Below are 72089 nucleotides of genomic sequence, written 5' to 3' on the forward strand. Positions count from 1 at the left end.
GCCGAACTTTGGGGGGTTCAAAAGGTAGATCTCCTCTCCCGCTCGGAAAATAAATTCCTTAAAGATCTAATGGGGCTTCCCTATAGTACCCCAACCCTCCCCTTGTTTCTAGATACGGGTATTCGCCCACTGAGCGATCAAGCAAAGCTTCGCCCTCTCCTCCTATGGGCAAGAATATGGAGAACACCAGAACTATCCAGCTACGCAGACGGCCTAACCGATGTGCTGAGTTCATTAGCCTGGGCCAAGATTCCTTGGCTGAAGGAAGTCAAGCGTCTTCTCTTCAACCTTGGCCTCGGCGAAAATTGGACCAATAGAACTGCACCCCCTAAGTTAGAGTTGAAAAAGATCTATTGGGCCTGGGTAGCTGGCACTAGAAGTAGCGATGCCAAATTGTGTAGGTCATCTATGGATTTTCTCCTGATTAAGGAAGTGTATTTCTGTGAACCCTACCTGGACATTATTACAAACCGCAAAGATAGGGCTTTGTACTTCCAATTCAGAGTAGGCTTACTCCCCGTTGGTGTTCTGACATCCAGGTGGAAGGTTCCAACGCAGACAACTTCCTTCTGCCCCTTCTGTGAAAATAGGCTTGAGTCAGTACCCCACCTACTTTTTGAATGCCCGGCCTATGCAGCCCCCCGGAGTAGATGGCTCAAGCCTCTTTGCAGAGTACTCGGAACCAGGCTCCACACAGAGGCCATGCGAATTTTTAAAAATGACCCACGGCCCCTTTTTGCCTGTGGGGTAGCCAAGTTCCTAGGTTGGGCTTGGCGCATTAGATCAACTAGGCTTTCCTATCTTGTTTAATTTGTTTTTAGAAAAATACATTGGCTTTTATTTAAATTATTGACACCAGCAGCTGTTCTGAAAAGTTTGGCTATCTTTTAACGCACTGATGTCTTTTAATATTTTAATGTGTATCTTGTGTATGTATGCTTTTAAGATATATTTATATCGAAATAAAGCCTTCTTGATGATGATGATGATGATGATTATAATGTCCCTGTAACCTTTGGTTTTTGCAGTTTCTAAGGTTTTTTAAATTCTATTTCTTAATTGTAACGTCCATTTTTTTGTAAGTGAGCTTATAAGATTTTTGTACTTTCTTTCTATAATTTTATATTGTGTATTACATTGACATAATACACCACTAATTTTTGGATTTCATAGGTGTTTATCAGAAAATACATTAATAACTGGTTTCATTTTTAACAATTTTGTACGTCGGCACAACATTGTTGCATTTACTGTGGCGATTCTGTCATCAGCAAATGTATTTCATAAACTGAAAAATGCATTTAAAGAGATTTTTTAAATAAAGTTTGACTCTAAATATTTAGTAAAATATTGTTTTGACTTTTCTTTCTGTGAGCAGTTAAGAAGAAAGCCACCTTTACAAAAAAAAATTGCATTCGAGTCACCATGATGATGTCGGTAGTGGCGAAGAACACGTGGTTTATACAAAATGTAAAACATATATATAGACATATTCTACACTTTTCAAACTCATATATATAGACATATTCTCGTACTTTTTAAACACATATTTTTGTAGAGAGTTTCCAGAATAATCGTCTTCAAACACAATTTTACGTTTCCACAAAGACAGCGGAAGTCGGAATGACATTGGTAATCGCGGATAGCGCGTGTTTTTCAACAACTCTGAAACATATATGTAGACAAATTGTGAACATGTTTAGTATAGCTGTTTAGTATTATAGATTGAAAGTTCTGCTTTTCTTTCCATTTTTAAAGGAAACTACTTTAAACCTGTATTTTGCAATTACGCTTCACTACGGTAACTGCAACTATTTCGGTCACCCCAAATATCACATGACCAGGAAAGCAAGGAATATCATCGGATAATACATTTTCCAGCAAAATCAATAGGAAGTACACACCCACTCCTTATTCTTGAATCTTCTTTCATAGAACTTGGTTCTGAGCAGGTGGATTAATTTTGCTGTGCAAAGTTTTTGGCCTTTTTTTATATTAAAAATGGCAACACAGCAAGGAGATGGGGGTCAACAGGAACAACAGCAGGACCAAGATGTGGAAAAGGTGGAGGCTGAAGATTTTGAATAAGAGGAACCTCCAGAAAAGAGAGACAGTGCGGCATGGGATTTTTCAAATCCCATCAGGGGAATCAAAAATAACTGCCAAACTTGTGCAATGCACAATCTGGACAAGACCCTGTCTAGAGGGATGAATAAGAAATATTCATTTGGGCCATGTTATACCAACTAAAAACCTATCATAAAAAAAGCATCTTCAACTGCTGATCAAGCAGAGGGAAGCTGGAGGACCATCTACTTCAGTGGCAGCAGCAACAATTCCCAGCCAGAAAGTCCAAAGCAGTGTCTTACAGCTATTCTCAAGCTGCAAAACAGCATACATGCAAATTTGTTCCCCTTTTATATGTTTTGCAAATTTTTCGGTGCACGTTTTTTCAATACCTGCTGTCCCAGTTGCCAGTTTTGTTATTACAATAAAGAGCAAACTAAATTTAAAGCTTTATAAAAGCCTTTAAAAAAACCAAAAAGGTTCCTGTTGGAACCACCTTTAACGGTTAAAAAAAGATAAAGTGTCTATATCTGTTGGAATGAGTGTATGACTGGTGTATGGATCATTGAATGAGTGCATACCTGGTGCATGGCTGTTACAATGAGTACAGCTGTGTTGCCTGAGTGAATCTATGAGTACATAAGTAGTGGCTGAGTGATTGGATTAGTGCAAATCCAGTGATTGGGTGATTCCATGCGTGCATGTGTAGTACCTGAGTGAATGTAAGAGTCAACGGTAGTGCCTGAGAGAATGGATAAGTGCATAGATAATGGCTGGGTGAATGAATGAGTGCATGGTAGTGCCTGGGTGATTGGATAAGAGCATGGGGAGTGACTGGGTGAATAGATGAGTGCATGGGTATTTGCATGAGTGCAATGGCACTGCCTGGGTTATTGGGTGAGTGCACGGACAGTACCTGGGTGATTGGGTGAATGAATGAATAATGCCTGTGTGATTAGGTGAGTGCATGGATAGTGCCTCAGTGATTGTATGAGTGCATGGTAGTACCTCAGTGAATGGATGCATGCATGGGTAGTGGCTGAGTAAATGGATGAGCACAAGTGTAGTGCCTCAGTGAATGGATGAGTGCAAGGGTACTGCCTGGGTGAATGGAGGAGTGCATGGGTAGTGCCCGAATGAATGAAGAAGTGTATTAGTACTGCCTCAATGAATGGATGAGTGCACGGATAATGGCTGGGTGAATGAATCAGTGCATGGGTAGTGCCTAGGTGAAGGGATGAGTGCATTGGTAGTGCATGAGTAATTGAATGAGTGCATGGGTAGTGTCTGTGTGAATAGATGAGTGCATGGGTAGTGCCTGGGTGAATGGATGAGGAGAACTGTAGTGCCTGGCTGAATGCATTAGCTCAACTGTAGTGCCTGGGTGAATGGATTAGTGCATGGGTAGTGCCTGAGTAAGTGGATGAGTGCATGGGTAGTGTGTGAGTGCAGTGATAAGTGCAAGGGTAATGCCTCGGTCATTGGTTGAGTGCATGGGTAGTGCCTGAGTGAATGGGTGAGATCACGCATAGTGCCTGAGTGAATGGATGAGTGCATGGGTAGTGCCAGAGTGAATGAGAGAGTGCATAGGTAGTACCTGGGTGATTGGATATGTGCATAGTTAGTGCCTGGGTCATTGCATATTGCATGGGTAGTGCCTGAGTGGTTTGATATGTGCACGGTTAGTACCCAGGTGAATGGATGAGTAGAAGGATAGTGCCTGGGTGATTCAATATGTGCATGGGTACTGCCTGAGTGAATGGATGAGTACAAGCATAGTACCTGGGTCAGTGAATGAGTGTATGGATAGTGCCTGAGTGAATGGATGAGCTCATATGTAGTGCCTGAGTGAATGGATGAGTGCAAGGCTAGTGCCTGAGTGAATGGATGAGTGCAAGGGTAGTGCCTGAGTGAATAGATGTGTGCATGGGTAGCACCTAGTTGAATGGATGATTGTATGAATAATGCCTGAATGGATGGATGAGTACATGGGTAGTGCCTGAGTGAATGGGTGAGTGCATGCATAATACCTGAGTGAATGGATGAGTGCAAAGCTAGTACTTGGGTGATTGGATGAGTGCATGGGTAGTACCGGGGAATGGATGAGTGCATGAGTAGTGCCAGAGTGATTGGATATGTGCATGGTTAGTGTATGGGCCATTGCATATTGCATGGGTAGTGCCTGAGTGATTTGATACATGCATGGTTAGTACCTGGGTGAATCGATGAGTGCATGGGTACTGCGTGAGTGAATGGATGAGTGCAAACATAGTATCGCGGTCAATGGATGAGAGTATGGGTAGTGCCTGAGTGAATGGATGAGTGCATATGTAGTGCCTGAGTGAATGGACGAGTGCAAGGGTAGTGCCTGAGTGAATGGATGAGTGCAAGGGTAGTGCCTGGGTATTTAGATGTGTGCATGGGTAGTGCCTAGTTGAATGGATGACTGCATGAATAATGCCTGAGTGAATGAATCAATGCAAGGGTAGTGCCTGGGTGATTTTGTGAGTGCATGGGTAGTGCCTTGTGATTGGAAGAATGTATGGGTAGCACCTGTGTGATTGGACGAGTGCATGGTACTGCCTGGGTGATTGGATGAGTGCATGAGTAGTGCTTGGGTGAGTGGATGAGTGCGTGTGTAGTGCCTCAGTAAATTGATGAGTGCAAGGGTAGTGCCTGGGTGATTGGATGAGTGCATGGATAGTGCCTAGGTGATTGTGAGAGGACATAGATAGTGCCTGAGTGAATGGATGAGTGCATGGGTACTGCTTGGGTGATTGGATTAGTGCATGGGTAGTGCCTGATGAGTAGCAAATAGGTGACTGGATGAGTACAAGAGTAGCTCATGGGTAATTTGATGAGAGAAAGGGTAGAGCCAGGGTCATTGGATAAGTGCAAGTGTAGTGGCTAGTGCCTGGGTGAGTGGATGAGTTAATGGGTAGTGCCTCAGTGAATGAATGAGTGCAAGGGTAGTATCTGGATGATTGTATCAGAGCCTGGATAGTGTTTAGTTGATTGTGAGAGTGCATAGATAGTGCCTGAGTGAATGGATTAGTGCATGGTTACTGCTTTGTGATTGGATTAGTGCATGGGTAGTGCCTGGTTGATTGTATGAGTGTGTGACTAGCACATAGGTGACTGGATGAGTGCAAGGGTAGAGCCTGGGTGATTGGATGATTGCAAGGGTAGAGCCTGGGTCATTGGATGAGTGCAAAGGTAGTGGCTTGGTGATTTGGTTAGTGCACGGATAATGCCTGGGTGATTGGATGAATGCATGGATACTTCCTGCATGATTGGGTGAGTGCATGGATTGTGCCTGGGTGATTGGATGAGTGCATGGGTGTTGCCTTGGTAATTGGGTGAGTCCATGATTACTGTATGGATTAGTGGATGAGTGCATGAGTAGTGCCCCAGTGAATAGATGAGTGCATACATAGTGTCTGGGTGTTAGCAAAGTACATGGGTAGCACCTGGGTGATTAGATGAGTCCTTGTGTAGTGGCTGGGGGTTTAGATGAATTCAAGTTCAAAACCTGAGTAATTAGATGACTGCTTATGTAGTGGCTGGATGATTGGACAAGTGCAACTGTTGTGCCTGGTGATGGGTACATGAGTAGTAACTCAATGATTCCATCACTAGATTAGTGATTTCACACACTTAATATATCTCGACCTCCAACTACTCTTATAAAATAGAAACAGACAAAAAGTTAATAGAATTTCATTTTGAACATTAGGCAACCAAACAACATACAATATTTTTTAAAGCAAAACTTTAATTCAACATAGACAAATGCTTTCCTGTTTTTTCCTGTTTTCAGCTTTCGTACTTGTTCACGTTCAGCAGTGCTTTGTATGAGGATTGTTGAAAAACGAGGCAGTATCTGTGAGGCCTGCGTAAATAACATGACAACATTTGTCCTTCACTGGGAACCAAACACCCTATTGTATCGCCTGACTCTCAGAGGGTAGTGTTGCAGAGCAGTCTGAGTCTTACTCAAGGGAGGTGGTCTGGGCTAGTAATAGCCATTAAGAGTGCTCAGCAATAACACTCAATAATTGATTGTCCAGCCTGTACTTTGCTTTATAAAAGTAAGAGTACATTTCTTAAACACACACACTATTCAATACTATGCACCAATTTACAGATATACATAAGCTGTTGGAATTACTTTGTGACATTGCATAAAATCTCCACCCTTCCCGCAAGGGGGTTGGGGTCTAGTACCACCACTCCCATGTATGCACATCATCTTGGTTTCAAATGCAGTTAGTTGAACATAACCTAGTGCGAGGGCCCTTGCCACTGGCATCATACCAGTGGCGACCCACCCCATTACCTCAACAAGCATTTAAAATAGGCATACCTGCCCAGGTGACACACAACCCTGACTGAGCATTTCCTACTGACTATGAAGTATACACCTCTACATCTTAAGGGCTAACAGTCTGGGTTCTTCACCTAAGTGCAGCAGCAAGAATACATGTTTAAGCATCACTTTAGAATGACAGCACTCATTACCTTTGTGGATCATTAGACTGCAATGCAACTACAGCCCCTAAAGGCATCACATATGAAATCACAGGATTAAGCATATACAGCCAGACACCCTAACAGAAATGTCTGGCAACCTAACCCCACTTTGCTTATGACATCACCTTGCAAAGGTACTTCACATTACACATGTGGCTTTCAGTCCCTCTAAAAAGAAATAACTTTAGTAAATGCACTTCTGGTGCAATTATACCTCTTCATCTCCAGGTGATCCTCTTCTCCAGACATCCCTAGCTCAGTCCTTCATCCCTTAGTGCCCTTCTCCATGCACCCCCAGCTGTAGAACAAAAGTTCCAACCCAGGAGGTGTTAAAATGCTTGCTGAGCCATTGAGGGGTTATTCTTTTCAAGTCCCCTTGAGACATAGGGAGGGACTCTTCTTCGTGCTGGGGGAGGCTGCATTCTCCTGCAGCTCCCCTGCACCTCGTCACACATGTGGTGGTGACCCCGTTCTCCTGGGGCCACCACAACCAGAGGAACTGCTGTTTGCCCTTGCAGGCCTGTCTAGGCCTGCAAGGCATTATGGGCACTTTTGCATATTAGAGCAACGGCTCTCCCACTGCTCCGGGGCGAGATGTGATGTGGGCCTCCGGCTGCGTCGGTGCTGTAGTGGAAGGTCCTTTCCCACCCGGACTCCCAGGCAAATCGTTCGGCTCGGGGAGCCCACCCCCGGCCAATCTGCGCCTTTTCAGGGGCCCGGTCCCACCTGGGCCCCTTGCACCTCTCTAGCTCTTCGGCGGGAGCCCAGTCCCACCAGGGCTCCCTGCAGTGTCCTCTCAGGGTCTGGGTCCCTTCATGATGGAGAGCAGCCTGAGGAGCCCACCCCCGGCAGCCCCTGCCGGCTTCCCGCACGGCCAGCACCCTCGCGTGCTGCGGTGGGAGCCGGCACCACATTTCTGGTCTGACCGCTCTGCGGGCAGACCCAGAGGCACACGCTGATCTCGCTGACCTCAAGGGAGTGCGACGGCACTCCCCCACCCTCTGGCAGTCGCGGGGGTGTGTGACGGCACTCCCTGTCTTCCCTCCACACTTCGGGGCCCGGAGATGGGGTCCCGGGCCCCTCCTCTGACTTCATGGGGAGCATGATGGCACTCCCCGACTTGGGCTCTTCTGCGGGGGCCAGGATGGGCTCCTGGCACCCCACAACGACCGCTTCACGGGGAGCATGATGGCGCTCCCCAGCTTTGCTTCGGGACTCAGGGATGGGGTCCTGGACCCCTAGAGACCTCTGTGCGGGGAGCGCGACGGCGCTCCCTGCCTCCTCCACGCACAGGGCCTGGAGTTGGGTTCCCGGGTCCATCCCCCTTCTTCACGGGGAGCACGATGGTGCTCCCTGGCTTTGTTTTCGGGGGGGGCCAGGGTGGGCTCCTAGAACCCCGTGGTGGCACCTTCACAGGGAGTGCAATGGAGCTCCACAACTTCCATCTTCATCTTCATTGGGGTCAGGAGTTGGGGTCCCAGGCCCCTTTGTCACCATCTGTTACAGTCTGTAGTAACAACCATGTTCAGAATCATGTTCAGAATCATGCTCAGAGTCATTTAGAAGAATCTTGATTAAGCGACTGGTTTTGGTAACATGTTTTTGTGTTATATTCTTTTTCCCAATGTGTTAGCCAATGCTTCTTTGAATTTATAGTTAAGTACTCGTGATGATATGACATTCTGTAAGCAACACGTGTTCCCATTAGGCTCTTTACCATGCTTTTGGATTCCGCTCGCTCTTTTCCTTATGATGCACGTTTGAACCACGTTTTTGAGTAACCGGCAGTTGCAGGTCACGTTAGCTGGCAGACGGAAAGAATATAGCAGACACGTGTAACTCCGGTCTCCCTCCTGTGCCAACCCCACCCTTTCTGCACCTCTATTTAAGCCCCAGGCTTGCTCTCACAAGCGCTTGCGCTCGTAGCATCCAAACTTACCTGAAAGCAGGAATTCCAGCTCCCTCTACCACAATCCAGATTCAGCTCCCGGGTGACTTCCCGCTTCCGGTCCGGTCTTCTCATTCTTCCCCCGCAGTCTTGGAAACAGCACAAGCATCTTCCGGAGCGGCAAAAAAGGCTTTCCCAAGCTGCAGAAAGGAAACAAAAAGTCATTTAAAAACAGTGAGTAACCGGCAGGCTACGAGAGAGAAGAAAACAGTAAGTATTTGATATAAACCCTGTACTTTAACAAATAATAATGTTTGTCAGCGCGTTTAATAAATACTTGGCCAAGTTTGCAGGACAATGTGTTAAAACACCAAGCAAGAACTTTACAAGTATAAAAACTTTGCGCTTATCTTATTTTGTGGAAATCCTCACTGTTACATCGCCAACTCTGCATTCAAGGCTCTAAGAACTGAAAAAAGGAAAGACATTTAAACTACATTAGAAAAGAGTTCTTTTGGACATCTTCAGACAATTTCTTTGTAAGTGTCAATCATTTTGAGAAAAGATTATAATCCAGCAGTGTGTTTAAGAAAAGACTCATCAGCAGACAATAAAACAGCTCTTTCTTTTGTCCTTGCAGAATTATGATACTAATAATAATCAGGTGACAACTAATACCTGAGTGTAACAAAGGTATACATTCTATGATTCGACATTGTCTGTATAGTAATTATTGCTCTTTAATTATTTTATGCTAATGCTTGTCTCTGTTGTTTGTTTAAATATTAGAGATCTTTCCTGAAGAAAGCAGATAGAAAAATAGAAGCCAGCAGTGAGTGGCAGTGTTTTTTCTGTTTATTATTTTTTCCCTCTTCCCCCTTCCCTTAAGGGTTTCGTTTGGGTAAACTGTGTTTGTAGACAATCAGTTGAGCCCAAAGGAAGTTCTTGGGGGAAGTCGAGAACAATCAACACATCTCTCAAGTTGAACGTCCTGCCTTTCAGGTGAGTGAAGGTTAACAGAAGCGCAAGCCTTCACTACAATTAGGTTCTCCTTGAGAGATATGGATTCTGATTCGGAAAGAATCGATGGCCAAGCTATGGCTCACGCACTTGCAGACGATGTTGTAAGAAACCAATCCATGTCAGAGATGTTGCAAAACATGCAATTAGAAATTAATACATTAAAACATGAGAACACTGTGTTAAGACAGGAAGTCCTTCGCTACAAACCAAGAGACTCTTTATGGGGAGATCCTGTTTTGTCTCAACATACTGATTCTTCTGGTTTTGGTAGTAAGTCTAAAGCCTCTAAAGTGGTCATGAGCTCAGACTCTAATCCAGCACCAGTACAAGTAACGGTAGCGGTTCCTAATGTGGTTCCTTTGGCAGCCCCTGAACGTTTTTTGGGTGATTCTAATAAGTTTAATGTATTTCTTAGCCAATGCCAACTACATTTTATATGTAAACCACAATTGTTTCCCAATGATGCCACCAAAGTAGCTTTTGTGCTTTCTTATTTGGGAGGCACGGCAGCAAACTGGTCCATACCCTATATTGATCGAGACGACCCCATTCTACACAATTGGCCTATGTTTAAAAATACCATGACTAAATTGTTTGCAAAACATACGTATTTACAAGCTAGTGACAATGAGTTACTAAATCTAAAACAAGGTAAACAGGATTTATTAACCTATGTAACCATGTTTAATAGACCTTCTGACAGAAACTCAGTGGCCAGAGGAGAAACGCACCTCCTTGTTTTATAGAGGGTTGCGTGATGAGTTGAAAGATGCCCTGGCTCATATTGTGGATCTTCCAGAGGAATATTCAGACTTTGTGGACTTAGTAGTGAAATTAGACCATCGATTAGGAGAACGAAAAGGTGATAAAACACGATTTGAACCAAGGTTTTCTGTATCAAAAGGTGAAAGGAAGGAAACTGATACTAAATTGTCAGAGTCTGAACCTATGCAGATAGGGACCATTAAAGGTCCTTTATCAACAGAGAAAAAGGATAGAAGGAGAAAATTAAACCTCTGTTTATATTTTGCTAAATCCGGGCATTATGCTAAAGAGTGTCCTATTAAACCGAAAGGGGCAAAGAAAGTTAATTCTGTAATCACAAACCCTACAGAGCAGGAAAACTAAGAAACTCGTCAAGGAGGGGGGTCTCTTGCACGAGTGAGGAAGGGTTATTGACCTCTAATATTTCCACTAATGTGGTACCAAGATTACCTAGACATTTTGTAATACAGGTAGTTCTGATTATTAGTGCCCATGTGCGACACTCCGTTCCAGTCTTATTAGACTGGGGAGCTATAGGGAATTTTATGGACATTAAAATGGCAGAGGAGTTACAGATACCCACTGAGTGGAAGACTCAACCTGAGTCAGTTTGTGCTGTTGGTCTTCAGGTATGATAACCAAGAAAACTACTCCACTGGTGATGGTATGTCAGAATGGTCATACTGAAACGATTGGCTTTGATTTAATTGACACACCTACATTTGGGTTAATTCTAGGAGTACCATGGTTAACTCAGCATAACCCTAGAATTAATTGGACTTTAAGAACAGTAACTTTAGATTCCACATTTTGTCGAGAATCTTGTTATCAAGAAGCTCTCAACGAATCTATGACAATTTTACACTGCGCCACTACACACACACAGTTGGCTGGTCTACCTATTGAGTATCAAGAATTTAAAGATGTGTTGGACCCTGTAAAGGCTGGCTCTTTGCCACCACACAGGTCATACGACTGTCGTATTGATTTAATACCTGGAGCTACTTTGCCTAACACTAGAGTGTATGCCCTCACAGAAGAAGAAACTAAGTATTTAAGAACATACCTTGATGATTTACTGGCGTCAGGATTTATAAGGCATTCCACCTCTCCAGTATCCTTGCCTCTATTTTTCATTCCTAAACCAGATGGAAGTCTCCGTGCTTGCATAGACTACCGCGGTTTATATAAGACAACAATTAAAAATAAATACCCATTGCCTCTGATACCTGTCCTTCTAGACCAATTACGGCATTCCACTATTTACACGAAACTTGACTTGAGAGGTGCATATCATCTTGTTAGAGTAAAAGAGAATGACGAATGGAAAACAGCTTTTAAAACCAAGATTGGATTATTTGAATATACAGTGATGCCATTTGGTTTATGTAATGCGCCTGCAGCATTTCAATTTTTTTATCAATGAGGTGTTGCATGAATTTCTTGATGTATGTGTAATTGTATATATTGATGATATACTTATCTATTCTAAAACTAAGGAAGAACATGTACAGCAAGTTAGAGCAGTGTTACAGAAATTGTTAACAAATCATCTATTTGCTAAACTTGAAAAATGTATTTTCAACACAAACACAGTAGATTTACTAGGGTATAGTTTATCTCCGACAGGAATAATGATGGATGTTAAAAAGGTAAATGCCATTAGGGATTGGCCAGAACCACCACTGTTAAAGGAGTACAAAAAGTTTTGGGTTTTGACAATTTTTATAGGCCTTTTATTCCTCGTTTTGCTGAAACTGTCGTACCTTTAACCAAATTGCTGCATAAGGGACAGAAGTTCATATGGTCAGAACAAACAGCGCAGGCATTTGAATTACTTAAAGAAAAGTTCACCTCAGCACCTTTGTTAAAACACCCAGACCCAGATCTTCCTTTCTTTGTAGAGGCAGATGCTTCACAGGTGGCGGTGGGTGCTGTGCTCTCTCAAAGAGATATCCAGAATGGGCAATAACATCCCGTAGCTTTTTATTCTAAAAAACTGTTGCCAGCTGAGCAAAATTATACCGTGGCCGAGAGGGAGCTCTTGGCAATAAAATTGGCCTTTACTGAATGGAGACATCATTTAATGGGCACAAAATTTCCCGTCACTATATTTAGTGATCACAAAAATTTGCAGTTTTTTAGTTCTGTGAGAGCATTAACACCTAGACAGATGCGCCGGTTAAATTTTTTTAGTGCCTTTGATTTTGTTATAACTTATGGACCTGGAGCACAACAAATTCAGTCAGATGTTTTATCCAGATATGGGTACACTGCAGATTTGAAAAAAGAAACAGGTCCGCCCATAATTCCTCCACAGAAAATAGCGGCACCAATTCTACAACAAGGCTTTTTAAGCCAAGTCAGGGAAGAACATTTAACAGTAAAGACACAGGAGTGGTTAAAAGATCCCCACAATACTATACAAGATGGTTTATTGTATCATAACTCCTTGTTATATGTACCAACTAAGAGTTTACTAGAACATTTTTTGACATGGCATCATGATTCAATTTTAGCAGGTCATCCAGGTTCACAAAAAACATTGGAAAATTGTAAAAAACATTTCTGGTGGTCATCGATGATTACAGAAATTAAAGAGTATGTCAAGTCCTGTCCAATTTATGCAAGAAATAAATCTGTACACAAGGCTCCTATGGGATTATTGCAACCTATGCCAACTCCTCCGAGTCCTTGGCACACCATCAGTTTGGACTTCATAGTCAATTTACCTAAGGCTAACGCCTATACAACTATTTTAGTGGTGGTAGATTATTTGTAAAAAATGGCACACTTCATTCCTTTGGTGAAACTCCTTACCGCTGCAGAACTGACTGATATTTTTATTAAAGAAGTAGTGAGGTTACATGGTTTGCCCACCAAGATCCTTTCGGACAGGGGGAGTCAATTTACCTCTAAATTTTGGACAAATTTAGGAAAAAGCCTAAAAATGGAAATAGCTCTTTCAACAGCCTTCCATCCAGAAACTAATGGCCAGACGGAAAGGGTTAATCAAACGTTATTACAAACTTTACGTTGTTTGATGGCAGAATTTACCACTGACTGGGATAAGGTATTACCAGTTGCAGAATTTATTTATAATAATAATGTGCATTCTGCAACGAAGTGTACTCCTTTTTATTTTTTACAAGGATATCATCCACAAGCATTACCCATTTCAGTTATCCCCTCTTTAACTCCAGGAGTCACGGAGAGGCTTTCTACACTATTAAACATACAAGAAAAGGCTATGAAACATTTAAACAAGTACAAAGACTCCATGAAAAGACAAGCAGATAAGCATAGAGTGGATGCTCCACAATACCAAGTAGGAGATAAAGTATGGCTTTCAACAAAAAACTTAAAGTTAACAGGAGCAAGAAAATTGCTACCAAGGTACATAGGACCATTTGTTGTAAATATGGTACTTAATCCTGTAACAGTTAAATTGGATTTACCTCAAGAATATCCTGTACATCCTGCCTTCCATGTATCTTTATTGAAACCCTATGATCCACACACTAGGCCAGAACCTCCATCCCCGCCCATTCATGTTGATGGGCATTTGGAATATGAAGTGCAAAGAATTGTAGATGCGAGAAGAATGCAAGGTAAACTGTATTATTTGATAGCATGGAAAGGTTTTGACGCTACTGAAAACTCATGGGAACCTGCGTCATTCGTTCATGCTCCGAGATTGTTGAGACAATTTTACTTACGTTTCCCCCTCAAGCCTCGTCCGGTGGGGCGGCCTTTGAGGGGAGCGACTGTTACAGTCTGTAGTAACAACCATGTACAGAATCATGTTCAGAATCATGCTCAGACTCATTTAGAAGAATCTTGATTAAGCGACTGGTTTTGGTAACATGTTTTTGTGTTATATTCTTTTTCCCAATGTGTTAGCCAATGCTTGTTTGAATTTATAGTTAAGTACTCGTGATGATATGACATTCTGTAAGCAACACGTGTTCCCATTAGGCTCTTTACCATGCTTTTGGATTCCGCTCGCTCTTTTCCTTATGATGCACGTTTGAACCACGTTTTTGAGTAACCGGCAGTTGCAGGTCACGTTAGCTGGCAGACGGAAAGAATATTGCAGACACGTGTAACTCCGGTCTCCCTCCTGTGCCAACCCCACCCTTTCTGCACCTCTATTTAAGCCCCAGGCTTCCTCTCACAAGCGCTTGCGCTCGTAGCATCCAAACTTACCTGAAAGCAGGAATTCCAGCTCCCTCTACCACGATCCAGATTCAGCTCCCGGGTGACTTCACGCTTCCGGTCCGGTCTTCTCATTCTTCCCCCGCAGTCTTGGAAACAGCACAAGCATCTTCCGGAGCAGCAAAAAAGGCTTTCCCAAGCTGCAGAAAGGAAACAAAAAGTCATTTAAAAACAGTGAGTAACCGGCAGGCTACGAGAGAGAAGAAAACAGTAAGTCTTTGATATAAACCCTGTACTTTAACAAATAATAACGTTTGTCAGCGCGTTTAATAAATACTTGGCCAAGTTTGCAGGACAATGTGTTAAAACACCAAGCAAGAACTTTACAAGTATAAAAACTTTGCGCTTATGTTATTTTGTGGAAATCCTCACTGTTACATCGCCAACTCTGCATTCAAGGCTCTAAGAACTGAAAAAAGGAAAGACATTTAAACTACATTAGAAAAGAGTTCTTTTGGAGATCTTCAGACAATTTCTTTGTAAGTGTCAATCATTTTGAGAAAAGATTATAATCCAGCAGTGTGTTTAAGAAAAGACTCATCAGCAGACAATAAAACAGCTCTTTCTTTTGTCCTTGCAGAATTATGATACTAATAATAATCAGGTGACAACTAATACCTGAGTGTAACAAAGGTATACATTCTATGATTCGACATTGTCTGTATAGTAATTATTGCTCTTTAATTATTTTATGCTAATGCTTGTCTCTATTGTTTGTTTAAATATTAGAGATCTTTCCTGAAAAAAGCAGATAGAAAAATAGAAGCAAGCAGTGAGTGGCAGTGTTTTTTCTGTTTATTATTTTGTCCCTCTTCCCCCTTCCCTTAAGGGTTTCGTTTGGGTAAACTGTGTTTGTAGACAATCAGTTGAGCCCAAAGGAAGTTCTTGGGGGAAGTCGAGAACAATCTACACATCTCTCAAGTTGAACGTCCTGCCTTTCAGGTGAGTGAAGGTTAACACCATCTTCACAGGGATCGCGAAGGTGCTCACCGTCTTAGCTTCTGTTGGGGAAAGCCCCCGGGACCTGACCCACCCCAGGGGCATTCTCTGGACTGGTGGCTGAGCCCCATGTGCTTCGTCATCGGTTGGCCAAAGGTCAAAGGCCGCCAAGCTCCTGGGGGGCATTTCCCAGGGGTCCGATCGTGGCCTCTTCTTGCTCCTGGTGGCGCACCCCAGCCACTGGGAGCACTTTCCTTTGTCCTCCTGGTCACACGGAGGGTGGATTCAGCAGGGAGCTGTCTTCACTGGCTCCCTGCACCAGCTTTTCACCTGACTCTCCTCCTGGGCCTCTCTTCTCCCTGTGCAGAGGCCCCTGCTTCTGCTTCTGCGCACTGGTTCTTGTCTCTTCTCCTGGTGCTGTTCAGGATCCTGGGACAGTCAGGGGGTTCCTCCTTCCAACTGCCCATTGCGCCAGGTTCCAGCACCAGTATTCCTCAGCAGACTACACCCCAGAGAGAGCTCCTCTTCCTGTGCAAGTTCTTTTAAAGATTTGGGGAGGGGGCTGGCAGGAAGTCTCCCTCCTTCCTGCTTTGGCCTCTGAGTTTGTTCAAAATGGCGTCATCCAGGGTCTTCTGACACATGGTCTCTGAAAGCCCCTTCCCATGCGCTGCCTTCTCCCTTGTGCAGCCTGGTGCCTGGCACCCGGTGACAGCTGCTGATGGATTAGCCTGTAGCTCCACCCATCTTCTCTTCTTGGAGAGTAGGCCTTCACTCTTGGAGAAAAGGTCATTAATCCAGCCTGCCAGGGCCAGACCCCAGCCAGGTCCCGGTTATGAGCTGACTCAGAGAAATATAACATTTCTGGATGACCCAAAAGCAGTACAAATATGACTTTGGATTCTGCAGAATACTTCTTCTCACATAGGTTACAGTGGACTTTGGTGCTAGTAAAACTAGCTCTTGTGCTCCCTATCCTCATAAGAGAATAATGGAATAAACACTGTATAGCACACTGACTTTCCCTGGGATGTTTCTTCCCACTGTATAAAGCCTATTCCCTGTCACCACCCAATTCTGCATAAGTCCTGCCACACCATTCACTTTGTAGCTGCTCCTGGGATGCACACGCTAGGAATCTCACATGCGCAGCCCATACACAGCGAAAAAAATCCGGCCGGCCCAGTGTCAGAAACACTTTCTAGCAAGGACTCATCAGGAAACAGTAGGACAAAACAACCAATGTGTTGTAAAAAAAAATATGTGCACAGTAGATTATTACAACGATGTCATGCTGTTCACTGCACTCACTATAAGTTTTTTAATACTGGCTTCCTGATAGGTTACTACTTTAATGAAAGCACTTATATGTTAAAACTGTTTCTATCTGGTACAAAATGTCCAACAATAATGAAGCAGTCTTCATGTTTGCTTCTCCTTTTGTAAACATCATCCCTGTTAGGCCAAATGATGTCTAAAATGTTCTCAGTTCTTGTGTGAAAAACATATCTCGCAGTACTAAGTAGAAGTTGTTGTAGCAGAAATAAAAGGGGACTTTTTGTAAGTGGTGAAGAGACTTGTTACATACAACTAAGGCTATTGGTATTATAAAATCTCCATTTACTTTCTGTAGTAACACAATGTAGTCCTCAAATATTTTTTTTTTAAGTTCAAGAAAAGGTTTATTGATCATACAAACAATACTTCGTAAAGACAATCATTTACCAATGCATAAGTACAGGAATAAGTAATAAAGAAGGAAAATGTTATACAATAACCATTAATATAATGAAAAAATAACATAGAAAATTATATGAATGTGGTCAAAGGTTCACAAGAATCACAGATAACGGTACATGTACATGTCAAAAAACAAAAAGAAAATCCATAATTTAAAAGATATTATTGATATGACAAACTACGCAGGATTATATGCAAACAATGGGAAGTCAAGGAGGCTTTGTAACTTCTTGTAGTAAGGGAACAAGTGAAAAAGTATTCTTCACGGAATCATTTAAAAATTGTGTGAGGGGGCACCAAAGGTTTAAGCATTTTGTAGCAAGAGAAATAGGGTGAACAAGTGATGTATCAAGGCGGTGATTGTGACATACAGCATACCACCAGGCTAAATAAGACAATTTAGAGGAATCCTTCCAATTTCTTTTTATCTGCTGGAAAGCTACCCTAGTAACAAATCAATGAGTTTTAACTGGGATTGTCCCTTATTCCAATCCGGTGATTAAATGCCTAAGAAAATATTTATAAGGGAGAGAGGAGCTGTGGTGAGAAAAATAGTATTAATTTGGTGCCAGACCAGTTTCCAAAATTTAAAAACGTGTGTACAAGTGAAAAACATGTGTTTAAGATCAGCATCATCCTATGAACATGTCCAGCAAGTATTGGGATTTGTATTAGATATCTTGTGTAGGTGAGTGGGGGTGAAAAACAATCGATTATAAGTAAAAAACTGTTTGTGTTGTGCTGTCCACTCTGGAGGATTTCCTGAGTTTTGTCCAAATTTTGTTCCATAAAGAAATGGGCCAAACCGTTTCTAGATCTAATTCCCATTGGAGTTCCACTTTAATTTTGTCATGGATCTCTGGCGGTGTCATTAGACGGGTGTAGATAGTGGAAGCTTTGGAGCTTATGATCAAGACATTATGCCACGGAAATAGGTGTTGGGATGGTAAGGCAGGCAAGATGTTGAGTTTAGCATATACATGTGCTCAGCAGAACCAAAAATGTAGGTTTAAAGGAGGAAGGCAGATGGTAAAGAGTTTGTAATTGTGTAAACTGAATAGGTAAGCCTTTCTCAAAAAATTGATAAACCCAGATCAAACCTTTGTTCCTCCATGTGTTCCAATATATAGGTTTCCTGTTAATCAGGATTTGTTTATTATGCCAGATTGTGCAGTTAAGAAAAGTGTCTAAGTCATGTACGACTAAATGGGGTGCAGTGGGTAGTAATTTACATGAGTGTTTAATTATGGGAGTAGTGAGTGTTTGTGGTTTACGGGTAAAGGAGCAGTATTCCTGAAAGGAGAAAGGAGTTACGAAAGAGGTTTTAAGATCCACCCAGAGATGTTTATCCTCAGATTGGTTGGTGATCCAATTCGATAGTTGTTTTAACTGAAAGGCTTTGTGATAATTGAAGAAGTGGGGGAAATTGACTCCACCTTCAGAATTTGGTCTTGTTAATTTCTGTAACGCCATTCTTGATTTTTTAGCGTTCCATAAAAAGGAAATTAAAATGGAATTTATTTTCTGAATTATTTTTGATGGAATGGATAGTGGTATGTTAGAAAGGGTGTACAAAACTAAAGGGGTCAGCATCATTTTATTTGTATTGAGGCGTCCCCACTAAGAGAGATGTAGGGGATGTCATCTTGCAGTTAGTGTTTTAAGTTTGACAGAACATTTATCCAAATTTAAAGAGATAGATGTCTTTATAGAGGGAGAGAACCACATGCCAAGATATTTTATATGTTTAGAATTCCAACTGAAATTAGAAGTATTAAAATCGTCCTTGAAGGTGTATTTGGTTAGGGAAAGTATTTCGCATTATTTAGTTTGTATCCAGACACCAAACCATAAGCTTCCACTTCTCCCAGGAAAGCTGTGAGTGAAGATTGTGGCTGGGAAAGAAAAATTAAAATGTCATCAGCGTATGCTGCTAACTTTATATGTTGAGGTTCCGAAATAAAACCTGTGATTAAGGGGTTCTGGTGTATTCTTGACAGAAAGGGTTCCAAGGCCAAATTAAAAAGAAAAAAGGGACAAGGGACACCCTTGATGAACTCCTCTATTAAGCTTGAAATAAGGGGAAGTGAGACCGTTGGCGGAGATTGCGGCTTTGGGTTCAGAGTAGAGTAGGGCAATTAAAGAAGTTATTCTTGGACAAAAACCAAACCATTTGAGAATGTGGAAGATGAAAGGCCAGTGTACTGTGTCTAAGGCGTTCTCCGCATCTAACGCAATAGCTGCCAAAGAATCTGGATAATGTGATGATTTAGATAAAATGTCAAAGAATAATCGTGCTTTATCAGTGATATTGCAACCTTTTATGAAACCTGATTGTTCTTTGCCAAGTAACAGGGGAAGATATTGTTCTAATCTTAGAGCTAAGGCTTTCAAAAAGATTTTATAGTCTACGTTGACTAAGGATATAGTCCTATAGCTCTTACAAAAGCATGGGTCTTTATCTGCTTTCGGTATTAGACGGATCAAGGCTTCGGAAAAGAGCCAGTGGAATTAGAAGAGGTGATGAAGGAAGAAATAAGATTGTGTAAGTGCGGGATTAGTATAAGGGCAAAATGTAAATAGAATTTTACTGTGAATCCATCGGAGCCAGGGGCCTTGTCTTTTGAAATTATTTTTAAGGCGTTCAGCAGTTCTGTTTGCGAAAGGTCAGCTTCCAAAGGAGTTAAATCTAATTGGGGATTAGTGTGCTGCTGAATTGTGGAGAAATATTGGGAGAGGTCTGTATCTGAGGGTGTGTCTTCTGATGTGTAAAGGGACTTGTAGAAGTGTACGAATTCTTGAAGTATTTTAGAGACTTTCAGCTTCAGTGTTTGGTTGTCATCTATTATGGAATCAATGTGGAGTTTATGTTGTTTAATCTTTATATAATTGGCTAGAAGTTTGCTTGATTTATTTTGGCCACCATAGTATTTCGCTAAGGATTTTAGTAGATATAGGGAGGCCTATTCAGTAGTGGAATAATTAAAGATGATTTTGGCATTAATAAGGTCCTTAAGGGATTATTTCGATTTGGAGGTATGGAAAGAGTGTTCAAGTTGTTTAATTTTAGTAAAGAAGTGTGTTCTGTGAGATACGAGAGGCTTTACATTTATTTGACACAAATCTTATGATGAAATCTTGGGCAGTGGCCTTAAAGGCATCCCATATTGTATGAAAGGAGACATCTTTTGTTAGATTAATGGAAAAAATTCCTGAAAAAAAGATACAAACGATGAATTAAAACCAGGATCGAGAAGTAAGGAATTGTTTGAATTGAATTTTTTTGGTGATGTAGATTGGTTCAAAATGTCCAATTGAATCAAAACAGGTGCATGGTCTGAGATGAGAATAGGGCCGATGTCGGCAGAACATAGGGCTTGGGAAATGTTTCGTGAAATAAAAATATGGTCTATTTGGGATTGTGTTTGATGTGGAGGGGAACAAAAGGAATATTGTCTTGTAGATGGGTTACTGAGTCGCCAAGAGTCCCATAGATTCCTTTGCTGAATAAAGTGAAAGCTTTGTGTGACACATTCAGGTTAAAGGGAGATTTCGAATTTCTGTCAATAAACAGGTCCATCACTTGGTTGCAGTCACCTGCGAGAATTACGTTTTCCGATGGGTACTTAAGCAATAACTGAGAAATACGAGACCAGAACAAAGCGTCACCGTTGGTGGGGGCACGAATGTTAAAAAGGGACAAGGAAGTCTTCCCCAACAAGCGATTAGTGAGAATCCATCTACCCTCTGTGTCGGATTCCTGAGGAACAAGCTTGACATTCAGTGCTTTATGGTAAAGAGTTACAACCCCATTCCTCTTACCATCTCCTGGCAAAAAAAATACTTCACCAACCCAATTACGTTTGAGTTTAAGTTATTCACTTTCGGTGAGATGAGATTCTTGTAGTAATACAATATTAGCATTTAGTTTGGATAGGTGGGATAAGACTCTCTGTCGTTGATGGGGGAATTCAAGCCTCTGAAATTCCATGTGACAATGTTTAAAGAGATGTGTAAGATAGAAGTAATAAAGATAGACGTAATCGGTAAAATACTGTACATCATGAACAATTATGCTTGTGAAAAATTCATCAACGATAACCATACAAAACATTGGATAAAACCTTATATGCAGTATGAAAATGTTAATAATCAAAACCAATTGAGAGAAGTGGAAAGGGTATGACAGAAAAAGAAAGAGAAATAGAAAGAAATATACATTAAGAAGTAGTGTATAAGAAAAGGATACATGATAGAATAGTACACAGGGAAAGGAAGTAAGAAAGAATATAAAGGAGGTGATGAGTACTATGAGAAATAGTAGAGGTAAATGGGACATACCTACAAGAAGTTCAAAACAATGAAGGGGTGGGAGGGATGAGACCACATGGAACGATGACACGTCCAGACTCCATGAAGTAGGGCAAGGGAGACATCAGGATGTAGACAACATATAGGACAGACTAGTTGGATAAATTGAGACAGACCCTGTGAAGAGAAAAGGGATAATTAGTAACATTGAACAAATTGCAATAAAATGCACTTTAAATCATGAATATAAAATTAGCGGCCTGAAGTCAGAAAGTTGATGAAGACAGGCAAAGCTAAAGAATTCTCAAGAAAGTAACCCTGGTAGCTGCAATAAAAATGATACGATAATTTAAGAAACTACAGAATTGTAAATAACAGAAGCAAGATCATTTAAAGCGTGCATTAGAAGTGTCCATCTGATCTGGGCAGTGTACATTGAGGAAACTTTGCAGTTTAATTGGGTCTTCGTAAGTCGTAGTATTACTGTTCTGCGTGACCTTGAACAGGCAGGAGTGGAGAAGACCAAATCTAGCTCCAATGGAATGTAGTGCCGGTCTCATGGTAAGAAACTATCTGCGTTGATCCGCCGTTGATTTAGCGTAGTCCTGTGAAAAGAAAAGTTGGTTGCCTGAGAATGGTATCCGTTTCATGAGCTTAGCTGCTTGCAAGACTTTAAGGAGATCTGTGTATTCGAGAAAGTATAGCATACAACCTCTTGGGTTTTTCGTGCTCGAAGTTGAAAGATGCATCGAGCTGAGACGATGAGCTCTTTGAAAGTTAAGGATGGTGCCTTCAGGTAAGTTGAGGAGTGATTATAAGAACTTTTGAAAGAAAGAAATAGGGTCAGGTCTTTCTGATCCTTCTGCCAAACCATAAATGCGGAGATTATTTTCCTGTTTCTATTCTCCAAATTTTCAACTTGCTTTTGGAGAGCTGTAACTTGGGACTGAAGAACCACCATTGTGGCACCAGATGAATGTAGCGTCTCGACACTATGCTCAACTTTAGTGACCCTTTCTTCAATTTTTCCCAGCCGTCTGTAAGATTTGAATTTTAGAGTTTGTATCCTCCACACATGGTCTCAGAGCATGAATTTCCCCTAGAAGAGGAACCATGGATACTGAGGAAGACTGTTTCGGCGGTGAAGGAGGGTCCTTTTTCAACCGCTTTGTTGTAACTTTATTGCCTGCTGATGAACCATTGGCGACAATTGGAGCTATCATTTTACGGGATGAGCTCATTGTTGGCTCCATTTGGGCAGAGTGGGAGCTAGACTAGGTACGTACCTAAAGAGTGCGCTTTGAAGCTGCCTGTAAAGAAAATACTTTTTTCAACCTGCCCATAAAAGGAGGTAAAGTCAATGACAATAATAATGTTAGTGTTAATAAAGGCATAACAGATCACCTCAATTAAAAATATGCAGGCTGAGAATTGGCAAAATAATACTGAAGTGTCAAAACTTGGAGCAATAGTAGTGACTATAAGCATGAAGGGAAGCCCAAAGCAAAATGAAATATCAGGTAAAGGCATTTGAATAAGCAGAATGGGAATGCCAGAGTCCTGAGGGAAGTATAGAGCACTGAGCTGATGAAGAGACGCATGAGGTGAGGCACAATGATACTTTGATTTACCTTAGCTCTGCCAAAGAGGGCTTGAAAAACAAAGAATTTAGAATACGCTGCCCATTTTCCTGCAGTTTCTTGTGGCGTGAGACATTAAATGTGTAGCAGCTCATGAGCGCGGTCCACGAAGGCGAATCAATTCAAATCACTTCATGTTGCATGAAGCGCTAAGATGGCGGCCGTCAGAGCGGCCGAAAAGAAGATATCAAATAAAAGGCTTAAAAACGCCTGTGAATAACTGAAGCTTGTTTCACCTGATGGAGGACAGGTTCCGACGACCGTTCGTCCTGCAGGAATTGCATGGAAGAAAAGTCTGTCTCCCTGCAGTCCTCAACCGAGTGACGGAGGCGCCGCCATCTTCCTCAGGCACTAGCCACGCCCCGTCCTCAAATATTTATAAATTCCTTTCCCACAGTTAAAAAGAGTCCTTCATTTCCAACAGCTTGCTGTAGACAATACCCCTAATAGGCCGAATAATGTCTCAGAAACACATAATCCATATATATCAACACAATACCACATTTTCTTATCCTAGATTCTCCTTAGAACTTCGGTTCTAGAAATAGCAGATATGAGTTTGGTAACGTTTTGGGTAGTCTTGATATGAATGTCACTTGTATGTCATTGCACTCTGTCCATCCTGTTTCACATCTTAAATGTATTGTGTAGTTTCCAGAGGTTATATTAGCTCCTTCTTGAAATATGATTGCTTTGGTTGTGAAAGTTCTAATTGAGATGGAAATTTGTGCAGCTTTAGAGTTTGTAATCTCAGTTCCTAATTTAGTACTATCCACTCTGCATCGTTGTAGCATGACTATTATATATTTTCCATACCTCTCTAGAAACAACGTTGACCTAGGTTATGATCTGCAGTTTGGACAGGTCAGAACTTGATGGTCGTCTGTAGGTAAATCTTCAAAAAGAACTGCTTCACAATCTGGTAATGTCAAGTAGATGAATTGTTCTGAATTGATTTCAGTGCTAGGCGTAAATTCACAATCTTCACAGTTATGTGGCTGTTTATAAGTGAAACCCAATAATTCATTGATATTCACATCTTCTTCATCTGATAGTCCTAGCATTTCCATTACAAATGTTTGAGCAGCCCTCTGAAGATTTTGAGAGAACACTACTGGTCCAGTACAATCATCTGTGAGTTTTCTTATTCCAGTAGCAGAATGTATAATACTTCTATCGCTTCTTAATTCTTCAAGTAAACTACACATTTGTGAAGACATTATTTTATCTGCCATTTCTTTGATGGAATTTGTCAAATGAGGCAAATGATATAATCCATTCAACACTACATTTTTATTACAGTTCCCTCCAGATTTATTATTAAAGTGTTAGCCTTGTATTTCCTCATTTTGCTCTAGTTTTCTTTTCTTTCCTCCTTGTTGATTTTCTTTCTGTTCAACTTTGATAGACTGATTTGATATTTTCCACTTTGAGCACAGTATTGCTTTTTGAACCACAGGATACTGGCCTAAATGAGGTGCATATTGAGCTCTTAACCGATTATACTCCATTACACAACTCACATCAGCACTTACTTTCTTCTCATCAGTATCAATCAGAAATAAACCAGACAATATTCTAATTCAAGACAAAACAACAACAATGAAAAATTCTTCTTTGAATACAGTTTCCATTATTAACAAGAACTGTAGCTACACTTAAACCTTGCAATCTGTGAATAGTTACTGCATATGCAAAAGATACTGGAACTACTTTCAATGGACATACAAGTGTTTCACAAGTAGGAAACGTACATAGCATCTACCAATCTGCTTGACTTCAGCAATATCATCAAATTTTATGGCTAAGTATTCCACATCATTTCTGTTTCCACAATTAACAAATTTCATAACTTTACTCTTTGCCCCATTCACTGGCCCTTCTTCATAATTTAAATTAAAACGTAAGATTTCACAACAATTTTTAGAGGTAAGTAACTGTTTTTCTAATACTGCAGGTTTCGACACATACTTTTCTAAACTATCTCATTTTGATTGCAGGTTATCTGTTAGTAGCACTGTAACTGCTTGATATTCCATTTTATCATTTGCTCCTATTTCAACGATCTCTTCTTTTTCCAGTTGCAATAATTGTTCATCAAATTTGCTACACTCCTCAAGAGTTGGCATCAAACAAATGATAGATTTCTTTTCCATAACAAAATTGTACATTACTTCAGCAGCTAAAACATCACTTGGAAACAAATTTGTGATGAGACTGGTTTGTAATACTGTCTTTCCCTCTTTTGTCAGGTCTTCCACTCTTATATCCTTTAGTTTATCTGCATAATGCACATCTGATGCTTGGTGCATAATACATATCTGATGTTTTGGATTAACACTTTATATTGAACGTTTTCCCAAATATTTTCATTTCCGATACTTACTAGTGAATTCCTTATTTCTTTATGTATTAGCTTCTTGAATATAGGTTGTCCTTTTACGGGAGTTACTTGTAGCAGGTCTCCAAATAATATTAAGTGTTTTCCTCCAAAATGTACATTGTAGTCAGTTTTTAATATTTGCTGCATTCTTAAATTTATAAAAGCTATCATTAGGTGAGACACCATACTGACTTCATCAATAATTAGTAGCTTTCATATCTTTAGTACTCTTTTTGTTTTTTGTACTCATTCGCCATTGGATGTACACAGAGCTATTTGGATTCCTCCGAGGCCCCCCTCTTGATTGATACCAACTAGAGAGCTCTATATCCAGATGGATTCACTTTACACAGAACCACTCTTTTTCATATTTGGTGTGTTTCAACCCTCTCTCTGAGTGACCCACAGAACAACCAGAGGGGTGAAGTATCCCAGTGTAGAGGCATAATCATTGGACTGTATTCATGCCATTTTCAAGTCTGTCTAGCCAATCTACGCATGTTAACCAGAAATCTTTTTTCTTGCTCCTCTTATTCCGTGAAGCCCTATCAAGCTTTATTGTGTATTTAATAGAGTTAATCCAATCTAAAACTGTTGGAGATATGTTTTTAATCCAATATTTACAAATTTCTCTCTGTGCCAGTAAAATTAGATAAAACAATAACTTATTGTTATCTGGAGGCATAGACTCATAATTTGGTAAAAAACCCCAAAATACCAGCCTTATGCTCACCTGTAAAGGAGTAGTCAAGGGAGAAACTAAGGAAAGGCAGAAAGGCTCAGTAACCAAATACCTTGAAGGGCCTATGCAATCCGGGTTGCAGGGGTTTCTTGTGATGGTTGCAGATGTCCAAAAAAGATTCTACCTTACCAGACTTTGTCTCGGCATTGTACACCGTCTTGTAGCTATTCCGAAAAGAGATATGTGGTCCAAAAGAATTCCTAGATGCCCGTGTGACAGAGTCTCAGCCAAATCATCAGTGCACTTTATACTATTTTGTAGGTTTTATAGTACACTTAGTAAACATTTTCTGCATCCAGTTTTACAATTCAAGAATCACAAAAAAGCCTATATGTTTTTATACAGATTTGAATCTGAACCCATTTGCCTTGCTGCTACTCTATTTATTAGGGATGCTGTAATAGAAAACAAAACACTCTCCTTGCATGATAAACTGGTATATGAATATGATTAGTTTACTAGTATATACTTTTTTATCTTCTCTTAACTGTAATGCAAACACTTCATTTTTATCATATGCTTTTATCGTTGTATTTTACTTATGCTAGACACAATTTTGATAAATGTATTTAACTATGTATGCTTTTATAATTCTTTAAACATAAAATCGAATAAAGCTGATTTGACTTGACATCACTGATGACATCACTGATGACATCTGAAATTACATCACTGATGACATCATCCAAAGAAACACAGACACACCCACTTACACCCCATAAAACATGTCATACACCCACTCCCACACAATTACTAACAAACTCATTCACAGAACGCATACAAACACTCACATATCTTGTCACTCACCCATACAGCCAATAATACATCAACTGACCCATAGAGCCACTAACAGAACCACTAACTCACATATACTACCACTCATGCACCTACTCACTTATCAATACAGCCAGCCATAGATCCAGTCATAAAGACATGCACACACTTTCATGCCTACTCATACACCCATGCAGCTACTGTCACAGTGCATAAGTTAACCATGCACCTACTCTTACACCTACTCACTCGCCCATACAGTCATTTCACACAGCAACTAAGTCATCCAAACAATTACTCACACAGCCACTCAGTTACTTATACATATACTAATATATATATATACTCACTAACCTATACAGTGACTGACAGTACCAAATACTCTCCCATAAAACCTCTCCTACACTCACTTACTCACCCATACAAACACTCAAACACCCATTTGCTCACATATATAGGTACTCATACCCACTCACCCACTTAAACACCAACTGATGCACTCATGTAACCTAACGCTCGCCCATACAGACACTTATGTTTCTGCTCAAAAACCCATACAGCCACTCATGCATCCACTCATTCACCATTTACAACCACTGATACACCAACTCAGTCAACTATACAGATACTCACACACCCACTCACTCACTTATACAAAAACTCACACACCCACTATCTCCTGTATATAGTCTTTTATAGACTCAGTCACTCTTCTAGACATGACTTACACACCCATTCACTTACCCATACAGGCACTTCCACAGTGAGTTACCTTAGTATATATGTTTAACACTCAGCAACTTTTAGAAAACACTCACAATCACTGAATGATGTAATCAGTGATGTCATTTGAGATGTCATTAGTGATGTCATCAGGGATGTCACTGAACATGTCATGAGTGATATAATATGTGAGGTCATAAGCAGTGCATTGTGGGAGCGTGAGTTATAGTTAGCTCAGGTAACTATAATTGCTGAATTTCTCTGGTTTTGTATGAGTGAAATGTCAGCCTAACTATAATATCCCCGAAACCTTTGTTTTTTTCAGTACATTTCTAATTTGTTTTAAATTCTATTTCCTAAATATAATGTCCCTGTAACCGTTGTTTTTTTTCTGGGAATTTCTAAGGCTTTTTTATTTTATTATATAACTATAACGTCCCTGTAACTTTTTTTTTTCTTACTGAATTTGTATGGTTTTTTAAATTCTATTTTCTTACTATAGCGTTTCTGTAACCTTTGTTTTCTTCAGTGAATTTGTACTTTTTTTATTCTCATTCCTAAAAATAATATCTTTATAACATTTGTTTTTTAAGTGATTTTCTACGTTTTAGGAGATTTTCTTAATTAACTTTAATGTCCATATTACCTTTGTTTTTTTTTTAGGTAAACTTGTATAACTTTTGTATTTTTTTTGACGAAATTGTCATCACCGCGGACACACCACGAATACTGCATGTTTTTGACAAGGTGTAAGACACATTATAGACATATTTTACATAGAGTTTCAGTCTAGCTGTTTAGTAAGATATTAATTTAACTTTCCCCTTTGTATTCCTTTGTCGAAAAAAACATCAAAAATGCATTTTCCTTGTTCACGGCGACACTGGAGGTTGCGATGACGTTGGTAGTCATGAATAAAAATGACAAATTAGAGAACCGCGATTACCGTGGCTGGGGGAATGGGCACACGCAACCACTGTAAATCGCTGGTCAGGTTACAGAACTCAAAGTCAATTGTTTTTATGTCCAAAATCAACTGGTGCTCAGGAGGAGAGGAAAGCCACCTATTCTTCCTCAATTGGAAAGATCCAAAAAGTCAAAGCAGAATTCCAAAAGTGGAAACCGCGACCTTAACTTTTGGACATCTGTGTATCTGGAGAATCTCTGCACAAATGATAAAGAACAAAACACATATATAGATATAATTTACATAAAGTTTGAGTCTAGCTGTTTAGTAACATATTGGTTTAACTTTATTTTCATAACGCACTTGCTAAAAACAACAGTTTCAAAAACGAACTTTCTGCATCTGTACTCGCAAATAGCACATCACTACCAAATAAAGACATTTCATTGGTTTACACAGTTTTCTTTATGAAAGGAAGTACACACCTACTTCTCCCTTCTTGAACTTTCCAGGTACTGGTTAGTTTATTATAGGAGCTGTCCCAAGCTGATTTTGAAAATTATGCTGTTTTTTTAACTTTTTGGGACAATTTTTACAAAAATAAAATGGCAGCAGAAAAACCAGAGAAAGACCTACAACTAGTTGAAGTTGTTGAAGACGAAGACCAAGAGGGCTCAGCTGCACATAAACAGTCTTCTGATGAAGAACCACCAATGAAGAAACATAGCATAGCTTGGAATTTTTTACTATTCCATCTGGTGAATCGAAAACCACAACTAAATTGGAAAGGTGCATTATATGTGAGAAGACATTATCTCGGGGCACAGCAACAACGTATTTATGTGGTACAACAAGCATGCTGTACCACTTTGAAAATCTATATACAAGAAGCAGCTTAAAATCACTCAGAGAAAAAAAGGAGAGAGATCTTCATCCCTCAGCCCTCCAGCCCCTGTTCCTGGCGACAAAGTTCCAGCTGAAGTAGAGAGAAGATGCAGTGAAATATCACCACAACCAAAGTGTTTACTACCTTTTGCTACCGTTTGAATGGACTATCACTAGGGGTGGGCGGACAACTCCGTTCCGCCCATGGAATGTGCTGAGATTTGCCCCTTCCGCCTTCCTCGATATAGGTGGAGAAACAAGCCAAATCTCCGCACACTCGGGCGTAACTCGGATGTAATGGAAGTTGGCCTCCCGCCCGCCACCCGCCTCCCACCCGCAGTATTAAATAACTTTAAAAAGCATGATGTATAACATTTCAAATAACCTTACCTTATCGGCGGCGTCCCCCGGCTTCCATCCGTCTCCATCGCGTCTTCTTCTGGGAACTGCGCATGCGCGGGCTATAGTTGAGAAAGTTCTTTTTGAAATGGAAATTTGTTCAGCTACAAAGTTGTACACAGTTGTAATTTCAGTTTCTAATTTAGTACCATCCACTCTGCATCATTGTAGCATGACTATGACATATTTACCATACATTTGTAGTAACAACGTACACTTAAGTTCTGATCTGCAGTTTGGGCAGTTCATATCTGGTACCATCAAGTACAGGAGTCATTCCAAATTGATTTCAGTGCTAGAGGAGAATTCACAATGTTCATAGTTATGGTTCCATTTATAGTCTAATCAATTGATATTCACATCAACTTCTTCTAAGAGTCCTTGTATTACCATTAAACATTCTTGAGAATCCAGCTGAACATTTTGAGAAAACACTACTAATCCAGTACACTACTCTACCTTTTAGACCTTTGTGCAGCTCTGTTGGTTGTAATTTGCCTGTCTTTAGCTCCATAAGGAATATAACCTGAAAGGAATGCATACTTTGGAAAAGAATTGACTCATGAACATTTAAGCCTTGAAGTGGTTCTGGAATAGGAACCAGTACTGACTTGTACTTGTACTTGTACATGCACAGCTCTAGCAGGCATTATATTATCCTCTAATTTATTGTAACAGTATTTACATATAACTTGCTGTGTGGAAAAGTCAAAGCGTTCCTCTACAAAAAGTACACAGCAAACGTTTGCAGTCATCATTATTTTATTTTTCACTTTATAAAATACAAGTCAACAGTTCATGTTTGAATCTTGTAGTGAGTGTGTCAACAACATATACGAACATACTCTTGTTTTTCAGAGCACACTGTGTTAAATTTTACAATCCCTTCTTCAAACCTATCAATTATATTACTTGTGTCCAGTTCTGCAACTCTTCCTGTTATCAACTCAATTTTCATAGAGTCCCGTTCTGGACCAATCAAACGAAACTGCACATCATCGCAAATCTTTTCTACCTCTGCTACAGTACCATGCAAAAGAGCTTTATTAATTTCTCCTCAACATAAAGCAGGAGTTTTCACATAGTACAGCCTCCTAACTAAAGTTCGCATTGTTGAGTGGTGTGTAGCTTACATCCTGAAATGTTGAAAAGTGCTATGGCACACTTTCTTTGATAAACAAACTAGTGAGTGCCTCTCCAAATGTGTATGCTTTCTAACCTTGCAAGTATCCAATCCATGTAAAATACTTATTCTGTGTTTTAAACTTCACCTTGGAAAGATATATATAGATTTTTTCAATATATCAATGAATTGTTGTTGGATACTACAAACACTACTATAATTCCATTTGTATACAGGGCCAGATTTTGCCGTCCCTGTACCTCTTCTACAATAACATGCTCTACATTACTAGGTACCATCACCTCTTTCTCTAGAGGAGTGCCATTCTTCATTTCATAACATTGTCCTCTTTCAGCAATAGCATTAACTAATGTGTTATCCTGGTGATAGCTTTCTTCATTAAAGAAAGGTACTGTAGTAGTAGTATGTAACTATTCTCCACTAAAAACTGTACAAATGTTACTTGTATTCACTAATCTTTTCTTCTGGATTTGTCTCCTCATGTACAACACCATTTTGTCAAGTCTTCATTCTATTTATAATCAAAATGAAAAGCTTCCTCTTCAAAGAAAAGGCCTTATCAACTACTCCCTCAACTTGTTCTTTCTGTTTCAGTGCCTCTCTTCTTCTTTATATTTCTCAGTAGATTTATAACCCCTGTACTCTGAAACATCCTGGCTCAGATTTCCATAAATAGATTCTGTCTCCTGGTTAAGGTCTGTCCATATTTGTTACATTGTTTCCTGTTCTTATAATATATATTTTGTCCACTCGTATTCTTTCTCATAGTTTGCTTTTTATTTTCAATATCTTGTAATCTTTGCAGGTGTCCACATATATATTTTTATGAAATGTCTTTGTCCTCTTACCAGTAGCCCTTTTTTCTTTCACCAATTTTCTGTATTTTGCCTCTTTTGTGTCTCATTTCGGCATAGATAATGTAGTTGCTTCTGTTGATTGTTCCTCTGAGCTTTTGCAGGCATTCTGTCTGTAGTTATGGAGATAGTGTTGTGTAAAAAGATGAGTATATTTAAATGTTCACTCTAGCCAATGTACCAACTAATTTACTACTGACTAACACGTAATACAAAAACTGTTTTTGTAATATGTTGCAGTTTTAAATCTACAGGTGATTCTAGCTACATGCACTTACTTTAACCTCTTCAGTGCCCATGACGAGATAGTCTCGTCATTGAGCACGGTTGCGCTGTGCCCATGACGAGACTATCTCGTCATGAACCCCACCCACTAGTGCAACGCCCGGCACAGGAGGGGGAAAGGGCGTGGCACTGAAGGGGTTAATATACATCCATGGATAGTGTGTATGTGATTGTTTAAGTGCATGCATAGCACCTGGCAGATTGGATGAGTGCATAAGTAGTGTTTTTGTGATTGGATGCGTTCATGGCTACTGACCCTGTGTTTTTGGTTGAGTTAACAGGTACTGCCTGGGTGATTTGATAAGTACATGGATAGTACCTGGATAAGGGCATCAGTAGGGCCTGGCTGATTAGATGAGTGCATAACTAGTGTCTGAGTGATTGTATGAGTCCATTGTCAAAGCTTAAGTGATGCGATAAAAGCGAAAATACTGCTGGGGTGATTGTATTAGTGCAAGAGTATTGCCTCAGTAATTGAATGATTGCATTTATACTGGATGGGTGATAGGTTCACTGCAATAGTACTGTATGCGTAATTGGATGAGTGCATGAGTTGTGCCTCAGTATTTGGATGAGTGCCTGGCTTGCAAGTGGGTATTTGGATGAGTGTGTGGGTTGTGCCTGGGTGTTTGATTGACTGCATAGGTACAGCCTTGGTGATTGTATAAGTCAATGGTTAGTGTCTGGGTGCTTGGATGAATGCATGGGTAGTGCCTGAATAGTTCAATGACTACATAATTAGTGTCTGCATGATTGGAAGAGTTAACATGTAGTGCTTGGATGATTGAATAAGTACATAGATAGTGTGTGAGTGATTCGATGACTGCCTGAGCAGTGGCGGGGTGATTGGATGAGTACCTGAGTTGTACCTGGTTGATCGTGAAAGTACCTCAATTGCTGTTAGATACATAACAGTTGTGAATATATATGTGACTCGTTGTTTAAGTCCTTCTGACAGTATCAAACTACCTGTTATATTATATCTATCCTTTTCTACTGAGCTATGTATGAGTGAAGTCTAGATATCACACTTGATATATAATTGGATACATGGTTCTCTATGAGCATATATTGCTCTGTTGCTCAGCGTGCACCTGCCTCAGTAAGTTTCTAAAACTGAAAACAACAATTCTCACTTTTCCAAAGCACAAAACCTTTTCTGAATGCCATCCCTACATAATTTCTCAAATATGTGTTTTTAAAAAAATTACATTCAGCCTTTCTCAAAGAAAAGTTACACGCCAAGAGAAGCTAGCACAAGAACTCTCAAGTGACATTCTGCACCATTAACCCTCCTCAATTTTGAACATAGTATGTTTAAAAAAATACACCACCCTCACCATAGAGATGACTTTTTAAACAGTCTTAAAGAATATAGATCACCATGTAAAGATATATGTGATTTCATAATAGATATACACCTTCAGGCCATCTTTACAAAAATATATAGTTATCTACATCTACAAGTAAACTCAGGAGTCTCATCATGCATGTAACTATCTTCAACCAGAAAAAACATGTCTCACCATCTAAGCATATGCAAAACAGTAATGTAAGTTAAAAGACACATAGACAAACACTTCCTAATACATACTGAACAATGATTACTACTTTATAATTCATATACAGGTGCACATTTTCATATCTTTTATTTGTGACTACACTACTCCTGTCTAATAATGTGACTAAAAGTATTTCAATTTCCAGAATGCAAAAAATAGATGTATCTATACTGAATATAATGCTTAGACATTTAAAACATTCTTAGTTTTAAATACATTCCTCATTAAAACTTTCAACAATACTATGCTGTTCATTTACAATAAAATAAACAATGGAATAAAGGGGCACTAATTCATTTTCCTCTTACTTACCAAAACATTTAGTACTAACATCTAAAACATCTTAAACACATACCCTCTGCCAGATACAGTTCATCTGATATATTTTTTTCAGATCACTGTGATACACCTTTTGATGAAACTCCCATTTACATCTTCATTTCTAATGTACATTTTTGAAATAATTAAAAATGTATGTGGATTCCACTGATTGGAGTTCATAAATTACATTGTTCTTTTTGGATAGTTTTCACACTGATAGGATTTGTAAAAACCGAGGGGCATATTAGCAAGACCGGCGATAAAATTATCGCAGTTTTAGCGACAGGAAACTGCAGCTAAAACGGCGATAATGGGCTTGCTAACATGCGTTATAGAATTCCAATAGAGGCCCAGGTTAGATGTCCTGCACATCTAACCTGGGCTTCTATTGGAATTCTATAACACTTATTAGCAAGCCCATTGTCGACGTTTTAGCGGCAGTTTCCTGCCTCTAAAACGGCAATAATTTTATCGCCGGTCTTGCTAATATGCCCCTAAGTTCAAGAATGGTACACCTCTCTCATACAAAGCAACTATAAAATGGCAACCTCTTCAACGTTCCATTCTTCGATCATGATAAAGGCAGCAAATGAAATCATGTCTTTCATTTTAGATTAATCAATCTCCACTGGTAAATGGTTAGTATAGGTTAACCCTTTCCCTCTTTTTCAAAAAGAGATTCATGCTTTTGCGATCATCGCGGATTGATTGCGAAACAAAATGGGAGTCAAAACCTATATTTACCTTCAGTTTATTACATAATCCTGAGCTGGAAATCAAAGTTTATCTTACTTAAATTGTGTCATTACTCCTCAACTTTAAGAAAAATATGTTCTGTCTCTCTAACACCCTTCCCTCCAATGCACTCTTAGCTCAGTGTATGTAGCAACCCAGTGGAACCAGTAGGTTACAAGTTCACGGCAAATTCTATATGGACCATGCTACTTCCAAATGAGATACAGCAGTGTGGTTTACTCCACAAATTTGAAAGCATCTCCATGTCTGTATTACATTTCTTTCTTTTTTAACAACAGCCAATAATAGGACTTCTTGCTAATGCATCCAACACACTACCTAATTGTATTTACTTACATGCTGACAGCATCCAATGAAATAGATATTTTCTTTTCACAAAAGAAAACACCTCCATTTTAACTGCTTTTCATTTGGAAAACTACTTCATTCAGCTCCTGCCTTCTCCTGCCTGCTATTGCTCCTTTACTTCAAAATGCTTATAGTGTGGATTGTTGGCCACAGCTATGTGTATTGGGCTAAAGAGGCTACAAAAAAGAGGTATTGACAAGGACTTGAGTGTGTCAAATATGGAGATTACTTGGTTTGGCCAGAAAAGGTTATATTTTCATCAGTTGCTGGCTTTGGTTACAACCATTGTGGACTGCTGAGCTCCTCACCTCATAATTGTGTACTGTGGTTAGAATGACCTATGCACACTAACAGGGGTAGGGCTGGAAATTCTAAAGAAGGATACCTTTGCAGAACTAATGTCACTTTGTGAGTAAGTATATGAGTCTGTGACCATGACCAGTGCAGGTGTGTATATAGATATAGATACTTTTTGTTTTATATTTCCACCAATATTCACATTGCCCCCACGACTGCGCTCTGGTGGTCGTGGCGTTGTGCTAACATCGCTCGCAGTTTAAAAAAAACAAGTTTGGACACATAACTTGTGTCACTAAGAAGCCCATTCCTCAAAACATGGTGTCAGAGTACCTCCCCCTGACCCTGAATGTTAACATTCATATCAATTTGCAACCCTGGTAACCATTCCTAATCAATAAAATGGCAGGCGCATCTTTCTGTTCTGGTTGCATCCAGCCAATCACAGCATTCCTGTTGGCACGAGCATATGCGATTAATCATGAAATCGCCACAAAATATCTGTGGCCAGAGATACCACTATATTTTCAACCTAAATTTCTCAAGAACTACTGAATAGATTTGCACCAAATAACTAAAAGCACAATCTGCATAACAGCTTTTAGACTTTTTGAATTCCTCCCAGACCGTCACACAATAGAGGGACTATGTGTGCCTCAATTGGCCATCTGCTGGCAGGATGGGGGAGCAGCTAAGCATTGCCTCAGTTTCAACTGAGTAAATTGTGCTCTGCCTTCACACAAAGGGCCTAACGGTCCTGTATTATCACTATAGCCAGCTTTGAGTCAGGGCAGGGGAGTCAGGAAATTCCACACACTGCAAAGAACCTTTCCGGAAACTTCTCCCACCTTCCAGAACAAGGGGTATAAAAATAGGCCCCACTCTTCAATACACTTCTGGACCTGTGGATACTCTGCCAGAAGAAGGACTGCTGTGCTGCTGGAAGGACTGCCACTCTGCTGGACTGCTACTGTACACACCGCCTGCTAACCTGCCTGGATTGCTGCACTCTTTGTCCTGCTGCTCTGCTACTTTCTGCCAGGTAACAAGTACTAAATCTTCAACTGTCCCAAGACCTCCATAATGACTCACAAGGAGTAGTTTACTGGTCTCATGCTCACAGCCACAGAGACAAAAGGCTTCCTCCATCTTGAAACAGAGTCTGCACCTAGCCGCGGTGAGTCCTCTCCCTCCAAATGGGGCTCCTCTAGTCCTGGAACCTTCAACATGGTGCTAAAGGTGCCTATATAGCCAAAACCCAAAAGTGGGGATTAGCCCTGCTGAACTTTACCTTCTCAGAACATTTTTCTCAATAATGTTTCTAAGTTCAAAGGTAAATGCTGACCAGGCCCAATCCACTCCTTATATCCGAACTGTGGTTGACCATATTGTTCGACTTTGACCCAGTCTCACGTGACTAAATGTCAGCGGTTGGCGCTTTGAGCTTTCAGGTATTAGTTTTAACAAAAAAATGTTAACAAGTCATAACTCTGGTTCTACTGATTGGAATTTTGCTGTTTTGGTGTCAAATAATTTATGAAAAATTACTTGTATTTTCACGTGTTGTGTTTTCACTGTATTACTGTTTGTGTGCTGCATAAATACTTTACACAATGCCTTTAAGTTAAGCCTGACTTCTTTTGTGTGCCAAGCTACTGCTTGCACTTTACCCCTTTGGGCTGTTGCAATGTCGTCCTGGGCTGTGCACTCCTGGCCCTGCCTCTGGCTGGTAAGCTGGGATAAATCCACTGGCAGCAGTCTGATTAAAGATTTCCGTGGGTTTGAATAACCCTGACCTCAGTCAGTGGACCTTCCTTCAGCGTCGGTACTGGCAGCATGTTAATGCATCATAGCTCAAATGCCACCTGCAGCTGCTGAACTCTTAAGGTGGGTGCCTCCAGATGTGTGATGGTAGGATTCATGATTCACAGAATAGCTTCAACAGTCAAAGGGGTAGCTTCAATCACACGTTTATTGATGCAGATACGTTTCAGCAATAAGCCTTCCTCAGTGCTTTAAATGCAAATATCTAGCACACAACATTGGATTCATTTAAATAATTTAAATAGCAAATGGTAATCAGACTGCTGCCAGTGGATTTATCTGTAGCTTTGTGTGGGTAAATGTCAACCTAACTATAACATCCTTCTAACCTTTTGTTGTCTCAGTGAATTTCTATGTATTTTTTTAACATAAAGTAACAAATAATTACAATAGAATAATCGCAGTGCATGGACACAGGGAATGGCCTGGGGCCTGCCCCTGCAGCCAACCCCCCAGCATGCATCCAAGCCCATATCATGCAGTGTAGATGTTTGGTGTGTGAGAGGGGAATTTTTCACTTGGGTTTTGGATCCATCTAGGATTTAAAGTGGGGTTACGCTGAGCACCACCGTGGATCTATGGATCCATGCTTTGGTCCAAAAAAAAGAAATGGACAACTTTTTACCTATAGGGATCCCTTAAAGACCCCTCCATGTGTTCTATGGGGGTCAGGATACCTCTATTCTGTCCCTTACATTATTTTTCACTTTTCTTCTACCACCCCGGCCAACCGAGAAACAAAATGGCAGCTGCAAGTTTTCTTTCACGTTGTGGCAAGCCAATCCGGAGCTTGCATTGCCTCCGGATATTCAGATCCCCCGTGAGAATTTGCGAAGGATCCGCATCCCTAGATATACACATTTTTCTTTATTTAATAACTCCCAAACTACTAAACAGATTTACACAAAATTACAAAAGGGTCTCTTTCTAGACCAAGACCTACCTTTCTGCAATATTTAATGAAATTCAGTTCAGCGGCTCAGGCTTTCGTTGTGTTTAAAAAAATGCAAAATCCCCATATGTTTTATATGAGGTAAAAAGAGTGTTGGGATCCCCCTTTTTCTTGGCCCCAGTTTGACAAGTCACCCCAAGACTTTCCAGACAGCATTGAAAGTAACTGGTACACTAATTGTAAAAAGTTTGTGAAGATTCATCAAACACCACCAAAGTTATTAGCAAAACAAAAAACGCTTTGTCTACGGGAAAAGTTGGTACTAACTATAACTACCTACTGGCTATTGTTACATTAGACTTTCCATAATAAGGCATTTCTTGTTTTGTTAATAATGTTGGCGCCCATTATTGAACATGCACTGAACAAGAAATGTTAACCCTTTGTGGCATCTTCAGGGAAAGAGTAGTGCTGATCAAGCAAGTAGGGCCAATAAAATGGGAGTGGTTCGAAAAGTGTGATTTCCTGTTTAATTCCGATAGCAAAGTTTGCTTTCCAATACAGAAACCATGGCTGAATGAAATTACACCATATTTGCCAAAGATTTAAAACTTTACTCAGAAAGAGGTGTTTTTGTTATTTGGTGTAAATTTGTTCAGCCATAGTTGAGAAATTAACTTTTAAAAAGGTCCTCGGTGGGCATGGTAAAATGTTAGGGATATAGGGACCATTGGTGTCAAGATATGCTCTGACTGGACCATTCAAATTGAATTGGCAGAGAGGATTGGCTGGTCACACCATGGAGAATATGTTGTGGCAGGCTTTCATGATTTTGGCAACTCAGTCACAGAGTCCTGAAAAAAAATCGGGGGGCCTGATTCACAGAACTAACTTAAGACAAAATCCTAAACTTACTACCATTTTGGTATTCACAGAAGGCACTTACTCATTTCGGTATTCACAGAAGTTAGGAGTCAGTTTAGGAGTAGTAAATTAGGACTCCTAAACTGAGAAAAATCCTAACTTTAAGACTTTCGGTATTCACAGAAGGCATTTAGGAGTCCTAAAGTTAGGACTCCTAACTTCTGTGAATACCAAAATGAGTAAGTGCCTTCTGTGAATACCAAAATGGTAGTAAGTTTAGGATTTTGACTTAAGTTAGTTCTGTGAATCGGGCCCAAAGGCCATAAAAAGGGGCAGTGTGGGCACACTCAGACCCTTAAGGCCACATGGGTGGTTCCAAAGGGACCTCCCTTATATAAAAAAAAAAATATATATATATATATATATATATATATATATATTATCTACTGGCAGTCGCCAGTAGATAGTTATAGTTACAACCTAGTTTCCATAGGAAATCTCAAAATTCTATTTTGAATAACTTTGGCGCCGGTTGACGAATCCTCGCGAAATTTTCAAAACTAATGGGGCGCTCCGCTCAGCTCCTACCCTGAAAGTCTCGGGGTGATTTGTCAAGCGGGGGCCGAGAAAAAGGGGGGGTCCCAAAATGCGTTTTCCCCATGCATTTTTCCATAGGACCGTTAGTCGCAGCTACAGCCCGAACGGCTGAACAGAATTACGTGAAATTTGGCAGAGAGGTAGCCATAAGGTCAAGGAAGTGCCTTTTGCAGGTCTGGTGTAAATCTGTTCAGTATTTCCTGAGAAAATAGCATTTAGAAGCATATCAATCTCTATACGCGCGCACCGTGCGCACACTGTGCGCGCACCCTGCCGTGCGCGAGCGCAATTCTGATTGGTTGTTAGATGTCGGTAAACATTCAAATCAGTCGAAACCAGGAAGTGTCGGCCGCCATTTTGTCTCTCGCAGTCTGAGGGGGTGGAAAAAAAAGGTGGAGAACGTGAAAAGGGGGCAGAGTGGACAGTTCCTGACCCCTAGCCTTGGTCAGGGGGTCACAGAAGGACCCCACAGAAGGACCACCTTGCGATTTTTGCAATGACCACACTATCACATTATGGTCACCATGTCACTCATTAGTATGTTACAATAATGTGGTATGATGTGATGTTTGACAATCACATCACCACCAGTGTATCGAAGGGGTTGATGAGTTGTGGTGGAACCGTTAGCTACCTTACCTCAGCATTCGCATACCCATATCTCCAAGACTGCAGGATATGCGTGCTCCTCAGTGGTGATGGTACTGTACTGTATATACATACAAGTTCCTGTCTAACGCCCACACAAAGTACTTCTTGTTACACAGAATTCAAACCTGGAGACGCCCTCCATAGATCCTACAGAAGTAAATAAGAGATTCTTCAGCTGCTGCGACACAATATGATGTCTGCTCAAAGCGCCGACACAGCAGGTACCCACAAACAGGATTGCCTCACAGAGCTCCTGGAAATGGAAGTTTCATATACTTAGATAACAAGCATTGGCAAAGCCACTAGGTCTCACCTTTGCCACATTTATTGTTCTGCTGGCTTTGCCAATGTTATTTTTAGCCGTGATGTATACTGTTTGCACAAAAGGAGCTATATATTTATATCTAAATATATATAATTATATATATACATATACATATTATCTACTGGCGGTCGCCAGTAGATAGTTATAGTTACAACCGTGTTTCCATAGGAAATCCGCAACATTCTATTTGGAATAACTTTGGCGCCGATTGACGAATCCTCGCGAAATTATCTAAATAGGTGGGGCCCTCTGCTCCACTCCTACCCTGAAAGTCTCAGGGGATTCGTCAAGCGGGGGCTGAGAAAAAAGGGGGGTCCAAAAACGCATTTTTCCCATGCAATTTTCCATAGGGACCTTTAGTCCAAGCTACAGCCCAAACGCCTGAACAGATTTACTCGAAATTTGGCAGAGAGGTAGTCCTCAGGTCGGGGATGTGCCTTTTGCATGTCTGGAGTCAATCTGTTCATTAGTTCCTGAGAAAATTGCAGTTAAAAGTACACACATATCTATAGCCGCGCACGGTGAAAAACCTGAAAAAAAAATAATTAATAAATACATAACTTAGCATTTAAAAAAACGTACAAATTCACTGAAAAAATCATAGGTTTCACACACGTTATAGTTGCGAATTAGCATTTAAAAAACCTTGCAAATTCACTTAAAAAACCATAGGTTTCACACATGTTATAGTTAGCTGGACATTTCACTCGTAAAAAACCAATGAAATTCCCCCGTTATAGTTAGTGCAGGCAACTATAACTCACGCGACCGCAATCCTCTGGTGATGATGTCAGATATTACATCACTGATGACATATGTGTCTTTATGAAAAATAAATATTTGTAATATATGTATAGCTAAAGATTAATAGAAGAAGACATGGGTAAATAAGTGTCTAAATACAGTGATGTAATATCTGACGTCATCAGCAGAGTATTGCGGTCGCGTGAGTTATAGTTGCCTGCACTAACTATAACGGGGGAATTTCATTGGTTTTTTACGAGTGAAATGTCCAGCTAACTATAACATGTGTGAAACCTATGGTTTTTTAAGTGAATATATATATATATATATATATATATATATATATATATATATATATATAGCGACAAACTCGACCCAAAGTTATTGGAGCACTTTACATGAGCACCAGCTACATTACCAGCTACTTTAGACACAAGAACACATTCATTTTTGTTTGGCACAGGGACAATAAGTGATTTTCCCAGAACCACAGAATGTTGAGCCAACACCAAGACTAGAAGCCGGTCCCCAGTTCCAAAGTCTGCAGCTCTGGCCATTATGCCACATCCACCCTTCTCCTACCCTACTCTGCAATGTTTGAAATTAAAAAATAATCTAATAATGATAATAAAAATGAAGAACATAAATTAGGGAGGAAGAACAATGAGTCTGAGGTGAGCTGCAAAATGCCTACAGAACCTCGAATTCCCAGACGGTCTTCCACCAAATTTCTAAGCAAGCCCACTCTGAAGAAGGTGTTACACATGATCCATAATATAACATATAGAATACGATAAAAAAAATACTGAGAGTAACTGAAAAAAGCAAAGGTTAAAGTTACTTTATAGTTAAATGTCAAATTAACACCAGAACTTAGCTTTAAAAAAAAGTAAGTATTGGCGTAAGAAAAAATGAATTTTTAAAAACAAAAAACCTACTGAAATTCGCACACAAAGAAGCAGATTTACTAATATTTCACTCAAAGCAACAGAGCAAGGCAACTTGCTGTATTGCATTGTGTAAAGGCGAGAAAGCAGAACCACCGCATCTACTGAGTATGGCAAACTTCCTAGCGCCAATGCAGTTAACTTTGGGGCATATGTATCAATCTATTTTTCAGATGCAAACACTGCAAATCGTAAAAAAACAGTGTTTGTGACCGCAAAATAGACTTGTCCTATGTATAACATAGGTTCACATCGCAAAATAGGTATTCCCAAAAATTGCGAAATACCTATTTTGCGAGGCCTGAAATTTGCGAATACTTACTGCGAAATCGTTATCTGCACTATGCATTTTGCGAACATCACATATAGAGTAATCACAATTTGTGAATGCGCAAACCAATGTATGAAAAAATCGCAGATTGCGAATCCGTGAGATTCGCAATTTTGCACATGGATTTTACCACCAACTTAAAGCAGATGGTAGCCAGGTGCAACCTATTTAAACAAGCCCACAATGCAACAGGGACTTCCACAATGGCAGCGCTGTATGTGATAGCCAGGAGGATGCAAATTCTGGCAGCAGCACAGAGAAGGAGGCGACAGGAACGGATCTTCAGAGTGCGCATCACTCTGTTCCAGCAGTCTGATAAGGAGATCCATGAGATGTATAGGCTGGACCTGATAGAGAAGCTGAAACACCTGCTGGAACACCCAACACGCAGGACCCAAACCATGTGCAGGTCCTGTGTTCACTGCACTTACTGGCATCAGGGAGTTTTCAAGGGGTGATAGCAGCAGCAGGTGGGGTCTCCCAGAGTTGCCTGTTGCACTTATTCCATTCATTCCTAGATGCAATGGTACAGAGGCTACATCATCACATCCAATTCCCCAGAACACAACAGGTATTACAGCAAACAAAACAGGACTTCTACCAGATTGCACAATTCCCCCACGTAATTGGCTGCATAGATGGAACAAATGTAGCCCTCTCACCCCAATCAAACAATGAGTATGTATTCAGGAACTGCAAATCTTATCATTCACTAAACATACAGGTCATCTGTCATGCCAAATATATCATCAACGATATTGTTGCAAAATACCCGGGCAGAACACACGACTCATTTATCTTTAGACATAGTGGGATATACAGACGTCTCACTGCTGGCGAGTTTGTTGAGGGCTACCTGCTAGGTAAATGCATGTCTAACATTCTGACATACAGTTAATGTCTGGAGTGGGAGGACAGTGATTGACCTCATGTCTTTCATCTTGTAGGTGACAGTGCATATGCAGTGCAGGACTTCATCCTAACACTATACCGCAATCTAGCCAATGCAAGGGAGAGGAGATTTATTTGCGCACACAAATCTACGCGCTGTGTAATTGAGCGGACATTTGGGATACTGACGAGCCGGTTCTGCTGCCTGCATAAAAGCGGAGGAGCACTACAATACAGCCGAGAGACCTGCTGCAAGATTGTGGCTACTTGTGCCATGCTCCACAGCATAGCTACGAAAAAAGGCATTCCAGTAGAACTTACTGATACAGATGCATCTGAGGATGAGTGCCCAGGTCTGCCTTGCAGACCAGCAGGTGGCGTTGGGGCAGCTGCCGGATAACAGAGACGTGATGAGATCACACAAAACTATTTCTAGGTGAGTAATGATGACACAATGTAAAAGATGTTTTTGTGCACAACTGTGTTTATTCAATCCTTTAGCAGCAGGATAATTTCAGTTACACAGCCTGACTGACACTTTATGAGTGTCACAAGATGTTGCTCATATTATGGCCACAGTCCACATGCAATGGGTTGCTTCACCCATTGGCTTTCCTCAGTGGTGGCAGTTCATTTTGTAAGGAAACGGCCTGCTGGTGCATGCTCAGGGTGCTGACTGCTCTCCTTGACTCATTAGGAGTTGTGCCCTGCCTCCCACTTCGCCATCTGGTTTCGGGAACTGGTGGGGTGATGCTGCTCCTGCTTGACAGCACCTCGCTATCCCCTGAGCCCAGGAGTCCTGTGCCACCTGTGGTAGCTGTCTGCAGCTGTTCCACGGCGGTCGTCACCTACACCAGGCCTTTGGCCACATCCTGGCTGCAGTGGGCCATCTCAACTTGCATGCTCACTGAGCGGCGTGACAGCAGGGACGTGGCAGTACACAGGCAGTTGACCGCCTTGCTGTAGGTGTCCAAACGGCTGTAGAGATGTTGTCTCCCCCTGCGTCTGGCTGCCTGCTCTTTCTTCATCATGGCACACAGTTTTTTGATTGCGCCCATCATTTCCCTGATGCCCTCCCTCATGTCACTAAGGTTGTGGTTGACTGAGACCAGCTGCCAGTGTATTGACCACATTGATCTTGTTTGCAGGCGCTGTATCTTGACCATGCTGCCTTCCAGTCCAGCAAACACTGTGTGTTCCTCATCAGCAGCAGCGCTGGTGCTCGCCCTTGGCCTGAGTCTCAAAGATGTTTCCTCCCTACAGTGCAGAGTAGGCTATTCCTGGACCTGTGCTGCACGCTGGCCTGGGTCAGGCTGGGCATCATCCTCCCCTAAGGACTGTGTTTCTGCCTCTAACAGTGGCAGTGGGGGCACAATGTTACGCTGCCTCGGTGGGACAGGTATTGTCAATGTTGTTTCATCGTTGTCCTCCTGCCCTGCCTGCTCCTCCGTATGTCCGGCCTCCTCAGCTCCTGCACTATCATACTGTGTTTTAGGTGTTACTGTGAATGAAAAGGCACATTTTAATTGTGTGCTCTGCTCAGCATTATTCACTGAATGAAGTTTTCTGATTTTGCGTTAGTTAAGTGCTGTCTAACATTTTTGCCTTTACTGATTTACTCATACTGCTTCTACATTGCTGTGTCTCATTGCTCCACTGTATGATACAAGTGACTACATCTCCCATGATGCATTGCTGGGTGTGCTGGAAAAGTGTACTGGGGTAGCATATGTACTATTGGGATGGTGATGTTTGAGGCATGATTTGGCATGCGTCTTACCTTGTCTGGTGTTAGGAGGGTCGTAGCTGTCAATGTCAGCATCACCACTGACTCTCTCGGGCTGAAGGGTGGACTCCACCAACTCTTCGAGGGGTGTAGACTCTGTTGCAGTTGGAATTCCCCCACCAGCCTTCTTAGCCTTTGCCAGCCTGGTTGCCACCTTGTCCTTGGAGCGCATATCATACCATCGCTTGCGCAGGTCCTACACAGAGCACTGGGTCACACCAATGGCATTTACCTTTGCCTGGATGTCCAGCTATATTTTTCTCTTTTTTGACTCTGGCACATGGAGTGATTTCTTTCCAAATAGCAACTCATGGCTGTGTACCATTTCCTCTATCAGCACCTCCTGCTCCCTCTCGCTGAACTTCTGCTTTCTTCTTCTCCCAGCCTCCTCCTTGTCCTCTTTCTCCTGGGGATCCATTAGGAATAGTTGCAAATGCAGTACTCAGTTGTCTGCCTCTCCTCCCAACCTCTGACTCAGCCTCAGGCAATCAGGTGCAGCATGGGCAGTCACACTTCCTGGGTGTGATGTCATCAAGCTGCACCTGAATTGCAGATTCTCTATTTTTGCGATCTTTAATTGCAATTTCGCAATTAAGGAATCGCTATTTGCAGGGTCATAGTATATTTCAGCGAATTTTTGGGAATCGCAAATTATTAGTGATTTTTTATTTAAATCATGTTTTGCGATTCTCAAAATGCGATTCACTAAAAATCGCATTTTGAGAATCACAAACACAAAATTTCATACATATGCCCCTTTGTATCATGCTAAAAGGGTGCCTGCATTACAGACAGGATTGTTTTTGTGCAGAAAGATATGCCTTTTTGCATAAAAAATATCCTAAGAGACATATTCCTCTTTCTATGCAGCAAATATGAAAAGATAAAGTAACAAGGAGAAATAAGGATATTTCTCCTTGTTATGCCGCTGTCAGGTAGGCACACCATTTTTGCGCATACCCATGTTTACAAGTCTTTATAAATCTGGGTTGGCATTAAAATACATGAGTGGTTGCACCGGAACGCCCATGCTCCACCCATATAATGCCTACCCAATGCAAAGTAAAGCAAGGCAGCACTATGCACTGTGTTGCATTACTTTGTACTTACTAAACTGTGCAAAGCCATGCAAATCAACTTTGCATGGCTTAGAATATTCCAAGATGGATTTTACATCAGGCTGCATGAGGAAATCTGGGTTCAGATTCTTATTGTCTTTTGAGTTCTTTGCAGAGGACAACGGGGTGATTTTTCCTCCTCTGAGGCACAATGTGTTCCAACCACTTAGAGCTTCCTTAGATCATGCTGGTAATGGTGTTCCCCAGGCAACGTGACAGAAATTCTATAGCCCAAAAAGAATAGCCAAAGGCATATTATTTGTTTGTTGTGGGGTTACATCTGATTCCAGGCCTGGCTTTCATGTTCTGCCAATTCAAAATACCTCCCTGACTGCCATATCCATTTGCATCCCAATCCATTATAATGATCTTATTTAGTCTTTTTGTATCATGTCCTGTCCCTGTCTTTTTTCAAAAGAAGGGTCATTTGAAGGTCTTAATAATGTGTCATAACACAAGTTAAGTGTTATTTATCAACTGGTTCCTCTCACATTCGCTTCTATTCATTGTCCCTTTTCCTTTTTGTTTTTTAGCTCTGTTTTACTTCAGTACCGTTTATGGGCCCGATTCACAGAACTAACTTAAGACAAAATCCTAAACTTACTACCATTTTGGTATTCACAGAAGGCACTTACTCATTTTGGTATTCACAGAAGGCACTTACTCATTTTGGTATTCACAGAAGTTAGGAGTCCTAACTTTAGGACTCCTAAATGCCTTCTGTGAATACCGAAAGTCTTAAAATTAGGATTTTTCTCAGTTTAGTAGTAGTATAGTTAGGACTCCTAACTTTAGGACTCCTAAATGCCTTCTGTGAATACCGAAAGTCTTAAAATTAGGATTTTTCTCAATTTAGTAGTCCTAAATTTAGGACTCTTAACTTTAGGACTCCTAAATGCCTTCTGTGAATACCGAAAGCCTTAAAATTAGGATTTTTCTCAGTTTAGTAGTTGTAAAGTTAGGAGTCCTAACTTTAGGACTCCTAAACTGAGAAAAATCCTAATTTTAAGGCTTTTGGTATTCACAGAAGGCATTTAGGAGTCCTAAAGTTAGGAGTCCTAAATTTAGGACTACTAAATTGAGAAAAATCCTAATTTTAAGACTTTCGGTATTCACAAAAGGCATTTAGGAGTCCTAAAGTTAGGAGTCCTAACTATACTACTACTAAACTGAGAAAAATCCTAATTTTAAGACTTTCGGTATTCACAGAAGGCATTTAGGGGTCCTAAAGTTAGGAGTCCTAAACTTAGGACTACTAAATTGAGAAAAATCCTAATTTTAAGACTTTTGGTATTCACAGAAGGCATTTAGGAGTCCTAAAGTTAGGAGTCCTAACTATACTACAACTAAACTGAGAAAAATCCTAATTTTAAGACTTTCGGTATTCACAGAAGGCCTTTAGGAGTCCTAAAGTTAGGACTCCTAACTTCTGTGAATACCGAAATGAGTAAGTGCCTTCTGTGAATACCAAAATGAGTAAGTGCCTTCTGTGAATACCAAAATGGTAGTAAGTTCAGGATTTTGTCTTAAGTTAGTTATGTGGATCGGGCCCTATGTGTTTTTTCTCTAGCACTGCCATTCCTGCTGGCTCTTCTGTAATATCTTTACTATAACCATTAGAAGTACACTTGACAATCCCAGTCCTCCACCTGTTCCAAACCAGGTACGCAATATTAATAGATATTAGGAACACTGAAAAAAATGGGTGATAGGGAAAGACACCAAATACATTGGTTTAGAACGGTGCTCACAACAACAGAGTATTATCTTAAAACCCCTACTCAGACATGTAGAAGAGAGGAAACACATTATACACTTTGAGACTTTTGGAAGGCCAATAGATATACAAGAACACTATGTGCTGTCACTGTCCCTTACCTATTGCTCAGTGGGTGAGGGTTGTCAATATCCCCTGTCCTACCAAGAATTAGGCCTAGAGCCAAATGGTCATGTCGAGGCTCTGGGACTGCCATGATGAAGAAGCCTGCTGTCAAGAGAAGCAGACTGGATGAAGATGGGATTGCTAATTGAGGGCAACCCCCAAAGAAATGCTACCAAAATGGCTGAGCCATAGCAACTGCAGTTGTTTGTTGACACACAAGAAGAAGAGGAGCTTGACACAGAAAAGAACTAAAAGGTAAATGGGAGCAAAAAAGATGGATAAATTACTAGGAATTAGGGGGCAGAAACCAAGCGAGTGAACAAAACAAACGTAAGTGTATGCCGCAGTCAACTGATGAACTATTGAGAGCAAAGTCCGCCGATACACAAGACTGGGAGATAGTGCCAGTCTTGTGGGTCAGTAAGGATTGTATCCTTTCTCAGAGATCAAGTAGTGCAACTGACCAAAATGAAGATGAGAATCCGGATAGCTTCCATCTCATATTCTTGTAAGGCATCCACCAATACTGGTGGCAGAGGTGTCCTTGTTTGTTTGACAGTTGGCTTAAAACTGGACATGTGGTAAACTGTATGTATTTTCCATTTTTTGGATATTTCTGAATGTCTCGCAGATTATCCCACCAATTTGAAAATAAAGAAGATGCCAACAGACCTGTGAGCAAATACCGGGTTTGACCCAAGTATATGTAAATAATGTGTGAAAAGTCAAACCTAATGTTCAACCTTATATCCTGAAGCCTATGTCTTATAAATTGCAATGGACTTTAGCAGATGCTAATACATCAATTTCCTGATCTTGCTGATGTGCTTAGAGAGATATGTGACTGAGGGAACACTGACAGAGCTTGGAAAAAGACAGAGAGGAAATGTGTGAGAGTGAATACCCAAATAGCAATAGAAGGGAGTGCAAAGGATTGTCGTAAGCAAATTCTGTCACAGGAATAGAACTGGTCTACTCTATTCATATGTTCCATAAAAACATCTGAGATGCTATTTCACAGCCTAATTCAGTTGCTCTGTCTGTGCATCAGTCTAAGAGTGATAACTGGTTGAAGGACAATTATTTACACCTGTTCTCTTGGTCAATTCCTTCCAGAAGTGTACAATGAATTGGACTCAGAAATAATTATGCCAGGTAAACCATGATAAATGCAAAAACAACAGTTGATGGACAGAATGCAGAACAATGTCATACATTCACCCCAGTACAGAGATCTGGGCCTAAATCTATCTTTTTATTGCTCACCATGCCATTCCAGTTTGAACCCAGCAATATGCAAATCAGTCTTGACCCTGTGCCTCATGGGAACAGTCCAGCCCGAATTGCCAAGCCAGGTCCTCCCTGGACTGGAAACAAGCATCCTAGGACCGGTTTCGGGGTTCCACCCCTCTTCAGCCAGGATAGCTTGATTCCAGTGGCATGGAGAGCACGGGACCCACGTCTGGGCATACCCGTCCCACTCAAGATGACAAATGCAAAAACAACAGTTGATGGACAGAATGCAGAACAATGTCATACAGAGATCTGGGCCTAAATCCATCGTTTTATTGCTCACCCTGCCATTCCAATTGGAACCCAGCCATGTGCAAATCAGTCTTGACCCTGTGCCTCATGGGAACAGTCCAGCAGAATTGCCAAGCCAGGTCCTCCTTGGTCTGGAAACAAGTATCCTAGGACCGGTTTCGGGGTTTCACCCCTCTTCCGCCAGGATAGCTTGATTCCAGTGGCATGGAGAGCACTGGACCCACATCTGGGTCTAGAAACGTGATTTGGTCACTCTAAAAAGAAGTACTTCTCTGCTTTGGCATGTAAAGAGTGCTATCTAGGCCTTGATAGAATTTCTTCAACATGAATGTGATGCTTATAGAGCTCTTTGGAGCAAATAAGGTATCATCTAAATACATGATCATGAATATATACCGTAAATCGCTAAAGATAGAATTCACAAAATGTTGAAATGCTGCAGGGGTGTTACACAACTCACATGGAATAACCAGGTATTCTCATATATATTTTTTTACTGATTCAAGAGAACAGGTAAGTTTTCAGTTACTTTCTGAACCTGAGGAAATTATTCTCAGCTCTTAGACAGAGCAGGAGGGAATTATGTAGCCATGGTGCCAGATAAGCAAAGGAATGCCCTCTGCTTCTTCCCTTTTTATTCTTAGCATTGCCAGAAGGAATTAGTTATTTGAGCTTAATACACATGCTTTGTTACGAGGAGCAATGAATTGCCTCAGAATATGTGGTCTCTGAGCATGCTTTACTTTGTGTATGATTCAAAGAGTCTGAAACTCGATTCTGTTCCTCACTGCTAACCAATGAAGGCTGGTCAGCGCCATACACGCTGGATCTGATTTGGAAATATTCAGCAAACTTCTGGCTGTGACATTCTGAATAAACTGCAGCTTTCTAGTGACATACACAGGGCTACTATGATACAGTGAGTTGCCGTATTCTAGGCAGGACAAAATGAGCCCTTGTATTACTGTTCTGAAAATTTCAATAGGAAGCCATTTGGTTGTCTTCTTCAGAGCTCTTAAAGGATCAAAACATGTTCCGGCTAATTTACTGGCTTGTGATGCCATGGTAAGGTCCTTATCAAGGAATACTCATAGGCTCTTAACTCCCTCTTTTGGAGAGTGTGACCACCAGGCATGAAGGCCAGGAAAATTTATCTGGAGAGAGGACTTGTTCGCGACCAACACAACCTCGGTCGTGTCGCAATTCAATTAAAGGCAACTATTGTACATCCAAGCATGTACCTGTTTCATGCAATCTGTTAAATTGGCCTAATTTTGTCTGATGTTAGAATCAAGAGAGATGACAATCTGAGTGTTATCAGCGTCTATTAGACCATCATAAAACCTGTTGAAAAATTATGTCCGCTAAGGGGCTCATGTATACATTGAAAGAGTAGGGCTCAAGGATGAGCCTTGGGGTACTCCACATTTTAGCTGATGGACATCCGATAAGCAGAGTCCCTCCCTGACCTGAAAAGTTCTATTTTCAAGAAAGGAGGTCAAGCAATTTAGTTCTTTGTCCGTAATTCCAAGCGCCTCTAACCTACTTCACAGAATACACTAAGAAACAGTGTCAAAGGCTGAACACATATCCAAAAGGATGAGTGCCGCTGAGCCGTCCAGTATTCTCCTAAGATATTCCATAGCTTCTAGGAGAGCTGTCTCAATGTCATAACATGGTCTAAATCCAGTTTGAGTTGGATGTAAAAAATTATGTGATTCCAGGAAACATGTCATTTGGCTATTGACCACCTCTAAAATCTTACTTGCACCGGGGAGTAGAGAAATAGGTCTGTAATTCTCTGCTTTATCAGGCTCCAAGCAGGGTTTCTTCAGCAGTGGACTAACAACCGCATGTTTCCAATGGTCAGGGACTTATCCTTTTCCAAATAGAAATTATGTAGATTGGTCAAGGCTGATATCACCTCCTTTCAGCAAGATGTCCATGGGGGCAGAGTCTAGGGGGGATCGAGGGTTGACTGTCCTTGCTACTTCCCAATAGCATTACTATTCAGTTGAGGGAATATAGAGAAGGTAGGAATGCCTGTACAAACTATATTGTGGCCATTAGTGATTTGATCCGGATCCTGAACAGAGTCACTTACCAGAGAATCATAAATGTGTCTGATTTTGCTAACAAAATAACAAACAAGCTTCACATCATTCTCCAGAGGGAGGAGGCCTATCCCTGTGACGTTGGGTTTTAGGAAGGAATTCACTATTGTGTAGATTTCCAGAGAGGCCTGTGAGGACTCTGTGATTCTATCAGCAATGTCTGTTAGCCTAGCTTTCCTAATAGCATACTGAAAGATTTTCACAGCATTCTTATACATTCACTTCTTTTCATCATCAAAGTTTTGCCTCCAATTTCTTTCCTCTCGCTTACATTTTTTCTTGAATTCTGTAATTTCGGGTGTGAACCAAGTGACATCTATCCTAGTGTGAGAAGACTTCAACATTTTTCCTTGGGATCTGCGCCTCTAGGATGATTCGATCCAGTTCTCGAATGCCCTATAGATTGCATTGACATCGCCATCTTGTGCACACCCTAAAGCCTGAAGAAAATCATAAATATGGCTGATTATGCTAACAAAATAACGAGCAAGCTCTTCACATTATTCTCTAGAGGAAGGAGGCCTATCCCTGTGACTTTGGGTTTCAGAAAGGAATTCACTATTGTGTAGATTTCCTGAGAGGCCTGTGAGGACCATGTGATTCTGTCAGCAATTTCTGCTTTTTTATACATTACCTTCTTTTCGTCATCAAAATTTTGCCTCCAATTACTTTTCTCTCTCCTACTTTTTTTTCTTTTATTCTGCAATTCTGGGTGTGAACTAAGGGTGGGCGCAGTGCTCCGCTCCGCTCTGCCCGCTGAGTGTGCGGAGTGCTGCCTACTTCACGCTTCGCAAAGTAGGCGAGCAGAGTTGCCCGCCACCCGCCTCCCTCCCGCCCTCATTTTAAAATTATTTAGAAACTTACAAATAAAGAAAATCACTTACCTGAGCTGCCGCATCCCGGGGCTCCATCTTCCTGATTCCTGGCTAGCTTCTTCCTCACGAATGCGCATGCGCGGGTGCCCGCGCATGCGCATTCGTGAGGAAGAAGCTAGCCAGGGCCAGGAAGCAGGAAGATGGAGCCCAGGACGCGGCAGCTCAGGTAAGTAATTTTCTTTATTTGCAAGGTTCTAAGTAATTTTAAAATGAGGGCGGGAGGGAGGCGTGCGGCGCGTAGTGGGCTACGCGGAGTGTGCGGGTGGGCATAGATTTGCCCCCACTCTGTAATGATTCCCGTAGCCTCACTACGCCCACTACGCCCAGGGCTGGTGTGAACCAGGTGACCTTTGTCCTAGTGTGAGAAGACTTCAAATTTTTCCTTGGTATCTGAGTCTCGAAAGATGATTCGATCCATTCCTCAAATCCCCTATAGACAGCATTGACATCACCACCTTATGGACACCCTAAAACCTGAAGAGATTTTATCCACAGTGAAATGTTAATTTTAGACCATTGCCTGTTCAATTTGTGGCAAGGCATATTAGACTTAAGCCTGTCTATTTTATCAATCACAAATTCAGTCAACAGATGATTAGACCAGAGCACAGGTCGTGGATTGCTGACCATTATTTTGGGCAGGTGAGGGAAATTGTGATCCAGTAAATGTCCCTTACAGTGAGTGGGATGCGTGACTAGCTTTCCAAGCTGAATCACAGATATATCATTTAGCAGGTTTCCCAACTGACTACAAGTAGTATCCTCTAAATTAATATTTAGATCACCCATAAAGTACAATTTGCAGTCTGGAGACTATGTAGTGCTATAACATCCAGGATATTCTGCAAGACATGTTTAGCCTGGGGGCCTGTAAAGGAGTTAACCCGAAAATGTGAATGAATGCGAGAGCTTGATAGAAAACATCAAATTAACACTTCCTGTCACGGATATTGGGGCTGCTCTACACTCCAAACTATCCCTAAAAATGATAGCAACTCCCCCCCTTTCTTATCAACTCGGTCATTCCTATCGATTGAATAGCCTGGGGGAAGAGCGACTGCAAGATCTGGCCCACAGTTCTTGTGGAGCCATCTTTCCTTGAGAAAAAGGGCAGCTGGTTGTTGGTCCTCCAGCAATGTAAATATTTCCTCGCAATGATTGGGCAGTGACCTACAGTTTAAGAGAAACATGGTCCTGGGGGTATTATACTTAGCATACCTTTTTTATCCATCTGAACCCTTGCTTGTGGGTACTCAACGGCGGGTGGACCCACCTTAGGTCTGTCAGGAATGCCAAACCAGTGTCCACATGCTTGACACTTGCTAGGCTAAGTGTCTGGCTCCATTGCCTGTTGGCGAGAATTCCCATAAAGTGTGAGACTTTGAAATACCAAGAGATACAGAAGGGCATTATGTACTGCCACCTGATGCTGTGACTTAACTCTCGCTCATCAGTGGGAAGACTGTAACTAGTTCCCATCCTACCAGGAGTCAGGTCTGGAGTCAAATCACCAATGAGGGGCTCTAGGACTGCCATGATGAAGAAGGCTGTTTCCCAGATAAGTCAAAAGGATGAAGCCACCTGGATGAACACGAGGTTACCGATGGACGGTAAACCCTACTGGAATGGTTTAGCAGTTGCCCTTGCAACAGTTCATGGACACACAAGAAGGAGAGGAGTTTGACACAGAGAAGAACCAAAAGGTAAGCAGGAACAAAAGGGAAGGATAAGATATGGGGAAGTAAGAGAGAGGGACTGAGACAGAGTACAAAACAAAAGTAAGCGTACATTACAGCCGAGTGACAAACTATCAAGAGTGAAGGCAGTCGAAACAACTGGCAGATATTGCTCGGCAATGATCCAATGTTTGCACTGAGCTTATAGAGGTCCTGAGCTCGAAGTCCCACCCACAACTCACACATGAGGCTCATCTAGTCTACAAGATCGAATTCCCCAAGCTCTTCAAATATAACTTATGAGGTTTTAAGGAGGGTCTAAGCCTGCCATGCCGGGGACAAAGCACTTAATTATTGTGTTCTACTGTCCTAATCCTGACATCTGCTTTCCTTGTGGAACTCAGACACGGACATTTTCATCTTGTCTTCTGGAGATTTTTTAGGCCTATTGCTTTTTTTTTAGTTTAACATTCCTTCTTACAGACACCAGCCTCCTACAGGTATTGTAATTGTGGCGCGCAAAGAGGCTACTACAGGGCATCAGCTGAACCTTGGCCAAGTCAAGTCAAGGGAAGAAAGATCTTCTTTGTGTCCAGCTGTTGGGACCAGATATTGGTCCTGACTGAGCTGCGTATTATGCGGGGCACCAACTTTGCATCGCCTATAAGTCCTAATAAAGATTAAACGCATATATGGATTCTTCTGTGTCAATATAGAGTGGACATAGATACATGGTACAGGTTGGGCTGCCATTTTGAAGATGTGCCCAGATTGATTGCGCAAACAGCAGATAAGAGATATAATGGAATGTGCTCAGAGGCACATACCAGGATATAAAGAATGTAATGGAATGCCCTCAAAGGAGCTATCAGTGGTGCAGATTGATATATGCAATTGAATCCATCACTTTTTTGCTCTCTAAGGAAGTCTCCATAAATCACATGAATATCCTAGATAAGGGCCCCAGGCTAACTGTAACGTCAGTATCAAACTGCACTATCTTTATATCCAAAATCACCAAAATGCATCTTAGTTTGCATTTGCATGTGTTCCTACTCAGACAGGATGTGGCCAATTCAGTTTCAGGTAGGGCCAAATCTGAATTTGATATGGTTGTAAGTGTAGGTTATTAAGCAAAGGAATAGAATGTTCCCAGAGCAACTGCCATAGGCTAAGACTGAATCATGTGTTTCCATCTATTCTTGTTTCTATGTCTGAAGTTCATCTTCAAGGATGAAGTATTAACAGGCTGAAGCTGTTTGTATTGGCCTCCTAGATGAAGTGTTGCACTATGACAAAAGTCACTGCAAGCATAGAAGAGTCTAGCCTTCATCATACACTCTTCACCTAAGTGACGGAAGGTTGAGAGTAGCCCAATTTTGACAAAGGAACTTGACAGCAGATTTTGCCTCCTCTCATGTTGCCTCTCATGGCACAGTTAGGCCTGCCAAAGACCTTCTATGGTGCCTCCCCTCTTCAGGATAACCATCAGATAAACACATGTAGTGATTTCTCTTCTGGACCCACTGTGGCTCTCCCTTAGTTTTTCTTTTTATGCTGCCTCTGCTCGCTCTACATAGCCACCTATAATACATTTGTTTTTGTGACAGATTTTTTGAGAACACGCTGTACATGTTGTTTGTTATTCGAGGACTCTTCTTGGGATTTCATCTACATATATTTTCACAATGTTGCTGGGAATACATACCAACATAGTGCACTGTTTTCTTGCTCGTTCAGCAACAGTTCCTAATGTTTAGACATAACATGGTCACACACCTGCATCTTCAGCACAGCATAACATTATTTTCATATAAACTGTACCCCTTCCCCTGGGGGGCTGGAGCGGACTGTTCTGGAGCGACGGTAGCTCTTGACATGCAGCCCTGCGTAAACTAAGTTTACACTCATGATGCGGAGCACCTAACTGCATACACCAGGTATGAGGTCCAAGGTCAATCCCAGAGATCACAAATGTATCCCTCTGCTCCCATAGCAAGGACCTAGACATCTATGTAATTTGCCATGGTTGGGATACTTTTCCTATGTAGTCTGTTAGTAATGCTAATTGGTTTGTTAAGTTGCAACTGCCTAATGATCAAAGCACATTTGCTTCATAATATACTGCAACAGTTTCAATAAATGCATTGGAAACTATCCTCATGTCTTTCTTCTGCTTACAATGGGCATGCATGAGTAAGTACAGGTCCAATAAAAAAAGTGGGTTGGGTGTCCCTTAGGGCAGACCAGGCCATGCAGCATGGCCACGGTTTACGATCTGAATACAAACTATGCAAAAACATTCATATGACTTTTAATCATTTAAATAATGTATAAAATTACCAGTTGAATATATAACTAACATAAAAAATGTATTTGAAATAAAAAATAATAATTCATAATTTAATTAGCTTCCCAATGTAGTCCCTACTAAAATGTAAACACGTTGAAGATTACACACTGTAATAGAAAATACAAAACAATGATTATAAACCAATACCTACAAATAATATAGTCAATATATTGAATTTATTTTAAAATTAAATTTAATAGAACTATATTAAAGTAAATGATGTGTAGCATGATGTTTTTAAAAGCACTACTATGTACATCCAAACAATAACCTTTCCTTCTATTCTCTGTCTGGCAATATATTGACTTGCCAAAATGTTGTTAACATAATATTGTTGCCCAAGATACTTTTTAAATGATAGTTTGTTAATTCATCTAGGGGCGTCATGAGCTCCCCACGTTATCAGCTTGAGCGGGGGTCGGTGCTACTTGGTAGTGCTGTGTAACATGAAGCATTTACATTGTTCATAGCTCTTTCTACTTTGTCAGAGACAATGGTCTCCAAAATAGAAGCATATACATACTTCTGTAAGACACTAGTTAATGCAGCTGTGTGGTGGGGGAACAAAAGGAAGGGATGGAAGTGGGGAGCTGGTTTTGATGGGTGTGTGTGTAAGCATTGATGGGTTTAGGGAAGGATGGAAAGGAGAGATGGGTGAATAGATAGATGGTTAAAATTAGAGAGGAATGGAGGGAGGATGGATGTATGGAGGAAGAGATGGCTGGATCAATGGGAGGATGTATCGATTTAGAGAAGGACAGAGAAAGAGAGCGGATGCAAAGATGGATGAATGAATAGAAGGATGGTTGGATTTAGGAAGGATGGAGAGAGAATAGATGGGGAAAAATAGATTAAGATATGGGTGGATTTAGAGAAGGATAGGAGGAGGATGGATGCAGAGATAGATGGCTGGATGGAATGATGAAGGGATACAGAGCAGGATTAAGAGAGATGGGTGTAAATGTTGATGAATGGACGAAGAGAAGGATAAAAAGCTGAATGGACTGAATAAGGAAAGGGAGTTAGACAGAGAAAAGAAAGGCTGATGCAGAGAATGAAGGAGAAAGGTAGGAAGAGGACGTAGACAGAGAATAGATGCATAGCAAAGGATGGAATTATGAAGAAACAACAGAAAGAATGATATAAAGAAGCAAGAAAGGGGAAAAGATGGAAAAATACAGCAGTCTGGAGAAAAGGAAATAAACAGGCCATCAGAAGGATGGACAGAGAAGGAAGGAGCTTCAGGGAGAACTAGATACTGAATTACTGCTGGGCTCCCTTCCTCGGTGCAATTTGGGATATTGTTGAAGAGAATCTATTATATTTTTCAAGTTACTACCTTTGCATTCACCCAACAGTCATTAATTCTTAATTGGCATTCGTTGCCTTGATTTTTATACAAATCTGAAAAGGCATTTACAGGGAGGATGGGTAGCAAGTAATGTCAAGTGGAATTGATGATCAGACTGCACAATAACAATGCATTAGTAAGATGTTTGCTTTTTTGGCCAAGGCGTTACACACACACATGCAAACTAAATATATTTTGAAAACCATTTGTAACAATTGTGGGGTGTCATGTATGAGGAATGAGTATATAAATATTCAGTGAATTTTGAATGTGAGTATTTTGCATCCGGTTCTTTCTTAAGCATTGTCACAAGTCCAATGACAAATATTGCATGAGTCGTGATAATTAAAAAGGAATGCAGAATATTTTTATATTGTTTTTAAACCTTTACAATGCATAATATGTTATTTGTATTAATTGGCTAAGCGCCCCCTCTGTGCCGAAAAGCAACGGAGAGCTACACAGTTGTTACATATTATGAAAATATGAATCAAACAATTTCTCCTTAGATACCTAAAAAACGAATTATATTCTTTACAACTGCACAATTAATCCTAGATTTGAAACACATAAATTGTGTAGAGAAGGCCAGCAAGGGGGCCAAAGAGGCAGGACTACAAATACTGAGGTGATTGCTACGGGTGCTTCATGGGACAAAGAAAGAACGAAAACTCATCAATTTCCCACAAGATTCACATCTGTCATTTAAGGAAACCTGAAGTGCATAAAATGGGGCTGATGATGGCGACATGCTTGAGGACCAGGGAATCCATATTCCATGAGGAAAACCATTTTTAAATGTAAACATCTAGAGACAGCTTCAAGTAGATGTGCTGGCCTCTAATGTTTATGCGCAGAAGGGATATCTATGATCTGCTCTCATAGATGTGGGTGATGGGGGCACAAATCTTTGACAGAGTCGCTTACAGAGACAAGGTCGGAATGGAGAATCTGAAATTGAAGAGGCTGTGGAGAGTATGTAAGTGACAAGGCTGGTGTTCTGGAAACACTGTTGGTTAAATAGATTCCAGCACGACCCGAACAACAGATTAGCTAAGAAGGGAAATGGTAGCATATAGGAATATCCTGAGGCTTCCTACTGTCCTGAGTCATCTTCATTCTCCATATGGAACCCCCTGGCATGCAATTCACTGCAGCAACAAGATCATTCAACTCACTGACCAAACACATCCCTGCAACTCTTCCCAAAAATGCTCAAGACATTGAATGACTGGAAACATATTTCAATTATGTCTAAAATTGAATGTCAAGCCTCTCCCTAAAGCTGAACCTTTCCAAGACAGAATTCCTTCTGATCACCAACAGCATCAATCACCCACAAAGTCAAGGCTGGCAATCTGAACTGAACACAGACTGCTTCAGCACACTTCTTTGAGAAAACACAGAATTACTCTGAGTTCACCCTTTACATGGAACCCTTCATCATGAAAACCAAAACAGCATAGTAACTGCTCTCCCTTTCGTACCTGAAAATAACCTAAGAACAGCAGTCCAACCATTAACCCGCTCTCACCTGGAATGAAGCAGTGCTCTGCTAAACCACCTCAATGATACCACACTGACTTGCTGAAAGGTATCCAACACCCAAATATCGCAGAGTTTCTCCTAGTGCCTGTATGCACAAACTCAACAGTGCTAGCGAGAACATAGAGGAAGGGCTGTACATAGGAGGAATTCCATATGTCATAAATGTTGTACTGTCTTAAAAGTAACTATCAAAATGAGAGCTCAGTGATCAGTCCTGCTGAAAAAAATTGAGAGATAGAGAGACAAATCAATTTTAGTAAATCAATGGTATCAGTTCATTAATGATCAAGGCCACCTATGTTGAAGGAAAATGGCAAAACCCTGATAAAATGGAGGACATATGTTTGGTATTCAGAAAGGTTTACCGTTCAGTTCTGAAAATGACTTCTAAGATCGTAGTCATGGACGGGAGGGTAGCAGTTGTAATATAGTTTGCTGGAACCTTAGGGTTAGTGGGCAATTTAGGTTTATTCAATAGAAGTCATGAGAAATACATTTAGTATTACTATTTATATAATGCACTGTAAGGAGAGCAGTCTCTCGTCTCGACACTGGCCTTTAGGGAGATGCAGGCAAGTGGAGGAATAGAAGATACATTCTGAAGATATTTCCTCCAGACAATAAGATGTGTTTATCTCTGGGCTTACAGTGGTACAACCTAGCGCCCAGCAGGATAATTTATCACTACCAAAGGAGTAAAGCTTGATTGGCGTCCTGGACAGGAAAGAGCTATCTGCAGAGTGAAATGTTCTAGTCAGCTGCTAAGCTGTTCTTTTAGCTAGTAAATAAAGGGGCTCTGTGTAGGAAGCTGGCTCTGTATATACTATACCAAAATGAGGTATAGTGTGCACAGAGTCCAGTGGAACCCCAAAGGTAGGCAGAGGTAAAAGTAGATAACGCCTTACTCTCTATTTGTGGTAGCGTGGGCGAGCAGTAAGGCTTTATCAGAGGGTAGTGTTAACCATTTGTTGTACACACTCAGACAGAAAATGATGTCACACACTCAAGACTGAACTCAGGCCAATTTGTTTGTATCAAAAATATTATTAAGTTATTTTTTTCTTAGCACCAAGCCAAGCCTGGTGCAGGTAAGTGAAATAAATGTTTTGCAAACTCTTATGCAATGTTTTACAATTGAATGTGTGTTCAAATGCAGTTGAATAAATTACAGGTAAGTCACTATATCAAAATTACTTTTCAGTTACTTTTCAAATTACTATGTATGTTACGTTTTAGATTACTTTTCAGATTACTTTTGCTAATCGGTGTGATATGCCTAGATATCACACTGAGACATCTATTAGACAAAAGGTAAGTCATTCACTTTTAGTACATAAACAGTCTTTGAATGTTCCATACAAACCAACTCCACACAAAACAATTTTCAAAGAAAAACAGTCAATGTATTCCTATGGAGAAAAATTAAGTTAACGGTTTGCAGGTAAGTACAAGTTTGTGGGAGTTGGTATTCTGGGGTTAGAACTATGGTTACCCCAGGGTCAGGGATGCACTCTCAAAGCACCCTCAGTGACAGCAGGGTGGCTGGGTGCAGGGTGCTAATGCCAAATGTTATCCAAAGAGGGATAGGGGACCTCCGGTTGGTGGCTGCTCACAAACAGGCCAAAAGGTTGTGTGAGCAAAGCTCCTGGTGTTAGGCTTAGGACAAAGGGGATCTAAGTTAGCACCCAAAGTAAACCCACAGTGGTGTGGGGGCGGCTGGGTGAAGAGTGCTGTTTTGGCGTTGGGTGTCTCCGGTTGCAATAAAGACTGCAGGCTCGGGACGAAGATCTTCTGGAGGTGACCGCCGGTTGAAGAGCTAAGTTGGGATGCGGGGGGATGCTGGTACACTGTCGGTTTGGCCACCCATGGCCATGGGACTTCGGGTGCAGGGATGTCTTTAGGCATCTGGTTTTTCTTACCAGCTCCGGTGGCGAACAGGGGGATCCTCGAGGAAGAGGCTGCAGGCTTCACTTGGAGATTCGAAGCATGTCAGAGATCACCAGATATCAAGTCTGGATTGCTGGGAAGACTTCCTTGTGGTGTTGGGCCACTTGAATTTGGGCCGTACGCGTCGGTTGCAGAATGGTGCAGACTCACAGTTTTGGATGAGGTCAGAGTCTGTTGGTGAGCAAATCCGGAGCTCATGGGAGACAAAGTCTTTGGTTTGGAAGGCAGGGCAGGACCTCCGGGTTCTCGAGGTTGCTGGCTGCAGGACACACTGGGATTTCGCCGGAGCAGTTTTGAGGTGGGGACAGGCCGGTACTGCTGGGGCCAAGTCAGTGGGCATCCTCCTCTTCTTAGGTCAGCACGGCTGCTTCAGTCCTTCTTCCTCTTTTCTTCTTGTCGATTCTTGTCTGAGGAGGAAAGATTCAAGGGTACCCCTAAATACTAGATTTAGGGGTGTTGCAGGTAAGTAAAGGTTGGGACCAATTGGTCCCTTCCTTGGGGTGGGTACAACCCCTATTATGCCACCCTCCAGTGGGAGGGGGCATATGCCTCACTCTGGTTGGCTGGGTCCCCCATCTACAAGATGGCGGGGACTGAGACTTGTGCTTCACCTCGCCTCCCCCACCTGAGGGGCGGGGTTGGCAAAGGTGGGCGCACCTCCCTTCCTGACTTGGTTTTCCCACTGATTCTCATGCCCAAAGTGGGGGTCAGAACCAGTGGGAGCCAGCTGCTGGAAGCAGCAAGGGCTGGGGTAGCTCACAAAGGCAGCAAGCCTTTGAAGCTTCCCTTTCGTGGGCCCTGTCTATCCTGGGGGAGGAGGCTTGGCACTGCGTCCCAGGATGTGCATTGTTTCAGACCCACAAGAGTGACAAGCTCTAGACCCAGGGGTCCAGAAACATGTCTGCTGGTGGCAGATGTCGAGCAGCCACTCAGCCTGGACACTAATGTTAGGTCGTTTTTCAGGAGGCATCTCTAAAATGCCCTCTGAGTGCATTTTTCGTTAAATCCCACACTGGCATCTGTGTGGGTTTAATGTGCTGAGAAGTTTGATCCCAAACTTCCCAGTTTTCAGTAAAGCCATTATGATGCTGTGGAGTTCATAATGACAAACTCCCAGCACCATATACTCTTAATGGCATTACTGCACTTACAATGTCTAAGAATTGACTAAGACACTGTAGGGGTACAGGGCTCGTGCACCTGTACCCTCATCACTGGCATAGTGCACACAGCTAGAGGGGTGGCTGACCTTGTAGGCATGGCACACAGGGTTGTGTGACATGTCGACTCTCCACTTTGTTCAGCACCAAAAAACTCAGCCGGCAATGGCAGTGTGTGTGTGTGTGTGTAAAGGTACAGGGCCTCTAAGGGTGGCACAATAAGTGCTGCAGCCCTTAGAGGCCTTCCCTGGCCACAGTGCCCTTGGTACCTGTGGTACTATTTACAATTGACAGACCCGTGGCCAAAGAGTGACAATTGGGTTTGGTTTTTAATACCGTTTAGGGAAAGAACATAGGCCCAGGGTACCTGTTTGGCAGGAACCCAGGTCACAGTCAGTCAAAGTAAATCAGCATGTTTAGCAAAACATGGGGCAATCATGCAAAAAGAGGGCACTATCTTACACTATATTCAGTCTATATTTTGATATAAAACAGAGCTAATGAATTGAGTCCTGGCCTACCAAGAGAACAATTAGAACATCTCCGTAACACAATCATTCTATTTATCAAAAGCAGCCTTTAGGGCTCTTTTAAGATAAATGATTTTTCTTTTGGCAATGGAAGGATATAAGACATTCCTGTAATACAATCAGGAATTTGCAACACCACCCCTCAAAAGTGTATAGAGGATTATAATAGCAAAGGTAATTCTATTTTTCAAACAGACAGTGCAAAGCCAGTGATAACGGTAATATGACCACCCACTGACAGATTCTCATCCCTCTATTTTGTTCACTTTGTCTTTAGGGGAGACAATCTACTTGAAATTAACATATAATAAAAGAGATTGTGGCACTTGAGTAACTTTGGTTTTAGATCCTCGCAATAGAACCTTTATCCTTTCCCGTTCAGCTGTAGCCAACTTTTTCATCCATGCCTTGATATTGATGAACCACTGTTGTAATAGTTTACCATACCTGATGCACTCATTATAGAAAAATCAAAGTGCATCTAAGAGATCACGAAAATCCATAGATGCCATCCATAATGGGGTCCCTCTTTGTGCATGGAAGTTGGGATACTTGATGCTCTTTCCTCAAATATTTGGCAAACTATATCTGGGACAAATTGTTGGAATGAATTGGCAAAGTACCCAGATTCTCGACATGTTTAGCACTCACTTAAATCAAAGTTCTCGCTATTAGATTTGTAAATATCCCAGAAGTTAACATTGTATACTTTCTTGGATCAAGTAATGGCAGTTCAGGATTCTTTAGGATTTATTTATTTATTTGTTTATATAGCGCTAGAATCAACCCCCGAAGGGGTATCTCTGCGCTTAGAGTGGACTGTGAGGGTGTGAAGCAACTCTAGCAGAGTTTAACAGGCGCAGAAAAGGGTGGTCTTAAGCAACTTCCTGAATTGCAAGTGATCTAGACACTGTCTCAAGGACAAGGGGAGTTTGTTCCAGTAACGAGGGCCAAGATGGGAAAGAGCTCTTCCTCCTAGTCCTGCCTTACTTACTCGAGGCACCACCAGAAGGTGTTTAGCACTCGAGCGGAGGGATCTTGCTGGTACATAGGGCATGAATTTTTCGGAAAGATAAGATGGGCCCAAGTTAAGCAGTGCCTTATGAATGGTGCAGCAGATTTTAAATTTGACCCGTTGGAGGGTATGGAGCCAATGCAGATTCATGAGAACAGGGCGAGAGGGGGTCCTAGAGGGGGCATAAAGGACCAACCGCGCCGCAGTGTTCTGAACTACCTGCAGTCTGCTGAGTGAGGCATCATTAACAGAGACCAACAGGCTGTTACAGTAGTCCAGACGACTTAATACCAGCGCCTGGACTAGAGTTTTCCGGGTGGAGTCAGGAAGCAGGGGGAAAACTCGGCGGAGCAGGCCTATTACATGAAACCAGGAACCCGCTGTCTGAGCAGCGTGCTCCTTCAGACTGAGGGTTTGATCTAGACGGATACCCAGATTTTTGACTGTAAACTTGGGAGTGGGATGGGTACGTAGGTTGGTCGGCCACCAATCTGGGGTCCATATGAGGGGGGCCTCTCCAAAGAGCATTATCTCTGTTTTTCCCACATTACACTGGAGGAAATTATTCTTCATCCAGTGGGCTATGGCTCTCATCCCATTGGAGAAGGCTAGCTGTACCGCCGAGGTGAATTTATCGAATGGAAAGAGTAACTGGGTATCGTCCGCATATGATATGGGAATGAACCCATGTGTCCTCAGAAGATTAGCCAAGGGAGCAATATAGATGTTGAATAATGTAGGGCTCAGACATGAGCCCTGGGGTACTCCCTTGGTCAATTCTATAGGGGCCGAGCGATACGGGCCTAGGTTGACAGTCTGGGAGCGATCAGACAGAAAGCTCCTCATCAATTGTAAGGCTGATTTTCTTGGCCCAACCTCTTCCAACCTTTTGATCAGAATACTGTGGGAACTGTGTCAAACGCTGCAGATAGGTCCAACAGCACCAGAATCATAGAGTGGCCTTTATCTAGGGTCATCCTGATGTTATCTGTGACCGCTAGTAATGCTGATTCGGTGCTGTATTTGGGCCTAAAACCGGACTGGGAAGGATCTAAACATCCTGTCAGTTCGACATAGTTGGAAAGGTGGGTATTGACATGTTTTTCCATTAGTTTGCTCAGGAACGGGAGGAGTGAAATAGGACAGATGTTAGAGAGATCCATCCACGGTGTTTTAGTGCTCTTACGAATGGGTCTAACCTGAGAAACCTTCCACTCCAGCAGTACATGGCCTTCCGTTAGAGAGAGATTAATAAGAGATTGCACCGAGGGAGACAGATGTTTAGCTTAAAGATGGAATAACTTTAGCTGGAATATGGTCAGAAGGGGACCCAGACTTTATCTTGTGGATTAGTGATTCAACCTCTGCTAATGTAATTGCGGGGAAGTTCTCTAACAACTGAGAGTTTGTTAGATTCAATTGGTCCAAGGCCATAGGGATCTGCTGCAGGCTTCCTGTTGCGGTAATTTTTCCATAGATAAGCTCTATCTTTTGTGCAAAATAGAGAGCAATATCATTACACAGCAGTTGGGAGGGGGCGTCTAAGCTTTCACATGCCTTGGGGTTAATGAAGGACTGAAGAATCTGGTGCAGGGTTTTAGAAGAGTTACCGGCCTGGGCTAACTGAGCTGTTATATGGGTTTTCCGTGCTATTTTTATATTTTTATGATAGCTGGACAGAGTGGAATGGAACCGATCTCTGTCCTTCTCATTATGAGAAGCACGCCAGATTCTCTCCAACTTCCTGCAAAGTTGTTTTTGAACTCGCAATTGAGTCGAGAACCAGACTGCCTGTGGGCTATTAGGATGGCTCAAGGAAGATTTCAGAGGTGCGATGTGGTCAATGGCTATTGAAACAGACGAGTTATATTTGGACAGTGCTTCCTCAATAATGTCTGATGCAGAATTTTGAGGCCTCAAAAAAACGGTTTGAAAGTTTTCCGCGGAGACTTTCTGCCACTACCTACGAGTATAAAATGTAGCTGGTTTAGGTATTTTGAGATCTGTAGGGTCCTGAGTAAAAAAATCAATGACTGAATGATCAGACCAAGTAAGTTGTTGGGGGGGGGTTCGCACTGAATCTTAGAAGAATTTGAAAATATAATATCCAAAGTATGACCAGCTATGTGGGTCGGGCCTTCATTAACCTGGGATAGGCCTAAAAGGGATAGGTCAGCCAAAAGAGTCTGTGCATCTGAGTTGGAGAGACATTCACTATGGATATTGAAATCTCCTAAAAGTAGAAAGTTATTGCACGCATTCACATACGGGGCTAATAATTCAAACAATTGTAGAGAGAAATCAGCTAGGGGTCCTTGGGGACGATAAATTAATGCCCCTTTCCAGCTAGCCTGCATGGAGGAATCTATCCTAAAGACCAACATCTCCATAGTAGCATCACCACGTTGGTCTAGGAGGGAGACATTGATTCCATCTTTATGCACAATGGCAATTCCACCCCCTGTCTTCATGGTTCTGTCCAGTCTAACCATTTTACACCCCTCCGGTATGCCTAACACTATAGCGGGCACAGAGTGGGGCTTGAGGCAGGTTTCGGTATGAAAGGCCAGTTCAGGTTGAACCGAGGACACTAGGTACCATACCTCAATGGAGTGTTTGGGCAGCGATTGAATATTGCACAACAGATTTTTCCACCCCTTCCGTGAGTTATCCACGGAAGTGTTGATAGCCTGACCAGGAGAGATATAGTTGGCCTGAAATCGGCATGCTCGGCAGGAAAACGGACCTTCTGGGTAAGGCCAGATTTCTGTCCGACAAGTTGGGGTTACATTGGTCTGTAAATTAATTAGCTCTTGTCTGGTATAGTGTGTTTGCATGGGGGGGGCATGGTTGACATAAAATTGACCAGGGTCTCTGGCTCCTGGCAACGTCCTGGCGCAGACGGGCTTGCCTTTGGCGCGCCACCGGCGCGCCCGCTGCACGCGACAGCTGCGCGCTCCGCTCTGCATGCCCATTTATGTGAAAGTGAATGTGGGGACTAGACCGCCAACCCTCAATTGGCCGGAAATGGCTTCCTTCTACACAATCGGGAATAGGACCCGTGGTGGACCTGGGAAGTGAACCGGAAGTGTGGCTCACAGAAAGAAACCTCGCAACATCAGGTATTTCCCTCGTGATCTTAAAATGTTTGAAAGATGTGTGCACAAAAATAAATGGTAACAGTTTTAAAAAATAGCAGCAGCAAGCATCATACAACTAGCGCCGGGCAGTATCACAATGCAACACAATAGTACAACTACCTCACGCGCGTCCGCTGCGCGCTCCGCTCTGCATGCCCATTTATGTGAAAGTGAGGGTGGGGACTAGACCACCAACCCTCAATTGCCCGGAAATGGCTTCTCTCTACACAATCAGGATTAGAACCCGCGGTGGACATGGTAAGCGAACCGGAAGTGTGGCTCAGAGATAAAAGAGCGATCTATTCAAGAGAAACAGTTCTTTGGATGAATCTCACTAATATTTGAATACCAAATTTACCTTTCCAAATTATTTATGGTCTAATGTTAGACATGCAGATCCTGTTTATAAATAACAGTATATTTTAAAGTCATTTAACATTCCAGAAGTGTATGTTCTTGAGGGAGGCCAGTACTGGTCTCAGGATGAGGCTGATCACTTTGGTGAAGTGAGGGAGGCAGCATTCTGCTCTAGAGCAGTAGTCTATGCATTCAACGGTAGTTTTATGAAAGATTTAAGACATGACTGTTGTGAAGGAGGCCTTTATTTGATCAATGACATCAAGCAGAAGGTTATGTATCTCAACACACAGGTTCTTAGAGGGCATGCAGCTGGAACAGAAACAATCAGGGTATTTCAACTTCCCTACCAGTTTCTAACTATTCTCTTTGATGTTTATGTCATGAGATTGCTATACAGTACAACCTCATTCCTGTACTCCACCTAATTGCATGGCCTAGAAAATTATTTAGGATCCATACTTTGTCTCCAATGATGTTCATATCAAGATAGAACAAAATAAACATATTGTTCCTTTCCCTGTAAACAGAAGAAGAGATATGTGTCTCTCTGCTAAACCTCTTCTGAGCTGCAAAGGAGAATAGACTGTCTTCTCATTCATATTGAGCCTTTGGTCAATCCTTTCTACATTTACAATGGAAGTAAGTGCACAAGACTTCTCAAACTGTTGGCCCTGGGAAGGGAGCACAACTCCTTTTTGCTCATCATATATTCTAAAACAGATGGTGACTCCTCTGTGGCCCTGACTCTTGTGCAGTGATTAAAGAGATGAGATGTATTGTCAGTTTTCCAGGTGAATTGGCATCCTGTATTTTTCATGTTTCTTTGGCACATGTTTTTTTGGGATGGAATGTTTCAGGGACTTTTCTTTCTGACTTCTGATGAAAACCTTACTATGAAAGTGACGCATCTGACATACAGAATCCTTGCTCTATTTGCAATGAGGGCTAGATGATTCTCTGGTCCAACTTTAACTGAAGGACAAAGTGCTGACTATTGTATTTCCGCTCAATATATGTGGAACAAATACTTGGCTGCTCTCTATTGTTGTGGAGACAAAATGGCTCTCTAATGCTTCACTAACATTAACTTTTATTATAGAGCTAATTTCTGGAGTTGTAGAGACTATTGGGAGATTGTCTTTGGCATTACGGCCTGAGTATTAAGAATGATATTTTTGGGGGAGGAGCCTAGCGCTTGACCAAGATGGCCGCGTGAGCTCTGAGCTCCCGAGACCCTCGCGCCCTCCGTCGACTATCCTGTCTCTAATCCTGTCGGTATGCATGGCATCGTGTGGATGACCTGTCAGGGAGGCGATTGATGCTATCCGCGGTCGGATCGCCCACCGGGAACCGGACTTATGCCTGGCGGAAGTTTGCGGCCTACCTCCGAGGGATGCCAGGAGCTAGAGTTGGCAGGATGCCCGACTTCTAGTTGAACAACAACGGCCAGGCGAGGTGTGAACTGTCGGACGGAGGTCCCCGTCCTTTCACTTTCGCTTTCTCTCCCTTTGTCAGCCCTGCCCCTGGAGAGCTCTTGGTGGCTTTATTACCCTATGTACGCTCTGCAGGCTACTCTGGTGGCCCACTGCAGAACTGATCACCCCTGATTCCTTCCATTGAGAGGGACCCGTCTTATCTGAACCGACCTGCTTGGTACCAACCATGTCGGGCAAAGCAGAGGTGGATCGGCCGAAGCCTAAGTCTACCAGGCGGGGAGCCTATACCCAAGTCAATAGTATGGACCGCTATGCTCTGCAGAAGGGATCACCGAGTGGGTCGAGCCAGTCGCCGGATACCCAGAAGGAGGCCTCGCCTTTGGCCCCGGAGCTCTCACTACAGGATGTCATGGGCGCGCTCGAAGGGATGCAGACCTCGATGGGGAGACAGTTTGATGCCCTGGCGCATAAGGTGGATGCCATCTTGGTGGATGTTAACCTGATCCGTGCCGACTTGGGCAAAACGAATGAACGGGTTAGGACCCTGGACCTCAAGACCACGGGCCTCACCGATGATGTCACGGAACTGCAGATCGAGGTTCGTAAGCTGAGGACCGAGAGTGATCTCGCCGCCCGCCGGCTGGAGGATTTTGAGAGCCGGGCCAGGCGCAACAACGTGCGCGTCATCGGGGTCCCAGAGTCCTCGGATGAGGCTTCGGTTGACCTGCTTGTCGAGGACTTGGTGCTTAATCATCTGAAGCCCAAGGGTCTTGGAAAGTTCTTTGCGGTTGAAAGGGCCCATAGAGTGCCGGGTGGGAGGCCCAAGGTGGGTGCCCCACCGTTGCCGATCGTCGCTCGGCTCTTTCATTTTCGAGATCTGGACGCTATCCTGCAAGCATCGAGGGTGACGGGCCCGGTCCCCTTCCAGAACGCGTCGGTGAATTTCTACCCGGACTTCACCCAGCAGGTGCAGAGGCAGAGACAGGGCTTTCTGGGGGTGAAGAGGCGGCTTCGGGAGAGGGATCTGAAGTATGCCATGCTCTTCCCTGCCAGACTACGTGTGGTGCACGAAGATCGGACATTTTTCTTTGACTCTCCTGTTATGGCCGATGAATGGCTGGACGCTTTGCCCCGACGACGGACGGGGGAGGACATTGCCGAGGATGGGGACAGTGGCCGGGATGGGCAGGGCTGATTTTTCGGAGCCGGTCTGATTCGATTTGGCTATATTTGAAGACTTGAATAGAGTGCAGTCAATGCGGAGGGCGGCGGGAGGACGAGGGGTGCTCTTTTCCTCCCTTAGGGTACTTTTTGTAGATTTTTGGGGTTTTTGTAGGGCGACAGGCACACTGCAAGTTGGGGGGGATTTGTAAGCTGCCGCAGGGGTGCAGGGTGGGGGGGGTTTCTGGGATTTTGGGTTTGTTGTTGGGGGGTTTATTTCTGCAAGGCATGATGATTCTTTCCAGGACTGTTCCATGGTGGCTCTTCGGGAGTGGGGTGGGCCTCTTTACGTTTGAGGATGGGGGGTAGGGGTTTAAGTGTTATAAGCTGGAATGTTAATGGTTTGGGGGATCGCATTAAGCGTGGGATTGTTTTGCAATTCTTGAAACGGTCAATGCCGGATGTTGCCTTGCTGCAGGAGACGCACCTTATTGGTAATACGTGCTATGCTCTGAACAGGAAGGGGTATAAATTCATAGCACATTCGGGATTCTCCTCTGGGTCCAGAGGTGTGGGCATCCTAGTCAGAGCCTCGCTACCATTTGAGGTGGACTCCACCATTGTTGATGATAGGGGGAGGTTTGTGGCGGTGGCGGGGCGGTGGGAAGGAAGAACTTTGGTTTTAGTTTCGGTTTATGTCCCGCCGGCCCTGCAGGCCTCCACGTTCACAGATCTGGGTAGGGCCCTGCTGGATCTCCCGGGGGGTATGCTTGTGGTGGGAGGTGATTTCAACGCTGTTGGCTCTGGCCTGCTGGATAGATACCCGCCCAGAGACACAGGGGGGGCTGAGAGGTGGCTCCCAGACTTCCTAAACACGCTTGGCCTGATAGACTGCTGGAGGCTCCGGCACCCAACACAGAGCCAATACACGTTCCATTCCGGGGCACTGGTAGTCTCTCCAGGATTGATTACCTACTCACTCTGGCTGCGCATGCCTCATTGGTCTCCGAGGCGAGGCACATGGCGCGTGGTATATCTGACCACTCGCCAGTTTGGATCCGGCTGGATCTGGGTCGGGAGGGAGGCGGAAGGGTGGCCCCTATCAACCCGTGGTATTTCCGAGACCCCAAGATGCGCAGCGCGCTGGTAAAGAAAGTAGATAATTTTTTCAAGGATAATCAGGGATCCGTGGACTCGGCAGTGTCGCTGTGGGAAGCATTTAAGACCGTGCTCCGAGGGGAAGCCCTCTCCCTAGTAGTAGCTGCCAAGCGGCGGAGAGATGGCGAGGTTCTGCAGGTTGAGGAGGAGATCGCGGCTCTGGAGGGAGCGCTGGAGGGAGCGCTGGAGGAGGAGGTTACAGAGTCCTCACTGCATGAGCTTTGCTTGAAGCAAGCTGAGTATAAGGATCTGGTGACGAACGCCGCTAAGACCCTCAGTAGGGAGCAGCAGGGCCGATTGTATGATGTTGGTGACAAGGCAGGGAAACTCCTGGCTTGGCTGGACAAAAAAGAACGGGTCAATAGAG

The sequence above is a fragment of the Triturus cristatus genome, chromosome 9 (assembly GCF_964204655.1).
Source record: "Triturus cristatus chromosome 9, aTriCri1.1, whole genome shotgun sequence".
Classification (NCBI taxonomy): domain Eukaryota; kingdom Metazoa; phylum Chordata; class Amphibia; order Caudata; family Salamandridae; genus Triturus; species Triturus cristatus.